This window comes from Nicotiana sylvestris, chromosome 9, assembly GCF_000393655.2.
Source record: "Nicotiana sylvestris chromosome 9, ASM39365v2, whole genome shotgun sequence".
In the NCBI taxonomy this organism is placed as follows: domain Eukaryota; kingdom Viridiplantae; phylum Streptophyta; class Magnoliopsida; order Solanales; family Solanaceae; genus Nicotiana; species Nicotiana sylvestris.
Genome location: NC_091065.1, coordinates 948591 through 1020679, shown reverse-complemented (window position 1 = coordinate 1020679; position 72089 = coordinate 948591). Strand labels below are relative to the sequence as shown.

At 37.0% G+C, this 72089-nt stretch overlaps 6 protein-coding genes across 7 annotated transcripts in view; 4 read left to right on the top strand and 2 right to left on the bottom strand.

The window, feature by feature from the left end:
• Positions 1-2284, top strand: part of LOC104211713 (profilin) — an 11948-nt gene extending 9664 nt beyond the window's left edge. The window contains exons 2-4 of one of the 2 annotated variants that reach the window (XM_070155783.1): positions 697-834; positions 1628-1774; positions 2105-2284. In XM_070155783.1, coding sequence (XP_070011884.1) covers positions 697-834; positions 1628-1762 — 273 coding nt within the window. In that variant the 3' untranslated portion in view covers positions 1763-1774; positions 2105-2284. The remainder of the gene's footprint in view (positions 1-696; positions 835-1627; positions 1775-2104) is intronic. The other variant, XM_070155784.1, reaches the window with a different exon arrangement.
• Positions 2285-18417: 16133 nt separating this feature from the next.
• On the bottom strand, positions 18418-18999 carry LOC104221260 (uncharacterized). The gene has a single exon (XM_009772284.1). The coding sequence runs from the start codon at positions 18997-18999 to the stop codon at positions 18418-18420; it is 582 nt and encodes a 193-aa protein (XP_009770586.1).
• A 24242-nt stretch (positions 19000-43241) lies between these two features.
• Positions 43242-43556, top strand: LOC138876938 (uncharacterized). The gene has a single exon (XM_070156198.1). It carries the CDS (start codon positions 43242-43244, stop codon positions 43554-43556), a length of 315 nt encoding a protein of 104 aa, XP_070012299.1.
• A 1246-nt stretch (positions 43557-44802) lies between these two features.
• Positions 44803-45123, top strand: LOC138876937 (uncharacterized). Its single transcript, XM_070156197.1, has one exon. The coding sequence runs from the start codon at positions 44803-44805 to the stop codon at positions 45121-45123; it is 321 nt and encodes a 106-aa protein (XP_070012298.1).
• Positions 45124-60191: 15068 nt separating this feature from the next.
• Positions 60192-62398, top strand: LOC138876935 (uncharacterized). The gene is made up of 4 exons (XM_070156195.1): positions 60192-61127; positions 61226-61681; positions 61826-61990; positions 62096-62398. Exons 1-4 carry the CDS (start codon positions 60192-60194, stop codon positions 62396-62398), a joined length of 1860 nt encoding a protein of 619 aa, XP_070012296.1.
• Positions 62399-63725: 1327 nt separating this feature from the next.
• On the bottom strand, positions 63726-68768 carry LOC104247931 (histidine-containing phosphotransfer protein 4-like). The gene is made up of 6 exons (XM_009804091.2): positions 68643-68768; positions 67783-67913; positions 67041-67109; positions 65233-65304; positions 64701-64773; positions 63726-63914 (listed from the first exon to the last, which is right to left on the bottom strand). The coding sequence occupies exons 1-6, from the start codon at positions 68697-68699 to the stop codon at positions 63885-63887; spliced, it is 432 nt and encodes a 143-aa protein (XP_009802393.1). The 5' UTR covers positions 68700-68768; the 3' UTR covers positions 63726-63884.
• Positions 68769-72089: the final 3321 nt, after the last annotated feature.

Sequence of the window (72089 nt, the reverse complement as noted above, 5' to 3'; positions counted from 1 at the left end):
TGCGTCCAACGCTAGCACTGAGGCTATGAACCACTAGTAAAATTTGCCAACTCATACGGAGACCTTAGATACTCATCCGAGTAGTCTAGGTTAACCCTTGAGGGTGTCCCTAAAGGCTGCTCGCTTGGGTGCAGTTTGCTGTCAGCATGCACGGGAAGGCTGGTAAAAGTTCCACATTGATCCTTGAAATTACTTAGTAGAAGTTGATATCATCCTCTAATGACAGTACTAGAAGTTGATATCTTCCTCTCTTACTTATATTTATGCAAAACTAGTCTCCTGCAACTATTAGGCTAATAAAGGGAAAATTACTGATTCAGCATGAGTTGGCAATCAAATTGCTGTATCCACTTGAAGAAAAACTCCTGAATATTATTATTTCTCAAGTTTTTATTTTTTACTTCTGTTTAAATTGCATGTTAAAAAATGTGGGGTTTTAATGGTGTATTTGATGATTTCGATGTATAGAATAACATTCTTTCTCTGTCTCTCCCTCCCCCTCTCTCTCCCCCTCCTTGGGTTTTTTGGGGTTAATTTTTTTTTCAATGGTTGATATTAATTTTATAAACTTCTTCATTCTTTAAACTGCGCAACACCATTCCTGTGAACGAGGCTTGTTGGAAGCGAGGTAGAATCGCACTGACAATCAATTAACTCGGTGATCTTGTCATTAATTGTGTTTTTTTTTTACGGCAGTTTAAACCAGAAGAAATAACAGCCATAATGAATGACTTTGCGGAACCTGGAACACTTGCTCCAACTGGTTTACATCTAGGGGGAACAAAGTATATGGTGATTCAAGGAGAGGCAGGAGCTGTTATACGAGGCAAAAAGGTACGTGACCTTGGGTTTCCTACTATTGCGTTGCGTATAGTCACCTTGTTGAGTATATATGAGTATCATTATCTAAAGCAGGCAGGAAAGTGTAATCAACTCTCACTTACACCTCTTGAGATGCTTAAACAAATTTCTGCATCTTCTTATCTTTAGCCATTTGCGCTACTTGAGCTACCTAAGAATTTCCCACGTGGAACGCTTGACTTTGATGCTTGTTTAATTCCTTGGTGAGTCCAGACTCTTACATGCAAGTTTCTTGGGTACAAAACTCTTTTTTTTTTTTTGCATTTTTTATTATTGCCTCTCGCCATAAAATGATTCATTCTTTTCAACTTTCTTCTACGAAGACCAATTCAAATAAAGACTGTTGAATATCGTCATGTCATCTAAAAGTTAAAGCTACTAGAGATAGTACACTTTTATTTACTTAATTATGTCTCAACACGCCTCCTTATTGGGCCTGATTCTTTGTTCATAGCCAAGCACGTGGAAATTCTCCTTGACAATGAGTGACAATGAGATTTGAACTCAGGACCTCGCTCGAATACCATGTTGGAATTGTGTGACCATTTCATCTAAAATTTTGAACAGTTAGATAGTTCACTTAATTATTTCTCAACAAAGACCATTGTAATGGTGTGGATCTTCCGTGCTGGCATTTTCCCTGTTGTAATACATGAATGTAGATTGCACAATGCTTCACACAAGAAACTTTGAAATTTACATCAGATTAGAAGTCCCCTTATAACTTTTGGCTTTCTATAATTTGTCATCCTGACTTTATCCTCAGGGTCCTGGTGGTATCACCGTTAAGAAGACCAACCAGGCTTTGATCATTGGAATATATAACGAGCCGATGACTCCTGGACAGTGCAATATGATTGTCGAAAGGCTGGGTGACTATCTCATTGAGCAAGGTCTCTAGGCATACTAGTAGGTTGATCTCTAACCTCCTTTTCCCCTTGGTATCTTTTTCCTTTTCTTTTTTCTTGTTTCAGCATGACTACTTTGTTTATACAGTCAAACCTCTCTATAATAACCTCGTTTGTTGCGATATTTTCTGGCTGTTACAGTGAAGTTAGAGAATATATATTATAACATAACATGAAAAATGGTTCCAAAAAAAGCCTTGGTTGTTATAATGAAGTGTTGTTATAAAGGATGTGCGTTATAGAGATGTCTGACTGTACCTCTTTCACAAGTCCACCCCTTTGCTCTATTTCTTTCGGCGTTTTATCAACTTATACTTTGCTAAATCCTTTTGCAGTGTATTGATATCCTACATAATTGAGGCCGTCAAGAAATCTTGTGTGTTCTACAGGGAGAGTTTGATCTCTTATGTGTATCAGCTATGCTGTCATTGTAACTTTTTTCTTTGCGTTTCGTCGTGAACTTTTGTCATTGACCTATTGGTTGATTATATATAATGGAATGGCTTATACTTGAATATTTGAGCTTTGGTTAGATTGAAATCTTTTATTTTGGCTTTAAAAAGATCCACATTTTTGGTATGTGTAATCTACAGAAAATGAAGTAAAGGTTCCGGCAAAGATTTAGTTGGTGTTTGGTTTTGACAACAGGATATGAACTCTACAATGTTATATTTGTGTGGAGGCAACTTATACTTCCTGAAGGGTAAAAAGAAGCTTTTGGCAAAAGAACAACTTATCTCAAGTTGAATAATTGCATAAAAAAACTTTCAAAGTTGAACAAAACCAAAAACAAAACAAAACATACAAAAGAAAAAAGGGGAGGAAGACTCGTATGATAAACGAGAAAGGTGATTTCTTCCCATATGTCCAATCACCTTGGTGGATAGAGTTATTCGGTAGCTGTGTTGACGGGAGGTTACAGCTTGCAGGTATTCTGTTGAATTAGTTGAGGTACGCGCAAGCTGACCCTGACACCATAATTATCAAAAAGAAGGAAGAAAAAAAAGAGGAAGGTGATTGAAGTATAAATTATATATAGAAATACATGATACTTTTTTTTTTTTTATATAGCTTTTTGGCTATATAAATTCTTTTCAGTGGGCATAATATATGTATGGGAGAAGTTAAGCATGGCCAAAGTACACATATTTAAGTGAGTTAGCAAACATCAATTGACCAATCAACTCTACCCCCATCTCAAATTCGGTAAATACTAGATTAAAATATAAAAATAAAAACAAAAGTAAAACGTAATGAGCTTAGGAGGGGATTGGATTGAGTTTTTATACGTATAGGCCAAGTGGGAGAATGTAAGTTATGTCTTCGTTAATGGGATCTGCATTAATACATTACATCACCCTACTTAAGTTGAATTAGTTCAATCATTAACGGAAGTGTTAGAACATGCGCAGCGGAACGCAAGCATAAATACAGATATCACCTATATGTAAACTAGACAATGATTTAATTACAGTGATACAGATATCACCTATATGCACAAATCGTTCACCGGGCAAGAATCCAGGAAGCACTAACCTCTCGAAACTGTTGCACAAATCGTTCACCGGGCAAGAATCCAGGACTGTAGTCTTCTGCTATGCTCTTAATAAGCCTTGGACGAAAATATTTGTGTGGGCAAATGTTGCTACTCCGAAGAGTAAGTTATTAGGTGAAATTAGTCTTGTATTTATAGTGGCCGAAATTGAGCAAAAACTAGTCCAAAAAATCTTGTAGGATTTTACTAGTCTAACTCAAATAGAGAACTTTTCTTTCTACCCAAGAATGTCAAGGTTTTACTAGGTACAACAAGTAACACAGAAATAATAAGAGACTGCTAATTATAATATTAATTTGAAATTTTTGGATGAATTAAATCCTACTATAGTTAATCATAGTTTATTCCACTAAAAAACTACAATTGAACCCTCGAAATGAATTTCGAAATTCACCAACATATACTTATTTTAACTCCCATATTAAGATTATAAATACCAGTTAATTAAACTAGATCATTGATAATTTAATTTAATCAACTAAATAAATCCTTCATAATTCCAGTTATTTTATTTCATGATGGATACAAAATTCACTGGCTGAAATTTTACATGAAAACTTATAAGCTTACATAAAGGGGTATTATCAAACTTAAGGTCGAGTTATGGATTATGTCAATTACTCTCCCTGTTTCATATTAAATGAGGTATTTTCCTTTTTAGTATGTTTCAAAATAAATGACACATTTTTAAATTTAGAAATAATTCAACTTTAAACTCTTTCATTTTACCCATTTACCCTTAATGAGAAGTTTTTATAGCCACACAAATATTATGGCCCCACAAACTTTTTATCCCTTAAGTTTTTAAGACCACACGTTTCAAAAGTCTTCTTCTTTTTTCTTAAACTTTGTGCCAAGTTACACTAACTCATATAATATGAAACGAAGGGAGTAATTAATATTTCACAATTGCTATTCGTTATTGTCCAATCTATTAGGCATACACCAACTCTGTACCTTTAGATAAATCAAAACAATAAACAAATAACATTGATCATAATAACTATATCAAGATTAGGAGTATAAGCTCATTTAATACATAGGAGAAAATATTTTATATATTTAGTACAAAAATATTTTTTCTCTACTTGGTCCGTTCAGTATATAATAAGTATACTAGCACAAGAAATTGGAGTAAAATTGTAACACCCAAATTTTTTTTATAATATTTGCATTCTTGATTGAGCATTTTATAACGAGGAAATATTTTACTTTGCACTTCCTAAATGTGAAATGGTCAATATATGAAAATTTCTTACTTTAGGTTGTGTTAATATTAGCAATGAAGTTCCATGATGTTGCTATATGTAACACTTAATATTATTTTGACTAATTGTTATTAAATATAATATATAATTAAGTTTTTGGGTTTCCAACCTTTTGTATTTATCTAAGAATATTTAGCAGTTGGGTAACCATTTTATTTCATATCTATCCATAAACTCCCGATTTTTTCTACTCTTCAAGACAAAGAAGAATAGTTATACATCTTTCTTTCTCTCTCTCTCTCTCTCTCTCTCTCTCTCTCTCTCTCTCTCTCTCTCTCTCTCTCTCTCTATCCTCCGTAGAAACTAGAATCTGAAGTTTCATGAAAAAAAAACCCATGGATTTCTACTAAATCAACAAGCAAATTTCGTTTTTGGTGAAGATCAAGTTGCTCCTCTTGGTAAGTTTCTAAACTCGTTTTTATACTAGACACCTACTAGTATTTTCTACATATCTTTTTGTACAGAGCTCCGATTTAAGTGATCCAGGACATTCTGGAAAGTTATTTCATAAATCTATAACTCTTATGAACCAAAATCTAGTTTTGTTGGTATTTACCTGAAAAGGGATCAGAAAGTACAGGGCAGGTGCTGTCCAGATTTCCAGTTTTAGAAATACTTCATGTACTGCTGTTAGTAATTTAAGCATAACCTTTTGTTCAAAATTGATATGGAGGTTATTCAAGATGTTCTGAAACGGTAAGACATAGATCTACAACTTTTATGAAGACCGGAAAGTCTAGTTTGTCCGTATAGATCTTCAAAATTGAGTCACAACTCGGAACAGTGATACTGTCCAAAATTTCTGTTTCAAACGTTTTTGGGTAATTTTCACCAATATCATGTTTAGTTTGACTTGCTAAATCACTGAAATTATTTAGATATTTGATTATGTATTTAAGGTATATAAACCCTTGAAAAAAATCAAAGGGGAAGTGTTTGAGGAAGTGGACAGATTTGGTTTGTTTACGGCATAGACGATTCGAACGTCCCCAAGTTGTGATTGAACTGTTTCGTGGTAAAACACCAAGGTTTGTGTATAAACTTGTACTCTTTTTGCTTGCTGGAATATGTTGAAATAACTTGATATTTTATTTTTCTTGGCTTCAATTTATATTGTTATATTCGTATTATATCAAGTATTGTAAGATATTTGCTAAATCACCCATTCGTACGGATTGTTTGATCATTTTGCATTCTTGTTGGGACTTTGTCCTTCTTGTGGCAGTGACTTTGTCACTCATCTTGGCATGCCTCTTGATTCGGATCTTTTACCATCTTGACTTTGGATTTGTAGTTCGTCTTGAATTATGGAACTTGTCCGTGTTAAGTACGAACTAGGAAGCCATTTTTAATATGGTTCTTGATTCTCTTGTTTATTGGGTTTTTACCCTACTTGATTTGGGGCTTCGGTCCATCTTGATATCTGATTATGCTTAGTGTGATGGCATGGCGTACATATTGGGCGAAAAATGGATATTTGGTAAACTCTCTTAAATTGATAGTATACACTTTCTAGACTCTGGAACATTGTTATTGATATTTGGAAATACTTTAGAGTTTGATATTGATATGTTTGATATATTTGTTCACTTGTTTTAAATTATGTTAAATTGAGCTAACTATGACTAAAAAGAGAAATTGGAGAATTTAATGACTCCAAGCCTAAAGTTTTATACACCACTAAGCTTTATGCTTAGCGATAGTTGTTTTCTATCGTAGGAAATGTTCGGGATGAAATCTGAAGATGACCAGGGTGAAGTAGTCTTTTTGGGAGAATTTATGGAGATCACATTTGCATATGCACCTTGGTTTGCATAGTTTTGGGACATGTACATGATATACATGATATACATGATATACAAGATATATATATATATATATATATATATATATATATATATATATATATATATATATATATATATAATGTCACACTTATGTTATTTGGAGGGTTGTTGGATTTTAAAGACCAAAATCTTGTAACTTGAATTTGTAACCTATTTTATTGTATTAGGGTGTTTTAATAACTCAAGTCTTGTAATATGCTGAATTTACACTTTGTCTTGTAAATATGTAGAAAAGGAGAAAACTAGTTTCCTTTTTTATACCCGATAGTTTGAAATTTATGTACAACACAAAACTTGCAGTGATTTTGAATGATTGTATAAATCAGTTAGGAAGTTGCTTTAATCTGTTGATTAATCAAGAAGGGTTATATCACCATATGTTAATATTTTGACATTGTATTTCATTTAAAATAAAATTATGGTGTATTTTCAAACAAAAAAAATATTGCACTTTGAACCTTTTCGCATGGGCCTACTTCCGCTATTAAAATTATTCTGAATATTTTTTTTTAATTAATATCTCTTTTAATATTTTGTAAGTAGGAAATTAGATTTGTTTCCTAAGTAGTACCCTCCCAAAGGGGTTGCTACAAAAATCACTCCCATAATCAAGATAAATTATACTTTAATCTTGTGCTACAATCATCACAGATATTTTGGCCAGTAATATCTTCAATTGTGAATATAATTTATTAATTATGAGAATCGACAATTCAATCTTTTGTGCATGAGCTAAGATTCCATGCACTAAATCGTCTACTACATAATTAAAGAACACACATGTAACAAATGATCTATTTAAAATAATACTTTATTGAATTGAATAAATCAAATAAATAATTATTTCATAAAAATTAAAACATAATACTATAGCTAAACCACATGGTTAATAGTATATACCAACAAGAAGGACCTTGCCTATATTGCTTCATAACGTTTAATATGGGAAACTATTTGCTAGCATCTACCTATCAATATGAAGCTTGGTCCCCTACACTCAACAAGTTCGGTTCTAGTAAATACACCATCTAAATTAAGTTATTAGGGTGTAAAAGAGTCTGAGAAAATGTGGGAGTGGCCCCTGTGGAAGATAAGATGTGTGAGGCGAGGTTGAGATGGTTCGGGCATGTTAAGAGGAGAAGTATAGAAACCCCAGTTAGAAGGTGCGAGTGATTAGCCTCAGTGGGAAGCAGGGGGGTAGAGGTAGACCGTAGGCCTAAGAAGTCTTGGGGAGAGGTTATTAGGCGGGACATGGCGCAGCTGGAGCTGACTGAGGACATGACCTTAGACAGGAGGGTGTGTAGGTCAAAGATTATGGTAGAAGGTTCATAGGTAGTCGAGCACTTCGCTTTGTCTTACTCAGTTCGCTAGCATTAGTGTTAGTATAATATCTTTTATTCATAGATGACTATTATTACCTAGAGTTTGACTGCATTCTTGGATTCGATCTTATTTTATCTTGCTGTTATTCCTACTTGTTGCAATTACCTTTTCTTTTTTCAATCGTTCTTTAGCCGAGGGTCTATCGGAAACAGTTCATCTGCCCTTCCAAGATAGGGGTAGGGCTACGTATCCCCCAAGATCCCACTTGTGAAAAACTATTGGGTTTGTTGTTATTGTTGTTGTATGGGGTAAAAGCGCTTATACACAAAAGTTTTATCTCAAAAAATAACAACGGGAGGTAAGTTAATTTGCCTACAAGAACTTTACAAGTTGAACAAACTGAAAAGAAGAAGAAAATTGAAGAAAGGTAATTTTAATCCTTTTGAAATATAAAGTACAGAGATGCAAAAAGCAAAGCAATTGGAAGGTTTATATATATATATATATATATATATATATATATATATATATATATATATATATCGAAATAAAATATGTAAATGAGCTGCAAATATGAAATATCAATCAACTCTACCTCAAAACATCAAATTAATTGAAAATGAGACAAAAATATAAATATAAATAAACGTAAATCATAATGTGTTGGGGGAAGGGATACTTACCTGCAACCACTATCTACATCAAACCATACTAATTTATCATGATTAAGTGATTTACTAGAGAGAGAATAATTAAGCTATACTCCCTCCGTCTCATAATAAGTATCATGATTATTAAAAATAATTGTCTCAAATTATTTGTCATTTTAAAAGTTCAAGACAAAATTGATTATATTTTTCCTTTTTTATCTTTAATAATCAATTGTATTCACATTTAGTAGAATATGGACAATATTATTGATAGAGATGACACATAAATTGAGATAACATTTAATAAAGGTAAAATAATCAAAAATTATTCTTTCTTAAGGGGCGCGCACAAGAGAATTACGACACATATTATGAAACGTTGGAAGTAATGATTCATTTGCAAATATATGTCATGCATTAATTTGTGCGGAATAATAATTTTTTAGCAAACCACGAAATCCCTCGAAGCAAGTTATCTTTACTACGCGAATTTAAACAAATAGAGGTTGATCAAACCGTGGATTTCGATTACCAAATTGACTCAATTAGGTAATTATAAAGAAAAATCTTGATAAATAAAAATAAAAGTAAATCAAATCAATTTCGCCAATTGACATTTTTTCCTTTATTATAAAAGTAAACCAAACTGACTCAAGTCCAAAACGGTTCCTCATTGGTCGAACAACGGCTGCATTTGCTCTCTCTCTCGCCACAGTCGCGGGCTCGCGGCAGCTTCTCATCTCTGATCCTCCGCGTCACGACGGTTATTTCGTCCTCTCCGCCGTCCCCACGTAATGTGATACAGTTTCCTGACTCTTTATTTCGGCTCAAATTTCCTGACTCTCTCTCTTTCTATATATATATATATATATATATATATATATATATATATATATATATATATATATATATATATATCTTACGCGCAAGGATCGAAGTAATTTGATGAAATAAATGGGTGAACCCTATTCACGAAGAGAGAGAAAAATGAACTCTTATTTCTGATATGTTTTTTACAGAGAAATCTTTCTCAATCTTCTAGAACTATGTACTTTGTATATAACTAATAAAGAATGACTATCTCTATCAAAGAAAGTGGCTACACTTGTAAGTTAACTTATATGTACAACTAAGTATTTCAAGTTGGGCCCTCAGTTTTGTGTTGGGCCGCTGGACCACTTGTAACTTCAACACCCCCCACAAGCTGGAATGAGAACTAGACCAAGCTTGGATAGGAAAGTACAATGTTGAACCCCTGGCAAAGACTTAGTAAACACATCAGTCAATTGAGAAGTAGAGGAAATAGAATGCAAACTGATGAGACCAGAGTGAAGTTGCTCAAGCACAAAGTGACAATCTATTTCAATATGCTTAGTGCGTTCATGAAATACAAGATTTCGAGCAATATGTATGGCAGAATGATTATCACAAAAGATAGGAACAGGAGACAAAGAAGAGACCCCAAACTCTCCGAGTAATCTAACAATCCAAACAATCTCAGCAACCAACTGTCGGAGGGCTCTGTATTCTGCTTCAGCAGAAGATAGAGCAATAGTGGCTTGTTTCTTGGACTTACAGGATACAGGACACCCACCCAATAATAAAACATAGCCACTGACAGACTTCCTTGAAATAGAGCAACTTGCCCAATCAGAATCACAATAACCAGTCAAGGCAAAGGAAGGAGAATCATTAAACAACAACCCCAAATCAGGTGTACCAACAAGGTACCGCAACACATGCAAGGTGCCTCAAAATGTGGGACCCTCGGCTGTGCCATAAATTGACTAAGGTGCTGCACACTATAAGAAATGTCAGGGCGAGTGTGTTGAAGGAAATTTAGTTTCCTAACTAACTTTCTGAACAAAGAAGGGTCAGGAAGAATATCACCAGAATCAGCAGAGAGTTTGAAATAAGCATCCAAAGGAGATACCACAGAAGTAACATGAAGACAATTGAAGTCAGCAAGTAAATCCAAGAGAAACTTTTGTTGAGTGACAAGGAGACCTTGAGGCTGCTTGATGATTTGTAGTCCCAGGAAGTAATGAGCCTCCCCTAGGTCTTTGATTTTGAATTGTTCATCCAGAAATTGCTTTAAGGCTTGTATTTCAGACAAATCATCACCAGTTAAAAGAATGTCATCCACATATGCGGCTACAATGGTAAGAGAAGACCCACACTCTTTAACAAACAAGGAATAATCATTTTTTCTAGAAACATAACCTCTAGATTGCAAAGCGGTGGACAACTTGGCATACCACTGCAGGGAAGCTTGTCTAAGTCCATAAAGAGACTTGTTAAGCTTACAAACTAGAGTGGAAGAAGAAGTAGAAACTTGCAACCCAAGAGGAACTTTCATATATACCTCCTCCTCTAAATCACCATGCAAAAATACATTATTGACATCCAGTTGGAAAATATGCCAGTGTCTCTTAACATCAACACTCAGCAAACACTTAATGGTGGTGAGTTTCACAACTGGGGAAAAAGTTTCAGTAAAATCTATACCTTCCTGTTGGGTGTCCCCCCTTATCCCCAACCTAGCTTTATATCTCTCCATACTACTATCGGCTCTCTATTTGATCTTATAAACCCACTTAGAAGATATAGCTTTCTTACCCAGAGGCAAAGGGACAATTGTCCAGGTATTGTTAGCCTCTAATGCTTGAAACTCTTTCATCATAGCATCCTACCAGGCAGGATTAGAAACTGCCCGATGATAGAATTGTGGTTCAGGCAAGCAACCTTCAGGAACAAAGTTAGTATCCTTAGAAACAGAAACATTAGTACAAACATAATCTTTGAGAAAATATGGGGGATTGGTAGGTCTAGATGACCTCCTCAAAGGTACAGAAACAACAGGAATAGATGGAGAAGAGGTAGAAGCAGAAACTGGAGCAGAGGTAGCTTGGGGAGAGGTAGCTTGAGGAGAGGGAGCAGAGAAATCAACATATATATATGCGTAGTAGAAGGGAAAAGGCAAGTAGGAGAGGGAGAGGAATAAGGGAAAACAGACTCATGAAATTGAACATCTCTAGAAAAGAAAACATTGTGTTTGGTCAGATTCAACAACTTAAAGGCATTTTTAGTCATGTTATATCCAAGAAACACACAAGAAACAGTCCTTGAATGAAATTTATCCCTATATGGCTTAGGCACAACAGCAAAGCATAGACAACCAAAAACTCTAAGGTGAGAGTATACAGGAGAAATGCCAAAAAATAGCTCAAAGGGTGTTTTATGGTTTAAAAGAGGTGAGGGAAACCTATTGATCAAATAAATGGCGGTAAGTACACATTCCCCCCAATATTTTAGTGGAAGTTTAGACTGAAAAAGTAAGGATCTAGCTGTTTCTAACAAATATTTGTGTTTCCTTTCCACAACTTCATTCTGTTGAGGAGTATGTGGACATGAAATTTGATGAATAATTCCTTGATTAGAGAAGAAAGAGGTGGCTTCAGCACTAGATCCTAACTCAAAAGCATTATCAGACCTGAGTGTCTTGAAAGAAGAATGGAACTGATTTTGGACTAGAAATATGAAGGATTTTAACAAAGTAAAAACATTAGACTTGGTAGACAACAAATGAGGGAAGTAGCCCTAGTAAAGTCATCTACAATGGTTAAAAAGTACCTAAAACCATTGTATATTTGTGTGTGGTAAGGACCCCATAAATCCACATGGACAAGTTGAAAAGGCTTGGTAGTCTTAATGAAACTATCAGGGAAGGGAAGTCTTTGCTGCCTAGCCATTGGACAAACTTCACAAACAAAAGACTGTTTCTTATATAGTTTATCCTTAATATGAGTAATACACTTCATCTTATGGAAAGACATGTGACCAAGTCGAAGATGCCAAAACATATCAAAACTAAAAACAGGAACATAATCATTTGTAGAAGGCACAGAAGTAGAAATAGTTTTATTAGCATCAATGGTATCTACAGTGTTGTCAGGTACATAATCATTTGTAGAAGGTACAAAAGTAAAAACAGTTGTATTAGCATCAATAGTATTTACAGTGTTGACAGGAGCAAAACAAGATGAAGAAATAGTAGAGTCAGCAGTCGTAGCGTTGACAGCTTTACCAATTGAAGTATGAAGGTGTTGGTTTATGTTTAGTCAACAATGACATGCCAACTGAAAAAGTTGGTGGAAAGAGTTGGTGTGGATGCTAGGAGGAAGCTTCCTCCTTTGATGTCACCCATGACATCAAGAGGAGGTAGTTTGATGTCACTAATGACATCAAGATGAGGTCTTTACCTCTATAAATAGATGCACTCCTTCATTTGTAGAAACCATCCCAAAAATAATACAACACATTGTAGTGAGTAGAGAGTTAAGAGAGAAATTTTCTTAAGTGTAATTGGGAACTCTCCCCTTCCTTTCTTAATATTAAAAAGGCAATTGTTCTTTGGTGGACGTAGAATTATTTTGATCCGAACCACGTTAAATCTTGTGTTCTTTCTTTTACGTTTCCGCTAATAATTGGTATCGGAGCAACATGATTCTTTAACGATCCAAGGAGGAAGAACAAGCAAAGATGAGTTCCATGAAGTTTGAAATTGATAGATTCAGTGGACGCAACAACTTCAATATCTGAAAGATCCAGATGATGGCGTTACTGCGGAGGGAAGGTTCAATCCATATTATTGACGGAAAGTATCCTAAGGATATATCATCTCCCGACAAGGAGAAGATTGAAGGGGATGCATTGAGTGCAATCCAACTATCCCTTGCACCTAACGTGCTTTGTGAAGTGAGTACGGGTACCGAAGAGACGGCCAAACAGTTATGGGAAAAGCTAGAAGGGCTATACCAAGACCGATCAGTGACAACAAGGATGTTGTTACAACGGCGTCTTCACACATTTAAGATGGGGTCAGGTACTTCGTTACAAGATCATTTAGATGCGTTCAATAAACTTGTCATGGACTTACAGATTGCAGGAATTAAAAAGGAGGAGGAGACGCTTGCATGTGCTTTGCTATTTTCATTGACTTCAGGATATCGTGATATTGAGAATTCAATGATGTATAGCAAGGAGCCTATCAAGCTTTAGCAAGTGCGGAAGACACTTAACTCTAGTGATGTGTGGAGGCACATTGAAGGAGATAGAGATGACTAGGCAAGTGGGCTCTTTGTGAGAGGCCGGACTAGCCAACAGGGAAAGAGCAAATCAAAGAACAGATCAAAGTCTCGTGTGAACAAGAAGAATACAGAGTGTTGGGGTTGTGGCAAGAAGGGGCACTTTGAACGAGACTGCCCAATGTCAAAGTCCAAGGAAAAGGCGAGTGCATCCACAGTTGAACAGGTACATGATTTTGATAATGATTATGTACTAACAACATCGTGTAATAATAATAGTAGTTATGGAAACAAATGGGTGTTAGACTCTGCTTGCACTCTGCATATGACGTTCCGAAAAGACTGGTTTAGCAGCTATGAGAAAAGTGGAGGAACCGTAGTAATGGGCAATAATGCAACTTGTGCAATAGTTGGCATTGGCTCAGTTCGGGTTCGCTGCCATGATGGAGTCGTGAGGACTATTACACAAGTCCGTCATGTTCCTGATCTGAAGAAGAATTTGATCTCCCTGAGTACTCTGGATGAACAAGGCTACAGGTACATGAGCGAAGCAGGAACTATAAAGGTGACTAAAGGTTCTTTAGTCATGCTGAAAGGCAAGCTGGAGAACGGCCTTTACACATTGGCCGGAAGCACCATTGTTGGCTCTGCAAATGCATCTACAGTGCAGTTATCTAATGATGACAAGGCAAGACTATGGCACATGAGACTGGGTCATATGAGCGCACGTGGACTGGAGATGTTGAGCAATCGTAAACTTTTGGAAGGTGAGAAGATCAGCACGCTTGACTTCTGTGAGCACTGCGTTCTAGGGAAGCAGAAGAAGGTCAGCTTCAGCACTGGCAAACACAAGACAAGAGGAGTGCTAGACTACATCCATTCAGATTTATGGGGTCCTTCTAAACTTCCATCGAAGGGCGGAAAGAGGTATCTTCTCATTTTTATTGATGATTTCTCACGAAAGGTTTGGGTGTATTTTTTGAAGGCAAAAAGTGATGCTTTTGAAGCATTTAAAGAGTGGAAGATTTTGGTTGAAAATCAAATGGAGCGGAAAATCAAGTATCTTCGCACAGACAATGGCTTGGAGTTTTGCAATGAAGAGTTTAATGAATTCTGCAAGGTTCATGGGATCTCAAGACATAGGACTGTCAGGCATACCCCACAGCAGAATGGAGTTGCCGAGAGAATGAACAGAACTCTTCTTGAAAAGGCTCGTTGTATACTCCTACAAGCCAAAATGTCCAAAGTATTTTGGGCTAAAGCAGTTCACACTGCTGCTCATATTGTCAATCGATCTCCAGCATCGGCAATTGACTTTAAGACTCCGAATGAGGTATGGTCAGGTGAACCCTCTAACTATGCACACTTACGAGTATTTGGGTGTCTAGCTTATTATCACATTAATGAAGGAAAGCTTGAACCAAGGGCTAAGAAGGCCATATTCGTAGGGTATGTGGATGGAGTAAAAGGGTACAAACTTTGGTGTTTGTCTTTACTCAAATTTATAGTTAGTAGAGATGTCACCTTTGATGAATCCTCTATACTTGATCCCCGTAAAGTTTCCGTGGAGTTTTCAGGAAACAAGAACGACGAGCAGGTGGAGCTTCCGGTGGAGCTTGCCAAGGAAAAGGATCAAGAGACTCAGGTTAAAGATGAGTCAGAAGATGTAGACCTTGAAGAACTTACTGTCAATGAACCATACACAATTGCAAAGGGGAGGGAGAAGAGGCAAACACGAGAACCAGAATGCCTTATAGATCAAGCAAACTTGATTGCATATGCGTTCGTAGCTGCACAAGAAGAGATTAAAGATCTGGAGCCCTCCTCGTATATTGAAGCAACTTCTTGCAAGGATGCCGCACAATGGCGGTTAGCCATGACTGAAGAGATGGAGTCTCTTCACAAGAATCAGACATGGGTCTTAGTGAAAAGACAAAAGGGGAAGAGGACAGTTGGATGCAAGTGGGTCTACCGAAAGAAAGAGGGAATTCCTGAAGTGGAAGATGCTAGGTTCAAGGCGAGATTGGTTGCAAAAGGATTCAGTCAGAAGGAGGGAATTGACTACAATGAGATTTTCTCTCCAGTCGTGAAGCATAGCTCAATTCGCGTGCTACTAGCATTGGTTGCCCAATTTGACTTGGAGCTTCAACAGCTTGATGTCAAAACTGCTTTCTTACACGGTGATCTAGAAGAGACAATCTATATGGATCAGCCTGAAGGTTTCCTAGCTGAGGGAAAAGAAGATCACGTATGCCAACTAAAGAAGTCTTTGTATGGTTTGAAGCAATCCCCTAGACAGTGGTACAAGAGGTTTGATGCATTCATGACTACACATGAATTCTCAAGGAGTGCATTTGATAGTTGTGTGTATCACAAGAAGATGTCTGGTAACTCAATGATTTATTTACTGTTGTATGTTGATGATATGCTTATTGCTGCTAACAACATTACAGAGATAAATGCTTTGAAGAAACTGTTGAGTAAGGAATTTGACATGAAGGATTTAGGAGCTGCAAAGAAAATCCTTGGTATGGAGATTTCAAGAGAAGACGGTGTTGTACATCTTTCTCAGAAGAGGTATATTGAAAGGGTTCTCAAGAGATTCAATATGCATACGTGCAAGCCTGTAAGTACACCATTAGCTCCTCATTTTAAACTTTCAGAGTTACAAATGCCTCAGTCCGAGGATGAGGTGGAGCATATGTCAAAGATTCCTTATGCCAGTGCAGTTGGTAGCATTATGTATGCTATGGTATGCACACGTCCAGATATTGCTCAATCTGTAAGTGTGGTAAGTAGATACATGTCCAGCCCAGGAAAGAGGCATTGGGAAGCTGTCAAGTGGATATTGAGATATCTCAAAGGAGCTTCTGGTGTTGGTCTGACCTTTCGAAAAAGTGGTGGAGGTATTTCAATTCTCGGTTATGTAGATTCTGACTATGCAGGAGATCTTGACAGAAGAAGGTCCACAACTGGATACATCTTTACCCTCGTTGGCAGTGTCGTTAGTTGGAAGTCGACTCTACAGTCGATTGCTGCTTTATCTACGACAGAAGCAGAATACATGGCAGCAGCGGAGGCGGTGAAGGAAGCTATCTGGTTGAAAGGTTTAGTAGCGGAATTGAGTTTGGTTCAGCTGGAATCAACTCTTAGATGTGATAGTCAGAGTGCTATTCATCTAATGAAAAATCAGAGATTTCATGAGCGCACTAAACACATTGATGTCAGATTTCATTTTATTCGAGATGTTGTTGAAGAGGGAACTATCAAGGTCGTGAAGGTTATCACAGACGATAATGCTGCAGATATGTTGACCAAGATAGTCCCACTCGCTAAGTTTGCACACTGCAAGGACTTGGCGGGGGTGTGCATCAACTGATGCAACTCCGAAGAGAACAGTTGTTAGGTGGAGATGGTATGTTCAACAATGGTTTGATTCTTCTTGTTTCTTACAACGGGGTTGCCCAGTAAGCTTAGAAGTTTTGGCCAGAGTTGTTCACACGCACGCTCGATACGCAAACCAAGGTGGAGATTGAAGGTGTTGGTTTATATTTAGTCAACAATGGCATGCCAATTGGAAGAGTTGGTGGAAAGAGTTGGTGTGGATGCTAGGAGGAAACTTCCTCCTTTGATGTCACCCATGACATCAAGAGGAGGTAGTTTAATGTCACCAATAACATCAAGAGGAGGTCTTTACCTCTATAAATATATGCACTCCTTCATTTGTAGAAACCATCCCAAAAATAATACAACACATTGTAGTGAGTAGAGAGTTAAGAGAGAAATTCTCTTAAGTATAATTGGGAACTCTCCCTTTCCTTTGTTAATATTAAAAAGGCAACTGTTCTCTGGTGGACGTAGGATTATTTTGATCCGAACCACATTAAATCTTGTGTTCTTTCTTTTACGTTTCCGCTAACAAAGTAGCAGAAATTGAGGTAGGGGTGGATTGTAGCAGATAAAGTCCATTTGAGATTTTACCAAGAACTAGTGTCCTCTTCAGAGAAAGGCCCTGTAAGACACAATCATAGGCAGAAAATAAAGCATTACAATGAAGTTGTAATAAGAGATGATGTAGGGAAACTAAATTGTACTGGAAAGAAGGTACAAGTAAAACATTTTCCAAAATCAAGACATTAGATAAAGGAAGTGTGCCAGAACAAGTTACCTTCACCCTATAACTATTGGGAAGGATGACAAGGTAAGGGATTGCTAGTGGTTTAATATTTACTAAGAGAGATTTTTACGAGTCATATGATTTGTAGCACCTGAATCTATTATCCAAGGATTACCAGCTAAGCGAGAAAGATTGCAAGTAAACACACAACAATTTCTAGTATCAACACAATGTACCAAACCTGCAAAGTTGGCAGATCCAGAAGCACTAGCATCATGAGAGAACTTGGACTGTTGAAACATGTTCATCAAGTGTTCATACTGTTCCTTTGTGAAACCATGGTTCTTAGAATCAAAGTGTTCAATCCTATTATCAGAAGCACACCCATCTGTTGGTCCCAGACTCTGAGCCTCTGAAACATGAGCATAACCAGCAAGCTTCTTAAACCTATTGGACTGGACAGTGTTCTGAAAAGTGTTGGGATACCCATGAAGTTTGTAACATTTTTCTATGGTGTGGCCAGGCTTTTTTGCATATGACACTTGCCCTTTTAGAATCAAAATTAACCTTTTGTGAATAAGTTTTCTGGATGCCAACAGGGGAAGAACCAATATATGGTTTCTGAACACCAGTGGAGAAAGAAGCAGACTCGGAAGAGAAATATGGAAATAAAACTTGTGTCTCACATTGACTTTCATCATTAACTAGCATAGCATACGCAGTATCTACGTCTGGAAGAGGTTTCAAGGCCAGAATGTTCCTCCTGATAGTAGAATAATTGTCGTTCAAACCCATAAGGAACTAATGAAGCTTCTGATCTTCTTCCAATTTTTGAAACGCCTCTTTACATCCACACACACAATCAGGATATGTTATGGAATATGCTAGCTCATCCCACAACTTCTTAATTCTGAAAAAGTAGGAAGCAATATTTGAAGCTCCTTGAGAAATAGATGATAGAGCCTTACAGATCTGATACATTTTGCTCCCATTGGGCTGTCCATATCGTTTCTCAATGTCCTTCCATAACTTTGTAGCTGACTCTGTATACATAACACTTTCCCTAATTTCAGTTTCCAAACTATTCAGTATCGAAGCAATTACCATGTCGTTACATCGACACCAAGGCTCATAGAATGGAGATGTAACATTAGATTTGGAAATAGTCCCATTGATTATGCCGAGCTTATTCTTACACGACAAACCGATCAACATTCCCCTTCTCCAACTTCCATATCCCATACCGTTGAATCGATCGGCAACGATGATAGTACCAGAGTTGTCAGTGGGATAGAGGTACAATGGGTTTGAGGGCTCAACAGTAACCAAATTATTAGGTAATGTAGAAGTAGAAGTATCAGATGAGGTTTCTAATGGAGCCATAGCAGATTTAAGAAACAAGGGTTTCAAATTCAAATTGAATAACAAAAATTGATAGCAAAATTGAAGAAAGTACCAGCCTTCTCCACCAAATCAGCAGCTTTCTCCAGCAAATCGAAGGAGCAAAACCTTTGAATTTGTAGAACTAAGAGGTTATCGGTAACAACTACAAATGTCACCAAACTCTACACTGGGAAACCAAAAAAAACTCCAAAATTGTCCGTCAAGGGTAACATCGGACGACGGCCGATGCTCCTATTCACCCAAATTACGGCTCTGATACCATGTTACGCACAAGAATCGAAGTAATTTGATGAAATAAAGGGGTGAACCCTATTCACGAAGAGAGAGAAAAATGAACTCTTATTTCTGATATGTTTCTTACATAGAAATCTTTCTCGATCTTCTAGAACTATGTACTTTGTATATAACTAATAAAGAATGGCTATCTCTATCAAAAAAAGTGGCTACACTTGTAAGTTAACTTATATATACAACTAAGTATTTCAAGTTGGCCTTCAATTTTGTGTAGGGCCGCTAGACCACTTGTAACTTCAACAATATGTATGTTTATGTTATTGATGTTTTTGTTTTTATTTTTATTTTCAGTGTAGATAACTAGAATTGTGGCTGTGATTGATCTTCTCTGTCCATTGTTTTGGTTTTAGAATAATGTAGCTTACATACATAAGCATATGTTTTTGGCTTTTTGCTATTTTTTTCATCTTTTCGTTGTATTACTGCTTAATATGTTGCTTTGGCTGGTTTCTACACAATTACTGATGCATATGAGTATTTTCTCGGTTATTTGTTTGTGTTGATTCCTCTGTTATTTGAATATTAGTCTGGTCAGAGCTGATAGTGTGTTGATTAAATTGGAGATTTCTATTTTGATATGTGAGCTTTGCAAAGAATAGCCTCCATCCAAAGCCCAGGATAATTAAATCCTAATTTGTCTTAGTGGAGACGAAGTGATTGTGATTTCGTTTAATTTTAATCATTCAAAAGAATTAAGAATTTTGAATAATTGAGGGTGACAGGTTAAACGAAGAGGTTGAATAATATTAGATTACTATTTAACTTGTTTTATCCGACCCGCCTATATTTAATACAGATAAAAAACGGGTTAACCGGCGGATAATACGAGTTACCCATATTATCCATGACTTCTTGTATATGATCACTTTTGGGAGAATTCTTAGTCTCTCTAACTTGAGGAACCCCCAATTTGAGGCTTTACAAATGTAAAAGCTAGACCAATTGGTTATCCATTTTCTAAATGGATAATATGGTTCTTATCCATATTTGACCCGTTTTTAAAAAGTTCATTATCCAACCCATTTTTTAGTGAATAATATGGGCGGTTAACTATTTTCTTTCAACCATTTTGCCACACCTACTAGGTACTTTCGCACAGATTATTTATTCACTTTATTCTAACAACTCGTATATGGCTCCATTTTATGTTCGTCGTAGCTTGGTATTTCTTTCCGTCATTTAGCACTGTATTGGGAAAAAAATGAATTTATATTGTAGGTGACGTGGCATGACACGTGGACTGGTCAAACGGTCAAAACACAATAAATAGCCAAGAGGCACGGGTGACAATAGATAAGGGAAAAAGAAAGCAACATTGGTGCGGACCGTTACTAAAATAGGTACGAGTCTCGTACCTATCCAAGTCATCTAAAGACCGAAGATCGGAAGAAGTTGAAGATACGAATCTGATGACGTAAAAGAGTTTAAATATAGCATTAAATATCAAATACGTTAGAATATTTGATATTTAAAAAGAAATGATTGTGTAACGTTTCTTTTAATGTCATTTATTGCTCATAATTGCCTCATTAAGACAAAGACATTACCTCTTCCCCTAGGATTAGATATAAAAGGAGAAGAACTCACCATTTGTAAGGATACGAAATATATTGGGATCTTACTAAAATACAAAACTATTTACTGCTTTACCATCATTCTCAAAAGTATTTTGTTTTCGTCTCCTGATTATCAGTAACCCGAATTTCTTTTTAGCTTTGACCAAAGACTCAGATTTTTGGTTAAACAAATTGGTTCCGTTACCGGGAATCTGATAATCTTTTCTTTTAAGCTATATCTTGTCCATTGTCGTCACCATGTCAAACAACAACACCGACAATAACAGTAATAACACATTGGGAAACCATGAAAATCAAATCCATCAAAATCAAGGTGACGTGGTTCCCTCCCCTCCAGATTCACCACGTCAATCTCGTGAAGGCACTCCTGTTACTGAATCTCGTGCTGATCAACAAGAACAATCTGAACACTTTGAAGGAGTTACAACTGAAGCTTTACAAAAGCTAATTGATGCACAGGTCGGTAAAGCTCTTCAGCCACTTGTTAGTCGATTGCCTGCTGCACCACCCACACCAACTCCTAATGATAATACATTGGAGAATCCCCGTTCTGGTCTTGATAATTTTGAAAACGGAGCAACCCCCAGTGAACTACAGGAAGGGGGACCAGGTAATTCAAATAATTCATATTTGCAAAATTTAGTACTAACCTTGCAGAAACAGATTAAGGAACAAAATGAGCGTATTGAGCAAATCCCTGGAGTTCCGCCTGTAATAAAAGGAGTAGACATGGACAAATACTCACAACAACCATGGAAGCCAAGTGCTGCTCCCCTTCCAATTCCGAAAAAGTTCAAAATGCCTGACATCCCGAAATATGATGGTACTACAGACCCACGTGACCACGTGACTGCATTTACAACAGGCGTGAAAGACAACGACTTGACCAAACAAGAAATTGAATCAGTACTGGTCAAGAAATTTGGAGAAACACTCACCAAGGGTGCATTAACCTGGTATTCTCTTTTATCTGAAAATTCTATTAATTCTTTTGCTGAGCTTGCAGATTCTTTTATTAAAGCACATTCGGGAGCACAAAAGGTTGAGAAAAGGATGGAAGATATTTTCAAAATCAAACAAGGGGATTCGGAGTTGCTTAGAAACTTCGTTGATAGATTCCAGCGTGAAAGAATGACTCTACCTCGTGTGCCTGACAATTGGGCTGCTATAGCCTTTGCAAGTAATTTAAATGACAAAAGTTCTGAAGCCACGAGACGACTCAAAGAAAGCCTTCGAGAATTTCTTGTAACCACGTGGAATGATGTTTACAACAGGTATCGTACGAAGCTGCAAATTGAAGAAGATACCGTACCTAAGTTTCATCATGAAGAAAGGGGTGGTCCCCGAAGATCAGAAACCGAAAAAAGATCAGGTAAAAATAGGTACGATCCATATATGGGACCTGCAGGAAAAGACCCACGGTCGAAACAAGATAGCCAGCAATATGATCAAAAATCGAGGAACAAGGACTCTGGTTCTTCTTCAAAGTTCAGGAATGATCGGAACAGACAAGAATCACGAGATGATGACAGAAGTTTAAAGGCACGATTCGGCGGATATAATTTTAATGTCTCTACCTCCGAGCTCGTAGCTGTTTTAAGAAGCATGGGAGATAAGGTACGGTGGCCAAAAGAGATGCGGTCAAATCCAAATAGACGCAATCCAGATCATTGGTGCGAATTCCACAATGATCACGGGCACAAAACTTCAGAATGTAGATTCTTGCAGAGTGAAGTGGATCATCTATTGAAGCAAGGGTACCTCACTGAGTTATTTAGCGAGAAAGGAAAACAAGCTTATATGAAAAACAGGCAAGAGCCACCACAACCTCCTTCACCCAAGAGGACAGTGAATGTGATAAGTGGGGGAGAAGATATTCACGGCATAACCTACACAGCCTCCAACAAGGTTTCTAAGGTAACAATTACACACGGGAAACGGGTGCGGCAGGTCCTAGAAAATGAAAGTATTTCGTTCGATGACGCAGATACCGAAGGAGTGACAACTCCACATAATGACGCACTGGTAATATCTTTACTTGTACATGATACTAATGTAAAACGAGTTTTGATTGATCCAGGGAGTTCTGTAAATATTATATTACTAAGGGTACTTACGTGAAATGAAAGCTGAAGACAAAATGATACCCAAGGCGCACACCTTGTCAGGCTTCGACAATTCAAGTGTGGTAACAAAAGGAGAGGTAATTCTAACAACTTTTGCTACGGGTGTTGTTAAAGAAACTAAATTTTAGGTAGTTGATATGGAAATGGCCTATAATATGATCATGGGGAGACCATGGATACACGATATGGATGCTGTCCCATCAACTCTACATCAAGTTATTAAATTCCCATCACCATGGGGAATTTGCCAAATTTGTGGGGATCAGCAGATGACTAGAAGTGTCAACGCTGTAACAAGTACGAGCACCGTAAATAAAGAAAAATAACAATTACAGGAAATAATTGAAGGTAAAAAAGATCAAACTTCAGCTGAACAAGAAAAGACAGATTTGGACTCAAGGCCTGACACAATTCAGGAACCTGAAGAAAATGAAAGCATCAAAACGACAATTGAAGAGCTCGAGGCAGTGATATTATTTAAGCAATGGCCTGAACGGAAGGTTTATGTCGGAGCCAATTTAAGCTTAAACATGCGAGGTATGATAATCGATTTTTTAAAAGCTAACTTAGACTGCTTTGCTTGGTCCCACGCTGATATGACAGGGATACCACCGGATGTGATGACTCACAAATTCAATGAGGACCCTTCTTTCACACCAATAAAGCAAAAGAAAAGAAAGCAAGGCGCTTTCAAGAACCAGGAGATTCAGGATGAGGTCCAAAAATTATTAAAAATCGGATCGATCCGTGAGGTAAAGTATCCTAATTGGCTAGCTAACACGGTGGTCGTACCCAAGAAAAATGGTAAGTGGCGCGTTTGTGTGGATTATACCGATCTAAACAAAGCCTGTCCAAAAGATTCCTTTCCTTTACCGCATATAGACCAACTAATTGATGCAACCGCAGGTCATGAACTTTTAAGTTTTTTAGATGCATACTCGGGATATAATCAAATTAAAATGGATCCTGGTGATGAAGAAAAAACTTCTTTCATCACAGACAGGGGGACTTACTGTTATAAAGTAATGCCCTTTGGTCTCAAAAATGCTGGGGCAACCTATCAAAGGTTGGTCACCAAAATATTCCAAGAACATTTAGGGAAAACAATGGAGGTATATATAGACGATATGCTCGTCAAAACCCGGCGATCTCATGATCATATTTCTCATCTATCTGTTACATTTGAAATTTTGCGAAAATTTAATATGAAACTCAACCCAGAAAAATGTGCATTTGGAGTTGCATCAGGTAAGTTTTTGGGTTTTCTTGTTTCTAACCGTGGTATTGAAGTGAATCCTTCTCAGATCAAAGCAATAGAAGAAATCCCTGATATCCTTACTAATAAAAAGGAAGTACAAAGATTAACGGGAAGAATTGCAGCTTTGGGGAGATTTATTTCCAAATCCTCAGAAAGGTGTTTTAAGTTTTTCTCTGCACTCAAAAAGCAAGATCATTTTGAATGGAATGAAGATTGTCAACAAGCCCTTAGAAATTTGAAAGCTTATTTGTCAAAACCACCGTTGTTGGCAAAACCAAAGGTGGGGGAAAAACTTCTCATCTATCTGGCCGTATCTGAAGTCGCGGTGAGTGCTGTTTTAGTCCGCGAGGACCAAGGTAAACAATCTCCTATTTATTATGTAAGTAAGTCCTTATTGGATGCTGAGACACGATACCCACAGCTAGAAAAATTAGCATTAGCTTTGATTATGGCATCTAGAAAATTAAGACCTTATTTTCAATGTCATCCCATTAATGTAGTTACTGCTTTTCCGCTTCGAAATATTTTGCATAAACACGAACTTTCAGGAAGATTAGCAAAATGGGCTATAGAACTAAGTGAATATGAAGTTGTTTATCAACCCAGGACCGCTATAAAATCTCAAGTACTAGCTGATTTCGTGGCTGATTTTAGCCAGGGGATGCATTTAGAAGCAGAAAAAGAATTACTAGTTTTTAATGGTGCAAACCCGGGACTTGGGTTTTATTCACTGATGGTTGATCTAATGTAAAAGGGGCAGGCCTAGGGATAGTCCTCGTACCACCTGCGGGTGAGACTATTAGACAGGCTATAAAATGTTATTCTATAACTAACAATGAAGCAGAGTATGAGGCTGTAATTGCAGGTTTAGAATTGGCACGAGAACTCGACATAACACAGATTATAATCAAGAGTGATTCTCAACTCGTGGTCAATCAAATGCAGGGGACTTATACAGCCAGAGAGACGCGAACGCAAGAATACCTCGCAAAGGTACAGGAGTTAATAAAGCAATTCCAAACTTGGAAAGTAGTGCAGATCCCAAGAGATGAGAATGTAGAGGCAGATGCTTTAACAAATCTCGCATCTGCAACAGACGTAGCAAACGATACAAATGCTTCAGTCATACATTTATTTCATTCCGTTCTCGAATCTGATAAAAATGAGGTAAATTTTAATCATTTAACATGGGATTGGAGAAACGAAATTGTTGCCTTTTTACAGCACGGTACCGTGCCTAATGACAAAGGAATGGCTCACGCGCTTCGCAAAAAAGCTGCTCGATATTGTTTATATCAAGGAAATCTTTATCGAAAGATGTTCGGTGGACCACTAGCAAGGTGTCTTGGACCCTCTCAAACAGAATATGTGATGAGAGAAGTGCTCGAAGGACATTGTGGGAATCACGCAGGGGGACGGTCACTGGTAAGAACATTAATTCGCACAGGATATTATTGGCCTAAGATGGAAGAAGAAGCAACCAGTTTCGTGTCCAAATGTGATAAATGTCAAAGGTACGACAACAATATGCACAGACCAGCTGAGTTACTACATCCTGTTATAGCCCCGTGGCCCTTTATGAAATGGGGAATGGATATCGTAGGTCCACTTCCACAAGCAAAAGGTCAGGTAAAGTTTCTACTTGTACTTACAGATTATTTCACTAAATGGGTAGAAGCAGGGGCATTTAAACAGGTACGAGAGAAGGAAGTTAAAGACTTCATATGGCGAAATATAATATGCCGCTTTGGAGCACCAAAGGAGATCGTGTGTGACAATGGACCACAATTCATTGGAGCTCAAATCACAGAATTTCTTCGAAGTTGGCAGATCAAAAGGATAACGTCTACGCCATACCATCCAGTAGGTAATGGACAAGCAGAATCTACTAACAAAGTCATTATCAACAACTTGAAGAAGAGGTTACAGGATTCAAAAGGTAATTGGCCTGAGGTGTTACCTGGAGTATTATGGGCTTATCGTACAACGACCAAAACAGGCACTGGAGAAACACCATTTTCAATGGTTTATGGTGCGGAAGCCTTAATTCCAGTTGAAATAGGTGAGCCAAGCACACGGTACGATCAGGCAACGGAGGAATCTAATGATGAAGAGATGCGGGTCAACCTTGATTTACTTGAAGGAAGAAGAGAAGCTGTATTGATAAGGATGGCAGCACAAAAGCAAGTAATTGAACGATATTACAATAGGAAAGCACGCCTCAGATTTTTCAAAATTGGGGACTTCGTGCTTAAAAAGGTGTTCCAATCTGCAAAGGCTGCTAACTCAGGAAAGCTAAGTCCAACATGGGAAGGACCGTACAAAGTCCGTGACATTGCGGGAAAAGGAGCATACCAGTTGGAGACAATGGACGACAAAGTTTTACCCTCACATTGGAATGCCGTCCACTTAAAAAGATATTACTTTTGAGAAAGTACCTACGGTCAGGTATCACCATGTTAAAATTTCTCTCTTGGATTATTAATGTTTTACTAACGATTTTAGATGCTAGGCAAAACACCATAACTCGTGCCAAATGATGAGTCACAACTTGCAAGGAAAAATGGAGTATTCTTAAATTCCCAGCCCAGGGTTACAATTAATCTGATGGAAATACACACGAGTTAGACAGTCTTCATCTATAATCGCACCTCCGAGTCCCGTATATCTTTCTGTTTCAGGAAAAGGGCCAAAGTAAAAGAAATAAACAAGTGCTCGAGGCTTCATACTTCACCGCTCAAACACTTGGGGGACTACATATTGTACACAAATACGTGTAGAAGTGCAGATACGAATATCGAACAAAATTCGGTCACAAAGAGACAAGTGTTGAGAAAAAGTTACGAAGTCTTCAGCATTCATGAGAATAACAGAGTCATCTCTCAAAACTCATAAACAAAGTCACCTCTCAAACCCTTCTTAATATATAAAGATAGGGTCATGACTATGTACTGAAACAGGTTATGAAGAAAAACCTTGTTTATTCTATGTTATGTACAAATCTGTTACAAAAAAAACAGTTACGAGAAAGTTGTAGATGTATTGTAATACATGTAATAGTCAAACACTTGTTAAAGTTCATGAATAGAAACTTGCCAAAGTTGTTTCATACAAAACGTGTGTATTCCTATTTCTTTCATCGTATTATAAACACCATTATGAAGTTGAGACGTCTTCTTAATTAAGTGTCGATAAAATAAAAGGGCCCTCTTTTATAAGCCTCATGTTGATAATCCATGAGAAGAATCATAAAGCATTTTAAAAGAATAAAAATGCTAAGCTATTCTATAAGTCCTAGATAAATGGGCAAGAATAAAATATACGGAAGTACCAATAAAAACTTCTTAATATAAAAGATTAAGTACAAACTTAGTCACCAAAATATTTGTTTTTTACAAATGTCCCATTATGATAACTGGGGACTTCGTCAAAAGATCCCTTAAAGTTGCCAAGGGATAACACCACCAATTAATAAAAACAAAAACAACAATTTCATTTTCAGCTAGTCACTGAAGGGGTTGGAACATCAGAAGTTGCAATTTCATTTTCAAGAGCAATTTTAATTGGGCTTGGAGTATTGAAATCACCGAGGGGAGCAAGAATCACAGGAGCTTCAGCTTCCATGGAATGTGTCATAGAAGTTTCACCCTCGGGAGCCGGAATTGCAACCTCAATTGCTGCAGTAGTTACTTCTTCATTTAAAAGCTCTTCCGTTCCAGGAGCTTCAAGTGCAGGAGAAGGAGTATCAACAGGTTGTTGACTTTTCTCGATAGTGTCTAAGACTTTGGCTAATTTAGATTGCAAATCGAAGCTTTCCTGAGCAGCTTCCATCAGAGCATCACGACGAGATTTCAGGAAAGCCCAACTCACCTCTATGTTGAAGTTCTCCTCCAGAAGTCCATACTCCCTTTCCCACATAGCAAGATCATTCTTCAATATTTGATGTTCAGCTAAATGGGAATCAAGGGAAGCTTCAAGGGAGGCATGAGAGCTCTTCAAAGCTCGAATCTCGTCAGAGGAGGTATGTAAGTCAGCTTGAGCTTGAGTCAAGCTTTGCACTAATTATCCTGCATATTCTTCTTTCTTGGCTAAAAGTGCCTTAAGCTCCCTGACTTCTTCACTAGCCTTTGATAATTGTTCTGACATTGAGCACTCCAAAAGCTTTTTATCTCTTTTAAATTGGCTTGAAGAAGCCTTGGCAGTCGCTAGTTCAGAAGTCAAACCACGCTTTTGCTGCTCCAGGAGATTTCTACTTTCTTGCAACTCCTCTATGGTCCCCTGAGCATTCTCAAACTGTTCTTTCCAATTAGCTGCTTCAAGCTGGGCTCCCCTGGCTATTTCCTCGGCCTCATGGATGGATTTTTCAGACTCACGGGTTTTTCTTTCCAGAAGGGAAATTCTTCCCATCAATTCGGTACCAATAAGGTTAGCCTACAGAGACAACTCATAGAAATGAGGATTTGTAGATCGAAAATAAAAAACTTGTTGGTAAAGGAAAAATACCTTCAAAGTAGAATGAACTATGTCATTCATCAGAGTCAGGCAGCTGTGGCTCTCCATCTTTTTCTTCTCAATATCACCGATTAGAGGCTCGAGCCAAACATCAGCTCTACCAGTCTTTCTCAAAAGGCTATGGTTAGCAGGAACTTCAAGAGTAACACTTCTCATAGCCATGGTTCTACTGCTAGAACCCGCCTCTGTATACTGAACGAAGGGAGGAGGAGCCATGGAAGGAGGGGTAGTAGAAAAGGAAAACATAGCAGCAGGAGCCATAAGAGTCAAAGAAGGGATGGAAGGAGAAGATGAAGAAACTGACACAGGAACGAAAGCAGGTGCAGTTGAAACTGGCAAAGGAATGGAGGAAATAGGAACGAATGAGGAGAGAGGAGCTTCATCAAAAACAGGGTCGGGCTCGCCACTCTCAAAACCACTATCAAAAAGACGCTGAGTTAATTCATTAGTATCTTTTGGCATGGTGTCCTCGTCAGAATGAATCAAAACAGGCTCGGTGGACAAAGTTTGAGCAGGGGTATCCTCAATTTCATCACTATTAATGACTTGTCTCCTAACTCTTGGCCTGGCAATTAAAGATGTATCTTCCTCTTCCTCATTCTCAGAACTTTCTCCTATAGCTTTCCTTTTGGGAAGCGAAGCTCGAGCTTTGTTCAAATCAAGTGCAGCATTAGCAGACATGCGAATGACCATAGCTACTTCAGCTGTCATTCCTCTAACACCAAATCCTGATCAAAAGAAGGATACATAATCAACATTGAGAAAAAGGTGCTTGGCATGTAAAAAAAATGTGTAAAAAGGGACATACCATGTGTTTTCACCTTTCAGCCATGTAAAGAAGAAATTGATTTCCAAGTTCTTTGATCCTTAGGAGCATTCTTCAAAATTGAATCTACCCAACCACGGAAGTTAGGAATAAGTTCCACATCTCCCATGGTTGTTACAAAAAACCAAAAAGAGACGAAGTGAGAAAAAGAATCAGAATTCTCAAAAAGAGGTGCGGTAAATAAAAGGAAACTTACGTGCAAAATTTCACTTCTCAGGGAAGGGAATATTTGTTTCACCAAGCAAGTCCACCGTACGTACAACAACATAATGGGTGTACCATCCACGATCCCTGTCATCTTCAGGGTTTACCAAAACCTTTTTGCTTCTTGCAGTTAAGGTAAAAACCCCATGGCGCATTAAATTGGGATGGTATAAATGAATAAGGTGAGAAAGGGTGAAGTCGACATTGGCTTTGGCAGATAAGTATCTCAGACAAGCCACTGCTCTCCACACTAGGGGACCGACTTGGGCCAAACAGATTTTAAAGAAACGACAAAAGTTAATAATGACTGGGTCAACCGGAGGATTAAAACCCAAAGTAAATGGGTAAGTATAAACGAAAGAATAACCATTTCTAAAGGAAGAAATTCTTTGATTTGGGGAAGGAATTGACATTCGTAGACTATTGCTCCAGTTACAATCCCTTCTGATGGTAGGGATTGTAAGCTCGGTTACTAATGAAGGATAAGTGTCAGCTTTTTCTAAATTTGCAATTTGCCTTTGAAGAGACGTTCTATCACTCCCAAAAGACAAATCACTGGGAACAATTTCATCGATTAAAGGTTCTTGAGAAGAATCAAGGATTTCTTTACCTTTAGAAGAAGGGGTCTTCGGAATAGAACTCCCAATATTAGGAGAAGAAGAAGCAAGACCAGATAAACCATCACGAGCGGACCCTAGGCCCAAGCTCCGAAGCCTACCTCCTCTGCCTCTCCTATGTCTTGTAGGGGCATTGGGGAAGTGATCAAGAATTGGAACTTTTCTAGGTTTAGGGTTTGGAGATGACATTGTTGAAGAAGGATGTACTAAAAGGGAGAGAAAATACAAGTAAGTAAGAAATTGCTTGTTGAAGATCTATGAAGAAGAAGGTAAACGAAAGAGGGTTAAAAATGCTTATAATGACAACCGTCAAACATAAAAGTGCAATGAAGGAAAGCCTATAATAAAGGCCACTATCATTTCGTGAATAGTGTGAATGAAGAAGTCTCGAAAAAAGGGGGTAGAATTGAAGAATCAATCAGAAGGTGACACGTATGTAAAGCATTAAATGGAAGGGACAATTGAAGTGTCAGTGTTTGTCATAATATTAATTACGACAAAAATTTCATTTTTATGAAAATCCACTTCCCAATTATTTAATTGATAAATAAATGGAAAGTGGGGGGACTATCAGTATTGGGAAAAAACTGAATTTACATTGTAGGTGACGTGGCATGACACGTGGACTGGTCAAACGGTCAAAACACAATAAATAGCCAAGAAGCACGGGTGACAACAGATAAGGGAAAAAGAAAGCAACATTGGTGCGGACCGTTACTAAAATAGGTACGAGTCTCGTACCTATCCAAGTCATCTAAAGACCGAAGATCGGAAGAAGTTGAAGATACGAATCTGATGACGTAAAAGAGTTTAAATATAGCATTAAATATCAAATACGTTAGAATATTTGATATTTAAAAAGAAATAATTGTGTAACGTTTCTTTTAATGTCATTTATTGCTCATAATTGCTTCATTAAGACAAAGGCATTACCTATTCTCCTAGGATTAGCTATAAAAGGAGAAGAACTCACCATCTGTAAGGATACGAAATATATTGGGATCTTACTAAAATACAAAACTATTTACTACTTTACCATCATTCTCAAAAGTATTTTGTTTTCGTCTCCTGATTATCAGTAACCCGAATTTCTTTTTAGCCTTGACCAAAGACTCAGATTTTTGGTTAAACAAGCACAAGGATCCATTTCGCACAGAAATTATCAAGATTTGGCAAAACTTTGAAAAGAAAAGGATCCATGAAAATGAACAAATACCATTATCTCATGATCATTTTCTTTGTTACTTTCCCACTTCTTCATGCAAATTCTCAAACCACTGTTGTAAAAGAAGATGAGAGGACCATCTTATTGAAGCTCAAGAGCTATTTGGGAAATACATCGGATATCCACCAGCGATGGAATCTCAGTTCATATCCTTGCAGTTGGCCAGAGATTTCGTGTTCTCATGGTTTTGTCACAGGCATAAATCTCGAATACCAGTACCTTACTGCAATCCCACCAATCATTTGTAAACACAAAAATCTCACACATCTTATACTTGCATCAACCTTTTTATCAGGATCATTTCCAACAGCTCTGTACAACTGCTCAAAGCTGAAAGTTCTTGATATTTCTTTTAATGGACATCATGGACCATTGCCTACGGACATTCATCGAATGTCTAGGCTAACCACTTTAAATCTCAATGGAAATTATTTCAGCGGCTTAATTCCAGGAGCTGTTGGTAAGCTCTCTGTATTGGGAAAAAACTGAGTTTATATTAAAGATGATGTGACATGACACGTGGATTAGTTAAATGGTTAAAGCGCAACAATTGACTAAGAGGCACGGATAGAGACAACCACGGGAAGAAGAATTTAAATAGGCACGAGACGACGTATAGATACGAGTCTCGTACCAATTTAAATTATTTACAGCCAACGGATTAGAAGGCATTAAAGACAAAGATCTGATGACAGAAAGAAGTCCAAATTCATTATTAAATACTTGATACGTTACAAAATTGGTATTTAATAGGAATGATTGTATAACGGCTTATTTAATGTCATTTATTACTCATAATTATATCATTAAAGCTGAGGCTTCATTCCTTTACCTAGAATTATCTATAAAAGGAAGAAGTATCATCATTTGTAAGGACACGGAATACTATTGAGAATTCATTGAAATACACAACTATTTACTTTTTTACCATCATTCTCAAAAGTATTTTATTTTGTCTCTTGATTATCAGTAACCAGAATTTCTTTTTAGCTTTGACCAAAGACTCAGATTTTTTGTTAAACACTCTCAGAGTTGAAACATCTGCATCTTACGGGCAATGATTTTGAAGGTTCAACCCCCCCGGAAATCGGAAATCTCTCAAACCTTGAGATCTTAGATGCATCAAACATGAAGAAATTTGAGTTTGCTACCATTCCAAATGAGCTAGGTAAGTTGAAGAATCTGAGACGAATTATTATTGTAAATTCAAATTTGATCGGAAACATTCCAGAAGCTTTATCAGGTCTTTCCAGGCTTGAATACATGGATATGTCAAGAAACTATCTGAATGGATCAATTCCAGGTTGGCTCTTTCGTTTTGAGAATTTGAGCGATTTATGTCTTGAATACAACCAACTTTTTGGCCGCTTACCAATCCCAATTGGAGAGTTATGATGATGTCCATCTCATTGAAGATGCATTAGGCATGTGCCTAATAAAAGTTTCTTTGGTTTGGTAATCAATCTTGTTGACTTGGTTTGGTTAGGTAGCCAACCTTGTTGAATTAGTTTGGTTTGGTAGTCAACCTTTTAGAATTTCTTTGGTTTGGTAGCCAACTTTGTTGAATTGTGAAAAGTGTGTGTAAATTGTCAAATATTGTAGGCTTTAGAGAGTGAAGCTTTGACTATAAAAAGAGAGCTTCAACTCTCATTTCTTCACACCAACAAAGAGAGAAAGAAAGAGTGAGGTTTCACCGACAGGGTATAAGAAAATAGTTTGTGAGAAAAATAGAGAGTGAGCGATATTGTAGTGAGGTGGGAATATCAAAAGAGAGTTATTTCTTTTGAGTGTTGTAGTGGTCTTTGGAGTATTTTACTCGGACCTACAAAGTATAAAATTCCTTACTATAGTGATATCAGTTGCTTCTCTCGGGGCCGTGGTTTTTTCCCTTATTAAAAGGGTTTTCCACGTAAAAATCTTGGTGTCGTTGTTACTCTTTTATTCTTGTTAATTACCGTATCTTGGTGCTACATTATTACAAACACTCTTTGAGGAAGACACAGGAGATCGATGATTGGAAGTTCATTCCTTATCGAAGATTAACTTCACAAAATCAGAAATTCTGCTAAATCTAACTGAAGAGAACTTGATTGGGAGTGGAGGATCTGGTAACGTCTACTGCGTTGCTGTCAATCAAAATAGAAGTCATGTTGCTGTTAAAAGAATATACAAAGAAAGAAACTTAGACAACAGAATACAGAAACAGTTCCTTGCAGAACTTCAAATATTGAGTGAAATTCGACACGTTAACATTGTAAATCTGTTTTGCTGCATATCAAATGAGAAGTCAAAAATTCTAGTGTATGAGTACATGGAAAATCAAAGCTTAGACAAATGGTTGCATCCTAAGCAAAGTTACCAATCATTGGTCAGTCCAGCAAAAAATGTTGTCCTGACATGGGATACAAGGCTTCGTATTGCTGTTGGAGCTGCCCATGGTCTTTACTACATGCACCACGGTTGCTCTTCGCCCATTATTCATCGAGACATTAAATCGAGTAACATCTTACTGGACAATGAATTGAATGCAAAAGTTGTTTGAGTTTAAAAAGAAGGTGAATGGGAAATAGAGGGAAATGAAAATTTTGAGTAAAATTTTAAGTTTCCCTTTCCTTTTAATGAGACATTGTCCCCTCATTGGTAGAGGAAAAGGAGTTTGGTGGGTTTATATACAAATGCACTTCATGTAGCTCTTAAAGAGTTAGGAAGAAGGCAAGCCTCGCGCCGCCGTCGTTGCTCGCTTAGCTCGGCTTTGGCTTCGGCTTCGGACAAATGATTGATTGATTAATTTTTTGGACCAAATTTATTTGTTAATAGTAAATATTAACGTAATATTATCCGTGTTTGTAACGGATATGTTCCAATCCGTGTATTGTACCACCAGTTGCAATAGCAGCCGCCTAGTGCTTCTCCCACCATGGCTAAGTGCTTGCTCCATAACAAGCTAATGCATGCTCCACCATGGAGAGGGGGCGGGTCTCACAACTGACTGCTATAAATATGAGCAGCAGCAGTTAGAGAATCACACACCAAAACAGAATTGAGAGCTATTGATCTTCTCTACACCGAAACTCAACGTTGGCTATAATTTGCATTCCTTCCTCTCAGAATTTCCATTCGACTTCTGAGTTTTCCTCCCTTTTTCTGCATTGTTTTAAACTACAAACAAAGCATCCGTAAGTGTGATTTACTGCCGAACTTTGTATTCGCTGAAACACTGGGGTTTGAAGTACCGCTACACCAGTGTGTAATTCGTTCTATCCTGGGAAGAAATAATCCATAACCTTGGGTACTAGGAGGGGATTAAATTCCTTAAGGTAACACTGTGAATTCAGTGGGCTCGAATTAATTTCTGTTTTATTTATATTTATGTTTATAAGCTAACGTTCTAATTTCCAGAATCATTATTTACAAATACATGCATACTAACAACAACAAAAGTTGCAGATTTTGGACTAGCAAAAGTCCTGGCTAAGCGTGGAGATACTAAGATTGCTTCTGTTGTTGCTGGCACTTTCAGCTACATTGCTCCAGGTACGCATCAGATCTAATATACTACCTCCGGTCTATATTATCTGTCTTTTAATAGGTTTTTACACGCTCCTTAAAAATGATATTTAATAGTCTTAATCACAAGAATATTTTCCCAAACTACCTTTTCTCTTTCCTTAGTTAAGACTCCACTATTTGGGACTGGTAAAGATGGATTTAGAAAGAGAAAAAATAGAAGTAATGAGTGATTTCTTATTGTTCTAAGACGACTAATATATTGGACCTGGAGGGAACACGAGTGTATCTAGGTGGGTTCGGGCACGTGAACACATGCTCCCCTCCCTATATTATGGATGATAATGTTATATTATATAAAAAATATTTAAATATATATGTACGTACCAAAGCTCAAAGTATCATATAATGCGATGGTTATTTTGTGCACCTTTCTGAGTGAGGCTGGGAGTTCAAATCTTATGTTCAATCTTGTTGGTTTTTTTCCTTTCTTTTTCTAGAATGTGGCACACCCATGATAGATGGGCATATCTGGTGCCACTTCTTGCGTATTAATTAAGTAATTTTACTTTTTCTTTCTTCTTTTGTTTGGTTTATTCTTCAAAATTTTCAAATCAACACTTTGAAATTCATATTCTTGTTTTGTCATTGTAAATTTTATATAATTAAACCGAATCTACCTCTTTATAATAGTGCACCCATCTTCCCAAAATCCTGGATCCTCCTTAGGGGGAACGGTGAGTTTTTCATAATGTTCCCTTTGTATTTCTTTATTAGTTTATATTTTCAAGTTGGTATGACTTTCATTCCTTGAAAATTTTAGAGTATGCATATGCAACTAAAGTAAGTAGAAAGAGCGACGTTTATAGCTTTGGAGTGGTACTACTGGAGCTAGCTACTGGAAAGGAACCTGTTGACAAAGATGAATGTATGAACCTTGCACAGTGGGCAAGAAATCATTGTGAAGAAGGTCACGTAAAGGGAGCCTTGGAGCAACGGTAAAGTAGGTCACGTGTTTGAGCCGTGGAAGCAGCCACTAATGCTCGCATTAGGGTAGTCTGTCTACATCACACCCCTTAGGATGCGGCCCTTCCCTGAACCGGGCCGCCCTTTAGTTACTAGTTAATTGTTCTTCCTAGGAATGGAGTAAAAGGTTTCATCTCCTTTTTCTTTTACTAGTTTTACATTATGTTGTTATATTTTCAAGTTTGAGACTAGAAATTTGATGTAACGAGAAGTGAGAGTATGTTTATTTCCCCCAAAGTGTAGATCTATCTTGGAATTATTTATCTGGAAAAATTTCATCAGAACTTGATGAAAAGTTTCTGTATTTCTAGTCTTAGATTCCTATTATTACCTGATGTTGCGTATGATTTGATTTTACTATTATCTTGATCTATTATTGCTTCTCTTTTATGACTTTTTTACTACTGCATTCCTCTATACCGTTGTGATTGTGCATGCTAGCTTTGAGCCGAGAGTTTATCGGAAATAGTCTCTTTATCTGCACAAGATCCCGCGTACTCACTACCCTCCCAAATACCACTTGTGAGATTACTTTGGGTATGTTGTTGTTTTTTAACTTGATGAAAATTTTGACTATGAGTTCTCCGGTAATCTTGATATATGTACTTCAAATACAAGCCATGCTAGTACATATCTAACCAAGTGTACTAATCACAAACAATTCAACAAATTACTATAGGCTCTAGTTAGACTTTAATGTTATTTGCAAATGAAATATGATTTACAAATCAATCTTTGGGCACTTAGTTGGGAGCAGGGGCGGACCTAGGTTGGTAGTTGAGGGGCCACGTGACCCCGTTAGCCTCGACAAAAATTTTGTATATACATATTATATATGTGTGTACTTATATACGGGACCCCTTAAATATTTTAATGGCGCCCCAAACACAAAGTGATGGATGGAAGAAGTGGTTGCTTTGGACACTTAAATTCTCTCCTATGCTATGGTGACACAGGTTCGAAACTACCCAAAGCTTTCCTCAGTCTGTCTCCTTTTTTTATTTTAGTTCTTTGAATACAATGTAATTTTTATTTAATAGCAAATTACTTTATTTTTACTTTAATCTTCTTCTTTTCTTAATATTCAATTATAGTTTAGTACTAATACAAAATATAGTCAACTTAATCAATTTTATTCTTTTTTGTAAATTCCTTCCTTAGAATTGAAAGCCTCAAATTGCAACTTATCGCTCCACAAATAGAAAAATACAAATCTTCTCCCACAATCTTCTTTAACAATCACTTTGCATTGGCAATGGAAACTAAGAGTTTGAGACTCTTCTTCAATTCTTTTAGTAATAACATAATCTTATCTTAATTTCTTTAGTAAGTCTTTTATAATTTTACGTTTGAACGCCCTATTGCGAAGAATTCTCTCTCTCCCCGTTTAGTGCTTTCTTTTTCTTTAGAACTTCTTTTTGTTAATACTTGGATGATAAGTCATCATAATCATTAAGTTTCAAAGAGTTGCAAGCCGAATTTTATCGCTGGCGATTAGCATATACAGTGGTGCCCCCGTCATGCTCGAATCCTGGGTCCGTCTCTGGTTGGGAGTTTGGTAACTGTTCTAGTTTTACTTTTATGCTTCATTGATATGAAGTACTTTCGTTGACCAAATTTGGTTAGAAGAAGAGGCCGCAGCTAATCGGAAGTTCATTTTGTTATACACGATTATACTTATATTATATACAAATTATACATAATATTATATATTCTTCGATTATTTTTAATTTAAATAGTTGGATGGCATCCTATATGGTCAATTCTTCTAACTAAAATCCACATATTTAAATGAGCCGCAAATATCATTGAACGATAAACTCTATTAAACCTCGAATAAGTTAAAAACGAGACGGGAATATAGAAATAAAATTAGGGGTAAAAACGTAATGTATATAACAATCTCTTAGGGCACTATCACTTAGGGCACAGTGATCCGCTTTTCTCAAAAAAAAAAAAAAAAAAAAACAATCTCTATTTAGACAATTTTGAAATTATTTTTTTAAGAACTATAATCATTGGGTAAATACTTATTTGTTTAGTGAGCAATTCTAATTTTCAAATATGGATATATTATTCTATATGTATTTATATATATGTTTTTTTATTCATCGGTATTATAAAGTATAAAATACTAACCTATAATTTGTTTCTTTTGAAGAATAATGGAAAACATTGATAAATCGGAAGAAGTTTTACCAAATAAACCTCAAGTGTATATCGATTTTGAGCCTAAACTGGGGCTTGAATTTGAGAGTGATGATGCTGCAATTAATTTTTATAACGAGTATGCAAGAAGGATTGATTTTAGTACTCGTAAAGAATATGTGAACACAAATAAGAAACTAGGATATGTAACGTCAAGAAAAATTACATGCTTCAAAGAGGGTTTTCGTGGAGATGATAAACGAAGAGCACAGGTTAAAAATCCACGGAGAGTAACTAGAATTAGATGTCAAGCTCATGTTGTTATTACGCATCAACCTTCCGGAAAATATCGAATTAGTAAGGTTGACGAAGAACACAATCATTCACTTCTCCCACCATCAATGGTTCACATGTTGCCGTCTCATAGAAAATAAATGAGGTACAAACTCATGAAATTGATTTGGCGGAAGATGCTGGATTGATGTCTAAAGAAACCTTTGATTTCATGAGTTTTCAAGCGGGTGGTCGCGAATATTTGGGTTACACTAGGCAAGATCAAAAGAATTATCTTCGAACGAAAAGGCAAAAAGCTATGAAAGAAGGCGAAGCAGGTAATACATTTTTCCATAATGTACTATAATCTTCGTAGCTATATTACAATTCTGAAGCTTATTTTATTAGTTTGGAAGATACACATATTTATTTTTCTTATTTTTTCTTCTTCTGCATTCAGGTGCACTATTAGAGTATTTTGAGAAGAAGAGAATTGAAGATCCATCTTTCTTTTTTGCGGTGCAGTTAGATGTTGATGATATGATCACAAATATATTTTGGGCAGATTCGAAGATGATCATGGACTATGAGATTTTTGAAGATGTGCTCTCGTTTGATATTACTTATCGAACAAATAAGGAATATAGGCCCCTTGCTAGCTTTGTGGGATGGAATAACCATAGAAAAATGGTAATTTTTGGAGGTGCATTGATGTATGATGAGACTGCTAAATCTTTTTAGTGGTTGTTTGAAACATTTTATAGAGCGATGTCCAGAAAAAAACCATGTGCAATTTTCAAAGATCAAGATCCTGCTATGAGTAAGGCCATTTCAATTGTCATGCCTGAAGTTCATCATAGATTATGTGTTTGGTACATGGAGCAAAATGCAGCTAAACATCTCATCAAGTATATAAAAGGTATGCCTCTTTTCGTGGTGATTTTAGAAAATGCATTTACAAATATGAGGATGAAGAAGAATTTATAGATGCATGGAATAATATGCTTGATAGATATAGTCTTCGCGAAAATAAATGGTTGCAAGGAATATATGCATTGAGGGAAAAATTATTTGCAGCATACGGAAAGCAAATTTTTTCAGGTGATATGAACAACACACAATTGAGTGAGAGCCTGAACAGTGATTTAAAAGACTATTTGCAGTCAGACTATAATCTAGTGCAATTTTTCAAGCATTATGATCGTGCCATTGAGGATAAAAGGTAAAATGAGATACAGGATACTTGTGATGCATCACAACGATTACCGGTGTTAAAAGTAGATGTACTTATTCTGGCTCATGCTAGGGAGGTATATACACCAAATATTTTTGAAAAATTTCAAGATGAATATATGAGATCTTTGTCAATTAGAGTGTATGAATGTGAAAGAAATAATTCATTTATCATGTATATGGTTAGCAAACATGGGCACACTCGAGAGCGTATTGTCAAGGTGGGAGAGGTAGGCGATACAATATCTTGTTCTTGCATGAAGTTTGAGTCCATAGGTATACTTTGTCGTCATATTATAAGAATTCTTGACGTGGTAAGAGGAGTTACAAGAATACCATTAGAATACATATTGAAAAGGTGGATGAAAAATGCAAAGGTTGATAACATAAGGGAAATTGATGGGCAAGACATAGAAAAAGAACCGAAATTTGATGCGAATGAACCGCTATAAATTCCTTTGTCCGGTATTTGTTAGAATAGCATCCAAAGCTTCTGAAACAGATGAAGGTTTTAAGTTAGCTGTGACATATGCAAATGAGCTGAGTTCAAAAGTGGAACAAGCTATGAAGGTTGCAAGTCCATCTAGTGGTTGTCAGATTAGGAGCGCACAAGAAAAATATAGTAACAAGGAGGTCCTAACAAGGGCCAAAAAATTAAAAAGACAAGAGGGGTTGTTCTGACGGTAAGCAACCTCCACTTCCAACCAAGAGGTTGTGAGTTCGAGTCTACCCAAGAGCAAGATGGGAAGTTCTTGGAGGAAAGGATGCCGAGGGTCTATTTGGAAACAGCCTCTCTACCCCAGGGTAGGGGTAAGGTCTGCGTACATACTACCCTCCCCAGACCCCACTAAGTGGGATTATACTGGGTTGTTGTTGTTGTTGAGTTGCATGGTGATGGGTTGCATCATACAAAAGCGAGGATGAAAACTTCTCTTGAGTTGAAATCAAAGCAGAAGAAAGCTCAGGGAAAGAAGTCGACTAACCAAAATGGATCCACACAAATTTATGATAATGCAAGTCATTTCACTCAGGTATATCTTACTTGTTTTTTTAAACTCAATAGTTGAATAATATATAGGTAATTATTTATTTATTTATCTATATTAAACTTTTATATATTTGACAGGCCAACAATTCGAGAAGTCAAGAATCGCAGCAGTTTCAAGATTATAATGTGCTTTGATCTATTCCGAGATTGTTTACTCGTCGAACTTTATATTTCTTTGTAGTTGGTATTTTGATACATTATTTCAAGAATATGATTGTGTTAATTGTGAATCCTCTCACCAACTGACTATTACTTTGAATATGAAAAAACATGTACCTAGTGCATTGATTGACTATTACTGATTTTCTACATATAAAAAGCTAATCAATTTTAATTCTATTAAACAATTAATTTATATATATAATTTTTTATAAGAATACAATATACTCGATAACATTTTGCTATGGAATGGGGTATTTAAGAGAAGTAGAAAATGTGTACAATGCTAACCAGAGGGTGAAGCCACTAAAGCGGAAGCTTCAGGCCCCAGAATTTTTAGCGGCCGCAATTTTATTTTATTTTCAATTCCTATTCGATATCCAGTATTTGATTTGGGGCCTTGGCTAATTTAAATTTGTAAAAAAATACTTTCAGGAATCGAATCGAATACCTCTGATTAAGGAAAGAAAAATCTTATTTATCCCACTACACCACTTCTGGTGAGGCCGCAATTTTTTTTTTGGTTGAAAATATTAAGTATTTTAAAGTAGAAAAGTAAAGTATCTTTCTATAAAAAATATATTACATGTATCATTAGAAAATGAGCAATTGTAGCTGAAGCTGAGGAGGATAGGAAAGCACTAAAATATGCTCAGATACAGTTGCAGAGCAATCCAAAGAGTACAACTCACCAAGAAACTGAGGCTCAGGCATATGCAAAGTTCAGACAAACATCCTACTTTGCTGAAATTTACTTACAACAAAGAAGTAAAGCTACCTGAATAAAGTTGGGGATGATAACACTAAATATTTTTATTCAGTAATAAGGCATAGAAAATTGAAGCAGACGGCTACACAAATTAAAGGACTCAACAAGAAGTTGGCAGACAGATCCTGAAGTTTTTGCAGGTCTATTTGTCAATTACTATGAAGAGTTGTTGGGAAGGAGATCACATACTAAGAGCCAGCCTTCAAAAGCATTTTGAGAAATGACCATGTTCTCACAACTGAGCAACAAATTACATTAGTAAGTCCCTTTGCAGAAAAAGAAGTGAAAAAGACAATGTTTCAAATAGATGGTAATAAAAGCCCCGGTCCAGATGGGTATGGTAGTGGCTTTTACAAGGAAGCTTGGAAGATTATGGGACAGGATGTTACAGAAGCTGTGATGAAATTTTTTCAGAATAGACAATTGCTTAAACAGTTCAAGAATGCTGAAAACTGTTAGTATGTTACAAGATTTTAAGTATCATCCTATGTGTAAGTCTGTGAAACTTACTCACCTCATATTTGCCCATGACTTGATGATTTTTTGCAAAGGGAATGAAAGTTCAGTAAATAGAGTATTGGAGGCACTTAATCACTTTATTAATGTCACTAAACTGGTTGCAAATATGAAAAAGTCTAGTATTTTTATGGAGGGATTGATGATAGCATAAAGAAAACATTGCTGGCCAGAACAAGTTTCACTCCTGGAACCCTTCCTATCAAGTACTTGGGCCGTCCTCTTTCTCCAAAAAAGTGAAACAAGCTGGAGTGTCATTTGTTAGTGGAGAAAATCACGTAGAGAATAAAAGTTATATCTGAAGTCTGTATCTATTACAATTGCTTTATCCCACTACACCTCTTCTGGAAAGACCACAATTTTTTTTTAACTATTAAGTATTTTAAAGTAGAAAAGTAAAGTATTTTTCTATAAAAAATATATTACATGTATCATTAGAAAATGAGCAATTTTAGCTGAAGCTGAGGAGGATAGGAAAGCACTAAAATATGCTCAGATACAGTTGCAGAGCAATCCAAAGAGTGCAGCTCATCAAGAAACTGAGGCTCATGCATATGCAAAGTTCAGACAAACATCCTACTTTGCTGAAATTTACTTACAACAAAGAAGTAAAGTTACCTGAATAAAGTTGGGGATGATAACAATAAGTATTTTTATTCAGTAATAAGGCATAGAAAATTGAAGCAGACGGCTACACAAATTAAAGGACTCAACAGGAAGTTGGCAGACAGATCCTGCAGTTTTTGCAGGTCTATTTCTCAATTACTATGAAGAGTTGTTGGGAAGGAGATCACATACTAAGAGCCAGCCTTCAAAAGCATTCTGAGAAATGGCCATGTTTTCACAACTGAGCAACAAATTACATTAGTAAGGCCCTTTGCAGAAAAAGAAGTGAAAAAGGCAATGTTTCAAATAGATGGTAATAAAAGCCCCGGTCCAGATGAGTATGGTAGTGGCTTTTACAAGGCAGCTTGGAAGATTATGGGACAGGATGTTACAGAAGTTGTGATAGAATTTTTTCAGAATAGACAATTGCTTAAACAGTTCAACTCAACTGTTATAGCACTTATTCCATATAAGTGCATATCTAAACTGATTTGTAATAGACTGAAGGTGGCTGTGAATCAACTGGTAGCTAATCAATCAGCCTTGGTCCAGGGGAGATCCATGTTACACAATGTCCTAATATGTCATGACATTCTTGAGGCACTACAATAGAAAGGCATCTCCTAGATGCCTTATGAAAATAGATCTAAGGAAAGCATATGATATGGTTAGCTGAGAATTTCTTGAAGAAGCACTAAGTGACTTTGGGTTTCCTGATAAATTCATCAAATGGATTATGATATGTGTATCAACTACCAAGTTCTCGGTCAAGATTAATGGAGGAAACCATGGTTTCTTCGCAGGAAAGAGGGGCCTTAGGCAAGGGGATCCTATCTCTCCTCTACTATTTTGTCATTGTAATGGAGCCTCTATCAAGAATGCTGAAAACTGTTAGTATGTTACCAGATTTTAAGTATCATCCTATGTGTAAGTCTGTGAAACTTCCTCACCTTATCTTTGCCCATGACTTGATGATTTTTTACAAAAGGAATGAAAGTTCAGTAAATAGAGTAATGGAGGCACTTAATCACTTTATTAATGTCACTAGACTGGTTGCAAATATGAAAAATTCTAGTATTTTTATGGAGGGATTGATGATAGCACAAAGGAAACATTACTGGCCAGAATAAGTTTCACTTCTGGAACCCTTCCTATCAAGTACTTGGGCCGTCCTTTTTCTCCAAAAAAGTGAAACAAGCTGGAGTGTCATTTGTTAGTGGAGAAAATCACGTAAAGAATAAAAGTTACAGCTGAAATCTGTATCTATTACAACTGCTTTATCCCACTACACCTCTTCTGGAAAGGCCACAATTTATTTTTTTAAATATTAAATATTTTAAAGTAGAAAAGTAAAGTATTTTTCTATAAAAAATATATTACATGTATCATTAGAAAATGAGCAGTTGTAGCTGAAGCTGAGGAGGATAGGAAAGCACTAAAATATACTCAGATACAGTTGCAGAGCAATCCAAAGAGTGCAGCTCATCAAGAAACTGAGGCACAGGCATATGCAAAGTTCAGACAAACATCCTACTTTGCTGAAATTTACTTACAACAAAGAAGTAAAGCTACCTGAATAAAGTTGGGGGATAATAACACTAAATATTTTTATTCAGTAATAAGACATAGAAAATTGAAGCAGACGGCTACACAAATTAAAGGACTCAACAGGAAGTTGGCAGACAGATCCTGAAGTTCTTGCAGGTCTATTTGTCAATTACTATGAAGAGTTGTTGGGAAGGAGATCACATACTAAGAGCCAGCCTTCAAAAGCATTCTGAGAAATGGCCATGTTCTCACAACTGAGCAACAAATTACATTAGTAAGGCCCTTTGCAGAAAAAGAAGTGAAAGAGGCAATGTTTCAAATAGATAGTAATAAAAGCCCCGGTCCAGATGGGTATTGTAATGGCTTTTACAAGGCAGCTTGGAAGATTATGGGACAAGATGTTACAGAAGCTGCGATGGAATTTTTTCAGAATAGACAACTGCTTAAACAGCTCAACATAATTGTTATAACACTTATTCCATATAAGTGCATATCTAAATTGATTTGCAATAGACTGAAGGTGGCTGTGAATCAACTGGTAGCAGCAGATAATCAATATGCCTTGGTCCAGGGGAGATCCATGTTACACAATGTCCTAATATGTCATGACATTCTTGAGGCACTACAATAGAAAGGCATCTCCTAGATGCCTTATGAAAATAGATCTAAGGAAAGCATATGATATGGTTAGCTGAGAATTTCTTGAAGAAGCACTAAGTGACTTTGGGTTTCCTGATAAATTCATCAAATGGATTATGATATGTGTATCAACTACCAAGTTCTCGGTCAAGATTAATGGAGAAAACCATGATTTCTTCACAGGAAAGAGGGGCCTTAGGCAAGAGGATCCTATCTCTCCCCTTCTGTTTTGTCATTGTAATGGAGCCTCTATCAAGAATGCTGAAAACTGTTAGTATGTTACCAGATTTTAAGTATCATCCTATGTGTAAGTCTGCGAAACTTACTCACCTCATCTTTGCCCATGACTTGATGATTTTTTGCAAAGGGAATGAAAATTCAGTAAATAGAGTAATGGATGCACCTAATCACTTTATTAATGTCACTAGACTGGTTGCAAATATGAAAAGTCTGGTATTATTATGGAGGGATTGATGATAGCACAAAGGAAACATTGCTGGCCAGAACAAGTTTCACTCTTGGAACCCTTCCTATCAAGTACTTGGGTTGTCCTCTTTCTCCAAAAAAGTGAAACAAGCTGGAGTGTCATTTGTTAGTGGAGAAAATCACGTAGAGAATAAAAGTTACATCTGAAATCTGTATCTATTACAACTGCTTTATCCCACTACACCTCTTCTGGAAAGGCCACAATTTTTTTTAAATATTAAGTATTTTAAAATAGAAAAGTAAAGTATTTTTCTATAAAAAATATATTACATGTATCATTAGAAAATGAACAATTGTAGCTGAAGCTGAGGAGGATAGGAAAGCACTAAAATATGCTCAGATACAGTTGCAGAGCAATCCAAAGAGTGCATCTCATCAAGAAACTGAGGCTCAGGCATATGCAAAATTCAGACAAACATCCTACTTTGCTGAAATTTACTTACAACAAAGAAGTAAAGCTACCTGAATAAAGTTGGGGGATGATAACACTAAATATTTTTATTCAGTAATAAGAAATAGAAAATTGAAGCAGACGGCTACACAAATTAAAGGACTCAACAGGAAGTTGGCATACAGATCCTGAAGTTCTTGCAGGTCTATTTCTCAATTACTATGAAGAGTTGTTGGGAAGGAGATCACATACTAAGAGCCATCATTCAAAAGCATTCTAAGAAATGGCCATGTTCTCACAACTGAGCAACAAATTACATTAGTAAGGCCCTTTGCAGAAAATGAAGTGAAAGAGACAATGTTTCAAATAGATAGTAATAAAAGCCTCGGTTCAGATGGGTATGGTAGTGGCTTTTACAAGGCAGCTTGGAAGATTATGGGACAAGATATTACAGAAGTTGCGATGGAATTTTTTCAGAATAGACAACTGCTTAAACAACTCAACTTAATTGTTATAACACTTATTCCATATAAGTGCATATCTAAACTTCAATAGACTGAAGGTGGCTGTAAATCAACTGGTAGCAGCAAATAATCAATCAGCCTTGGTCCAGGGGAGATCCATGTTACACAATGTCCTAATATGTCATGACATTCTTGAGGCACTACAATAAAAAGGCATCTCCTAGATGCATTATGAAAATAGATCTAAGGAAAGCATATGATATGGTTAGCTGAGAATTTCTTGAAGAATCACTAAGTGACTTTGGGTTTCTTGATAAATTCATCAAATGGATTATGATATGTGTATCAACTACCAAGTTCTCTGTCAAGATTAATGGAGAAAACCATGGTTTCTTCGCAGGAAAGAGGGGCCTTAGGCAAGGGGATCCTATCTCTCCTCTACTATTTTGTCATTGTAATGGAGCCTCTATTAAGAATGCTGAAAACTGTTAGTATATTACCAGATTTTAAGTATCATCCTATGTGTAAGTCTGTGAAACTTACTCACCTCATCTTTGCCCATGACTTGATGATTTTTTGCAAAGGGAATGAAAGTTCAGTAAATAGAGTAATGGAGGCACTTAATCACTTTATTAATGTCACTAGACTGGTTGCAAATATGAAAAAGTCTAGTATTTTTATGGCAGGGATTGATGATAGCACAAAGGAAACATTGCTGGCCAGAACAAGTTTCACTCATTTAACCCTTCCTATCAAGTACTTGGGCCGTCCTCTTTCTCCAAAAACGTGGAACAAGCTGGATTGTCATTTGTTAGTAGAGAAAATCATGTAGAGAATAAAAGTTACATCTGAAATCTGTATCTATTACAACTGCTGAAGCCTTAATCACCCAAAACCTGGTGTCACAGTACCACAGACGGTCTAAGACTGCTAAATACAAGGTCTGAAAGTAAAAGACACATTGTTTCTGAATCAAAAGATGAAATAGGAAATAAATGATAGCGGAGACGTCAGGGCATGCGGACGCCTACAGGTCTACCTTGGATCTCCGCGTGGACTGAGGGTAGCCTCCAACTACGGTCCAAGAGCTGCTCCGGGATCTGCACATAATGCAGAGTGTAGTATCAGCACAACCGACCCTATGTGTTGGCAAGTGCCTAGCCTAACCTCGGCGAAGTAGTGACGAGGCTAAGACCATACTACCAAATAAACCTGTGCAGTTATATAATATACAACGGAAAGTGAAGCAGAAATAAACAAGTAAAGATGGGAGGGGAAAAACATACTTCGGGGAATAACAGGTAAAAAACAGAATATCAAGAGAATTATAAAGGAACCAAAATCCAACTACTAACAAGGATAAGGAAAACAAAGGCAGATTTCACTTTCATTTCACATCTTGTTGCAGGCGTGCAACCCGATCCCATTTCATTTATCTCGTTGCAGGTGTGCAACCCGATCCCATTTCACATATTTTGTGGCAGGCGTGCCACCCCCTCCCATTTCATTTATCTCGTTGCAGGCGTGCAACCCGATCCCATTTCACATATCTCGTGGCAGGCGTGTCACCCGCTCCCATTTCAAATATATCATGGTAGGTGTGCCACCCGCTCCTATTTCATTTATCTCGTGGCATGTGTGCCACCCGCTCCCATTTCAAATATCTCGTGGCAGGCGTGCCACCCACTCCTATTTCAAATATCTCGTGGCAGGCGTGCCACCTGCTCCCATTTCAAATATCTCGTGGCAGGCGTGCCACCCGCTTCCATTTCATATATTACTGCGGCGGCGTGCCACCCGATCTCAATTACAATCCAACAATAATCACAAAGAATCCCGGCAAGGAAACAAGAGCAATATAACAACTTCTCGGAAAGGGAACATTAATATTTCAACAACATCCCGGTAAGGGAACAATGATATTTCAACAATATCCTGGCAAGGGAACAATAATATCAAGACAAACATCCCAGCAAGGGAACAATGATGATAATAACATGTGAGGCACAATAACCCACAACGGAGTCATAACAATTACAATACAAGACGCACGTGCAAGCTTGACACCAACGTATAGATACTCGTCACCATGTCTATACATCGTACTCCACAGTTAACATGTAGCAAATAAGACACAACTCCTAATCCCTCAAGCGAAGGTTAGACCAAACACTTACCTCGATGCCACAAACACAATTCAAGCCCCAACTATAGCTTTACCTCGTGATTTCACCACCAATTCGCTCGTATCTAGTCACAAGTTACTTAATTGCATCAATAAATGCTAAATGAATCAATTTGAATGCATGAAAATGTTTTCAAAAGTTTTGCCCGAAAAGTCAAAAATCGGCCCCGGGCCCACATGGTCAAAACCCGAGGTTCAAACCAAAACCCGATTACCCATTCCCCCACGAACCCAAATATATGATTTGTTTTGAAAATCGGACCTCAAATTCCCAATTTTTGAAAACCTAGGTTCTACCCAAAACACCCAATTTTTCGCATAAAAATCATTGATTTTAAGTTGAAATCATGTTAAAAGATGTTAACGATTGAAGAAAATGAGTTAAAAACGACTTACAATTGACTTGGAGAAGAAGAAGCCTTTAAAAAATCGCTCTAGTGTGTTTATGTTTTGAGAGGATATAAAAAATGAGTTTAAAATCGTCTAGTATAAAAGTTGCAGGTCTCAGATGTAGGAATTGCGAACAGGGGTTTGCAATTGCGAACCCCGACCTCTGCTGGCTTGGAAATTGCAAAGGGAAGCTCGCATTTGCGTACCCTTAGGAAATCTGGATTTTTCGCATTTGCGAAAGGGACCCTCGCATTTGCGAGATAAGGAAGTCCTGGGCTGGCTCACATTTGAGACCAAGCCCTCGCATTTGCGATATTGTATTTGCGAGCCAGCAGGCCTGATCACACCACCAAAAATCCTGCAATTTTTCTAAGTTCAAAATGCACCCCGTGGCCTATCCAAAACTCACCCGAGCCCTCGGGGCTCCAAACAATATACACACAACCTCAAAAACATCCTACGGACTTATTCGTATACTCAAATCACCAAAATAACATCATGAACATCGAATTAAACCTCAAGATCAATGAAATTTTGTCAAAACTTCTTTAAACATCAAATTTGCATTTAAGGTCCGAATCACGTCAAACGGATTTCGTTTCTCACCAAACTTCATAGAATTATCTTAAATCACATATAAGACCTGTACCGGGCGCCGGAACCAAAATACGGGCCTGATACCAACATGTTCTAATCAAGATTCATTTCCAAATCCTTTAAACAATTTCAGAAAATAATTTTCTTTAAAAATTCATTTCTCGGGCTTGGGACCTCGGAATTCGATTCCGGGCATACCCCCAAGTCCCATATTTTTCATGGACCCTCCGAGACCGTTAAATTACGGGTCCGGGCCCGTTTACCCAAAATATTGACCGAGGTCAAATTAATTCATTTTATAGTCAAAATTTATCATTTTTCACAGATTTTCACATTTAGACTTTCCGGCTAAGCGCCCAGACTGTGCACACAAATCGAGATGATGCTAAAAGAGGTTTTTAAAGCCTCGAAATGCAGAATTCTTGTTAAAAACAAGTGATGACCTACCCTTTAAAAATAGATTTCATATTGGACAAAATAATTATTTAATTATTTCTCGAATATTTAGGACAATAATTATTTAATTATTTCTTTAATATTTAGGATTCTAATTATTTTATAATTTTTAGGACTTTTAAACCAATAAAATATTTATATAAAAGTTTTTTTTTATTTGAACTATGTAGTATACTATATTTGTAAAAGAAAATTAATGTCACATCATATTAGCAGTATTTTCTGCCTAGGCTCAGTTTTTTATACAGTGTAGTGATATGTATTTTATAGTTTGTATTATTCTCGAGCGGCGTCGACCTATTATAAATATACATATCTGTTGCATTGTGCTAATACCACGATGGATATAGATATTCCTATGGCTGAACAATAATATTGGGGGCGACCTTTGTACAATAGAGAAAAAAATTCCAATAATTCTCAGTACAGTACTGAGAATTATTGAATTTTTTTTTCTCACAGCTCAATATGATACCACAAAAAGAGTATACAACAGGTAGATAACGAATAAACTAAACTATTATTCTGATCATCTCATATTCTCGTTAACTTACTGCTTATGTACACTTTTGCTCATTTTACTACCACGAAAACGACAAATTATATTTTTTAGTCAAATGTATTATATGTTCTAACAATAGCCTCGTCTTCTCTTTTGGAGTGGAAGGAGAAAACAATATTGAATTATCTTACTCATAATTTTTCACTTTAACGTTCTGTTTTTTTCTTTTCCAGATTGAATTGTAAATTGCAGTTACAATATTTTTGAAAGTTCAAGTGAGACAAACTTGATTGTTAATTCTACATTACTTGGGTTTATTTTTTATTTATCAGCAACAATATAAAATAAAGTCAAAGATGCAATATATTCTCAGTAGATAACCATGGTCTCGTAACATAGATCCTTCCAAATTAAAATAACCTCAGTACTCAGAAGAATCAGTCGCTATCAAAGTTATACACACAATAATACATTAATAAGAAACTGAGTAAGATTCAGCAGATAATGATCATCACTAAAGAGTGAAAATTTATCGTAAAACACATTACCAAATTAAATAAAAAAAAAGGTACAAAGTTATGTGTAAAACAGAGGTCCAAAGCAGAGAACGTAGTATGAACCAAGGTGTTCTGGTTTTTTTTTGTTTTAGTTTCATTATTTTTTTAAATGTGATAGACTATCTTGTAAGTTCATAACTTAGCCAGATATATTATTTGATTATCCGCGTGAAGAGATATATTTTTCAGCTAATTCAATACGGTATATTATGGGATTCTGTCCAAAATTTTATTTTGGTTTTTCCTCACCCATCACAACATCTTTCTTGGACAATCCCATAATATCAAGTTTAAATCTTTATTAACATGAATATGTTATGAGAAAATTATACATCTGCCTGCAAATCTTGAACAAATTTAAATATGTAACCTTGAAAATATAGGGAAGAGTTTCTTATTTCAAATTTGCAATGGTTCCAGTCAATTTCTCTTTGACATGGATATTGCCTCATTGGCCTTTTTACCCTAACCCCGAACCAAGTCGTGATGACACCTCTCGTGAAGACAAGGACAACCAATTAAACTCAACTCACTTGTTAAAGCAGTCAAACAATATAAAAGCAGTCTAAAACATGATTTAATGATAATAAGTAGCGGAAATATAGATAACAAAAGCAAAATCCAACCCGACACCGCCCTGACCAGGGTGTCACAAGTCATGAGCAACCAAGGATCCTAACACAAGTCTACTAAATACAATATCTAGCACAACTGTTTGAAGAACATAAAAATAATAAGATAAGGGAGACACGGAGGTTGCGGACGCCAACAACTACCTCGTAGTCTCCGAAACACCGTCTGGACTGGAAGAATCAGCACTCTGGAGCGGGACCTAATGTCTGGCATATGCAGCAAAACCATATGACAAAGAATTCTTCTATCTACTTTGAGGTCGGATTCTGATTCGTCAATTTTTTTTCTCCATAATTCATTCACAAGTTCTTTTACTTTTCATGCCATGATCAAATAAAAATATTTATGACTAACCAATACCTTCAATTAAGCCATTCAGAGCAAATTCACCTGCACTGCCAAATTCACTATTAACACCCAATAACCCCAGTAATACCTAACACTTAGAGTTCTTAAGTTATTCATAAAACTCATGATTATCGTCCCCAAATATACTCAGTGGACTAAATCAAACTACAAAATATTTACCTTGGGATGGGTAAGTAATTGGAGTTGGCAATTTCACAATGGAGACCCCTCAGAGCTGAGTACACTTGAGGACGAGGAAAAGAAGTGATGAAACACAGAACTGGACATGCGCGCCTAGGTGCGCGACCGCGCTCCTTTTAGCGCATCCATGACAGAATCTTAGCCAACTAACGCGGCCAGATGCGCGTCCAGGTGCGCGGTCGCGCTAGTCCAAAATCTGGGAAGAGTTATTTAGGGGCAGAATTAAAAATCTGGAGGAAAACTCACTTAATCTATATAAAGTCAAGCTCTCCCAAGGAAGAAAAGAGGAAGGTTTTCATAGTCGAGTGCAAGAAAGAGATAGGGAAGAGGCAAGGAGGAGATTTGACCATCAAGTTCTTCTTTTCTTCTCTTGATTTTTCCTATTTGTGATGAAATTGAACCTATTTGTGATGAACACTAGTATGAGTGGCTAAAACCCATTGTTCTAGGGTCATGGGTGAAACATGAATGTTGTTGTTTGAAGTTTAATTTGACAAAGTTGGTTTATCATATTGGGTTGTTTATTTAATTCTGCTTTTAATTATTTTGCTGAGTAGCTAACAGTGAAATACTATCTACGAATCTTTAGTTGAACTCGAAAGTGGGAACCTTAGATTGCATATAGAATTAAATAGAGCAAGTTCTTGAACCCGGGCCTCGGGGAACGGATTAGCAATTGGGATAGACATATACCCAATTGCCTTGCTTGGTGGAAATACAGGAATTATAAATGCATTCTTGTTAATCTTAATTCCATAGACAGATAGGCATTGAGTTAACTTGAATAGGCGAGTAAGAACTCGACAGATTCTTATGAGTAACATTAACCCTGTCAATCAACAATCTAGATAAATCGATTAGTCATTTTAAGCCAAGAACATAACACGATTGTTAATTAGCCTGTGACCATGGGATATCCTCTCCTACTGTTTGTTACTCGAAATTGTTATTTGTTTGGTTAATTGCTCTAGCTAGATTATTGCTTGGTAGTTTAGGTAATGAAACAATTACATCTCTATTTTGTAAAAAACCTCTTGGATAGACAAATTAATTGAGTTTGAATTAGTCAACAGTTAATCATAAGTCTTCATGGGAACGATACTCTACTCACTACTCTACTACTTGACGATCACGTGCACTTGCGTGAGTATTTTTGGTCGCAACAAGTTTTTGGCGCCGTTACCGGGGACTTAAAAATTAGCTACTTGACTGAGTTGAGCTTTTATTATTTATTTATTCAAGTTTTAATTTTCAGTTCACTTTGTTTGTGCTAATACAGGTTTTTTTTTCTTGAATGCGAAGAAGTAGAAGCACAAACAATCTCCTTCCTCTTGATCCCGAAATTAAACGAACACTTCACAGATTGAGGAGGGAGGTAGACGCTAGAACTAGAATTGAAAGAGAGTTGGACATCGTAGTTCAATCACACCCAATTGAGATGGCAGGTAATGAGGAATGCGCGGTGATCGAAATCGCAATGCCCAGTCTGGCTAATATGACTCAGGCTATTGTGAAGCCTGATATCACTAGGCACTTTGATCTAAAACAATACATGGTGCAGCTGATCCAATCCACATGGCTATTTGTGGGCTTACCTCATGAAGACCCGCAGAGGCACATTCAGAATTTCTTGGAAATTACGGACACTTACAATTATCCGAACATTTCCAAGGACAATGTCAGGCTGACACTTTTTCCTTTTTCACTGATCGGGGAAGCTAAGGAGTGGTTGAATAAGGAGCCAGCGAATTCAGTCCGCACTTGGGATGATCTGGCAAGGAAATTCTTAATCAAGTTTTTCACCACTAAGAAAACAAAGATATTGAGGAGTCAAATTCTTGGGTTCGAACAACGAGCTGGCGAGACACTTCGTCAAGCATGGGATAGGTACAAGAAGATGCTCAGAGACTGTCCTCATCATTGCCAGATGGACGAGGTATTGGGTCACACTTTTGTAGATGGTTAGATGATGCTTCAAAGATGAATCTTGATTCAGCTTGTGGGGGTAGTTACATGGCCAGACCGCACAATGAAATCCAAATCTTGCTGAATAACTTCAGTGCTAATGATAATAACTGGCAAGGTGAGGATGATTCACGAAAGGCAGTTAAGCAAAAATTAGCTGGGTTACTTGAGCTCGATGAAGTGTCATCCATGAGAGCCGATATTGCAAAGCTGGCCAATCAGATGACTAGGATGACAATGCAGCAGCCACATACAATGCAACATGTACAACAAATGACTATTTGCTGCGAACTCTGTGGCGACAGTCATATGAGTGATATGTGCCCAACGAATCCAGAATCCATCTATTATGTGGGCAACAGAACAGAGGTCCACCGAATCAGCATGCACAATACGGGAATTCTTACAATCCAAATTGGAGGAATCTTTCCAACTTCTCATGGGTGGAAATCAGCAGAATCAGAATCAGCATAGACCCCAAGGGGGTTTCAATCAACCTCAGAGACCGCCCAAATAAATGGAAGAAAGTACCAATGATTTGCTAAAGAAGTTGTTGATTGACAATCAACAACTCAGGATCGACTTCAGAAATCTTGAAAGGCAAATGGGGCAGTTAGCAACAAATCAAAACACTAGACCCGCAGGCGCTCTCTCCAGTGATACAGAAAAGAACCCTCAAGTGAATGCAGTTACACTTAGAACGGGAGGGAGCTAGAGTAAGTGCCAAAGAAAAAGAAAGACAAGCCCATACCTGAGGGAGAGTTGATCCCTAAAGTGATTCACGAGACAAAGAATGTTGCTGAAATCCCAGAGCCAGTGGAGGCCCCAAGGCCACCACCACCTTTCCCCCAGAGATTGCAGAAAAAGAATGATGATCGCATGTTCAGAAAATTTCTCTCTATGTTGAGCCAGGTTCAATTGAATATCCCACTTGTTGATGTGCTTCGTGAAATTCCATAGTATACTAAGTACATAAAAGATAGAGTGGCTCACAAGAGAAGATTAACTGAATTTGAGACAGTGGCACTTACTGAGGAGTGCACTTCAAGGTCCAAAATAAGCTCCCTCAAAAGCTTAAGGATCCTGGCAGCTTCACCATTCCTGTGCGCATTGGTAATATTGATGTGGGAAGTGCTCTTTGCGATTTGGGGGAGAGCATAAATCTGATGCCCCTATCTTTGTTCAAGCAATTGGGCCTGGGAGCTCCAAGGACCACTACTGTGATGTAGCAGCTGGCTGATAGATCGATAGCACACCCTGAAGGGGTGATTGAAGATGTGTTGCTGCAGATTGGGAAATTCATCTTCCCTGCTGATTTCAATATCCTCGATTATGAGGCTGATGAACTGGTTCCAATCATATTGGGGCGACCTCTCTTAGCTACTGGTGGTGCAATTATCAAAGTGAGAGAGGGAAAGATGATTTTGAGGGTAGATGACGAGGAAGCAGTTTTTAATGTCTACAAAGCAATCCAACTTCCCCGCCACTATGAGGAGCTCTCAATGATATCTGTTGTTGAGGCTGATGAGCAGATTCATGATCTGAGTGTATATCTAGACGATTCTTTAGAGAAAGCACTTATATTGCTTGATAGCCTGGGGACTGAGGAGGAAGGTTTTCAGAGTCTAGTGCAAGAAATAGAGAGGCAAGAGGCAAGGAGGAGATTTGACCATCAAGTTCTTCTTTTCTTCTCTTGGTTTTTGCTATTTGTGATGAAATTGAACCTATTTGTGATAAACACTAGTATGAGTAGCTAAAACCCATTGTTCTAGGGTCATGGGTGAAACATGAATGTTGTTGTTTGAAGTTTAATTTGACAAAGTTGGTTTATCATATTGGGTTGTTTATTTAATTCTGCTTTTAATTATTTTGCTGAGTAGCTAACAGTGAAATACTATCTACGAATCTTTAGTTGAACTCGAAAGTGGGAACCTTAGATTGCATATAGAATTAAATAGAGCAAGTTCTTGAACCCGGGCCTCGGGGAACGGATTAGCAATTGGGATAGACATATACCCAATTGCATTGCTTGGTGGAAATACAGGAATTGTAAATGCATTCTTGTTAATCTTAATTCCATAGACATATAGGCATTGAGTTAACTCGAATAGGCGAGTAAGAACTCGACAGATTCTTATGAGTAACATTAACCCTGTCAATCAACAATCCAGATAAATCGATTAGTCATTTTAAGCCAAGAACATAACACGATTGTTAACTAGCATGTGACCTTGGAATATCCTCTCCTACTGTTTGTTACTCGAAATTGTTATTTGTTTGGTTAATTGCTCTAGTTAGATTATTGCTTGGTAGTTTAGGTAATAAAACAATTACATCTCTATTTTGTAAAAAACCTCTTGGATAGACAAATTAATTGAGTTTGAGTTAGTCAACTGTTAATTATAAGTCTTCGTGGGAACGATACTCTACTCATTACTCTCTTACTTGACGATCACGTGCACTTGCGTGAGTGTTTTTGGTCGCAACAAGTTTTTGGCGCCGTTGCCGGGGACTTAGAAATTAGATACTTGAATGAGTTGAGCTTTTATTATTTATTTATTCAAGTTTTAATTTTCAGTTCACTTTGTTTGTGCTAATACAGGTTTTTTTTCTTGAATGCGAAGAAGTAGAAGCACAAACAATCTCCTTCCTCTTGATCCCGAAATTGAACGAACACTTCACAGATTGAGAAGAGAGGTAGACACTAGAACTAGAATTGAAAGAGAGTTGGATATCGTAGTTCAACCACAGCCAATTGAGATGGCAGGTAATGAGGAACGCGCGGTGATCGAAACCGCAATGCCCAGTCTGGCTAGTATGACTCAGGCTATTGTGAAGCCTGATATCACTAGGCACTTTGATCTAAAACAATACATGGTGCAGCTGATCCAATCCACATGGCTATTTGTGGGCTTACCTCATTAAGACCCGCACAGGCACATTCAGAATTTCTTGGAAATTACGGACACTTACAATTATCCGAACATTTCCAAGGACTATGTCAGGCTGACACTTTTCCCCTTTTCACTGATCGGGGAAGCTAAGGAGTGGTTGAATAAGGAGCCAGCGAATTCAGTCTGCACTTGGGATGATCTAGCAAGGAAATTCTTAATCAAATTTTTCACCACTAAGAAAACAAAGATATTGAGGAGTCAAATTCTTGGGTTCGAACAACGAGCTGGCGAGACACTTCGTCAAGCATGGGAAAGGTACTAGAAGATGCTCAGAGACTGTCCTCAACATTGCCAGATGGACGAGGTATTGGGTCACACTTTTGTAGATGGGTTAGATGATGCTTCAAAGAGGAATCTTTATTCAGCTTGTGGGGGTAGTTGCATGGCCAGACCGTACAATGAAATCCAAATCTTGCTGAATAACTTCACTGCTAATGATAATAACTGGCAAGGTGAGGGTGATTCACGAAAGCCAGTTAAGCAAAAATCAGCTGGGTTACTTGAGCTCGATGAAGTGTCATCCATGAGAGCCGATATTACAAAGCTGGCCAATCAGATGACTAGGATAACAATGCAGCAGCCACATACAATGCAACATGTACAACAAATGACTATTTGCTGCGAACTCTGTGGCGACAGTCATATGAGTGATATGTGCCCCACGAATCCAGAATCCATCTATAATGTGGGCAACAGAACAGAGGTCCACCGAATCAGCATGCACAACACGGGAATTCTTACAATCCAAATTGGAGGAATCTTCCCAACTTCTCATAGGTGGAAATCAGCAGAATCAGAATCAGCATAGACCCCAAGGGAGTTTCAATCAGCCTCAGAGACCACCCCAACAAATGGAAGAAAGTACCAATGATTTGCTAAAGAAGTTGTTGATTGACAATCAGCAACTCAGGATCGACTTCAGAAATCTTGAAAGGCAAATGGGGCAGTTAGCAACAAATCAAAACACTAGACCCGCAGGCGCTCTCCCCAGTGATACAGAAAAGAACCCTCAAGTGAATGCAGTTACACTTAGAACGGGAGGGAGCTAGAGTAAGTGCCAAAGAAAAAGAAAGACAAGCCCATACCTGAGGGAGAGTTGATCCCTAAAGTTATTCACGAGCCAAAGAATGCTGCTGAAATCCCAGAGCCAGTGGAGTCCCCAAGGCCACCACCACCTTTCCCCCAGAGATTGCAGAAAAAGAATGATGATCGCATGTTCAGAAAATTTCTCTCTATGTTGAGCCAGGTTCAATTGAATATCCCACTTGTTGATGTGCTTCGTGAAATTCCATAGTATGCTAAGTACATAAAAGATATAGTGGCTCACAAGAGAAGATTAACTGAATTTGAGACAGTGGCACTTACTGATGAGTGCACTTCAAGGGTCCAAAATAAGCTCCCTCAAAAGCTTAAAGATCCTGGCAGCTTCACGATTCCTGTGCACATTGGTAATATTGATGTGGGTCGTGCTCTTTGCGATTTGGGGGCGAGCATAAATCTGATGCCCCTATCTTTGTTCAAGCAATTGGGCCTGGGAGCTCCAAGGACCACTACTGTGATGTAGCAGTTGGCTGATAGATCAATAGCACACCCTGAAGGGGTGATTGAAGATGTGTTGCTGCAGATTGTGAAATTCATCTTCCATGCTGATTTCATTATCCTCGATTATGAGGCTGATAAACTGGTTCCAATCATATTGGGGCGACCTCTCTTAGCTACTGGTGGTGCAATTATCAAAGTGAGAGAGGGAAAGATGATTTTGAGGGTAGATGACGAGGAAGCAGTTTTTAATGTCTACAAAGTAATCCAACTTCCCCGCCACTATGAGGAGCTCTCAATGATATCTGTTGTTGAGGCTGATGAGCAGATTCATGATCCGAGTGTATATCTAGACGATTCTCTAGAGAAAGAACTTATATTGCTTGATAGCCTGGGGACTGAGGAGGAAGGTTTTCAGAGCCTAGTGCAAAAAATAGAGAGTCAAGAGGCAAGGAGGAGATTTGACCATCAATTTCTTCTTTTCTTCTCTTAGTTTTTGCTATTTGTGATGAACACTAGTATGAGTGGCTAAAACCCATTGTTCTAGTGTCATTGGTGAAACATGAATGTTGTTGTTTGAAGTTTAATTTGACAAAGTTGGTTTATCATATTGGGTTGTTTATTTAATTCTGCTTTTAATTATTTTGCTGAGTAGCTAACAGTGAAATACTATCTACGAACCTTTAGTTGAACTCGAAAGTGAGAACCTTAGATTACATATAGAATTAAATAGAGCAAGTTCTTGAACCTGGGCCTCGGGGAACGGATTAGCAATTGGGATAGACATATACCCAATTGCCTTGCTTGGTGGAAATACGGGAATTGTAAATGCATTCTTGTTAATCTTAATTTCATAGACATATAGGCATTGAGTTAACTTGAATAGGCGAGTTAGAACTCGACAGATTCTTATGAGTAACATTAACCTTGTCAATCAACAATCCAGATAAATTGATTAGTCATTTTAAGCCAAGAACATAACACGATAGTTAACTAGCCTGTGACCCTGGAATATCCTCTCCTACTGTTTGTTACTCGAAATTGTTATTTGTTTGGTTAATTGCTCTAGTTAGATTATTGCTTGGTAGTTTAGGTAATAAAACAATTACATCTCTATTTTGTAAAAAACCTCTTGGATAGACAAATTAATTGAGTTTGAATTAGTCAACAGTTAATCATAAGTCTTCCTGGGAACGATACTCTACTCACTACTCTATTACTTGACGATCAAGTGCACTTGCGTGAGTGTTTTTGGTCGCAACAAGTTTTTGACGCCGTTGCCGGGGACTTAGAAATTAGCTACTTGACTGAGTTGAACTTTTATTATTTATTTATTCAAGTTTTAATTTTCAGTTCACTTTGTTTGTGCTAATATAGGTTTTGTTTTCTTGAATGCGAAGAAGTAGAAGCGCAAACAATCTCCTTCCTCTTGATCCCGAAATTGAACGAACATTTCACAGATTGAGGAGGGAGGTAGATGCTAGAAGTAGAATTGAAAGAGAGTTGGACATCGTAGTTCAATCACAACCAATTGAGATGGCAGGTAATGAGGAATGCGCGGTGATCGAAATCGCAATGCCCAGTCTGGCTAATATGACTCAGGCTATTGTGAAGCCTGATATCACTAGGCACTTTGATCTAAAACAATACATGGTGCAGCTGATCCAATCCACATGGCTATTTGTGGGCTTACCTCATGAAGACCCGCAGAGGCACATTCAGAATTTCTTGGAAATTACGGACACTTACAATTATCCGAACATTTCCAAGGACAATGTCAGGCTGACACTTTTTCCTTTTTCACTGATCGGGGAAGCTAAGGAGTGGTTGAATAAGGAGCCAGCGAATTCAGTCTGCACTTGGGATGATCTGGCAAGGAAATTCTTAATCAAGTTTTTCCCTACTAATAAAACAAAGATATTGAGGAGTCAAATTCTTGGGTTCGAACAACGAGCTAGCGAGACACTTCGTCAAGCATGGGAAAGGTATAAGAAGATGCTCAGAGACTGTCCTCATCCTTGCCTGATGGACGAGGTATTGGATCACACTTTTGTAGATGGGTTAGATGATGCTTCAAAAATAAATCTTTATTCAGCTTGTGGGGGTAGTTGCATGGCCAGACCGTACAATGAAATCCAAATCTTGCTGAATAACTTCACTGCTAATGATAATAACTGGCAAGGTGAGGGTGATTCACGAAAGGCAGTTAAGCAAAAATCAGCTGGGTTACTTGAGCTCGATGAAGTGTCATCCATGAGAGCCGATATTGCAAAGCTGGCCAATCAGATGACTAGGATGACAATGCAGCAGCCACATACAATGCAACATGTACAACAAATGACTAGTTACTGCAAACTCTGTGGCGACAGCCATATGAGTGATATGTGCTCCACGAATCTAGAATCCATCTATTATGTGGGCAACAGAACAGAGGTCCACCGAATCAGCATGCACAATACGGGAATTCTTACAATCCAAATTGGAGGAATCATCCGAACTTCTCATGGGGTGGAAATCAGCAGAATCAGAATCAGCATAGACCCCAAGGGAGTTTCAATCAGCTTCAGAGACCACCCCAACAAATGGAAGAAAGTACTAATGATTTGCTAAAGAAGTTGTTGATTGACAATCAGCAACTCAGGATCGACTTCAGAAATCTTGAAAGGCAAATGGGGCAGTTATCAACAAATCAAAAAACTAGACCTGCAGGCGCTCTCCCCAGTGTTATAGAAAAGAACCCTCAAGTGAATGCAGTTACACTTAGAAACGGGAGGGAGCTAGAGGAAGTGCCAAAGAAAAATAAAGACAAGCCCATACCTGAGGGAGAGTTGATCCCTAAAGTGATTCACGAGCCAAAGAATGTTGCTGAAATCCCAGATCCAGTGGAGGCCCCAAGGCCACCACCACCTTTCCCCCAGAGATTGCAGAAAAAGAATGATGATCGCATGTTCAGAAAATTTCTCTCTATGTTGAGCTAGGTTCAATTGAATATCCCACTTGTTGATGTGCTTCGTGAAATTCCATAGTATGCTAAGTACATAAAAGATATAGTGGCTCACAAGAGAAGATTAACTGAATTTGAGACAGTGACACTTACTGAGGAGTGCACTTCAAGGGTCCAAAATAAGCTCCCTCAAAAGCTTAAAGATCTTGGCAGCTTCACGATTCCTGTGCACATTGGTAATATTGATGTGGGTCGTGCTCTTTGCGATTTGGGGGCGAGCATAAATCTGATGCCCTTATCTTTGTTCAAGCAATTGGTCCTGGAAGCTCCAAGGCCCACTATTGTGATGTAGCAGCTGGCTGATAAATCGATAGCACACCTTGAATGGGTGATTGAAGATGTGTTGCTGCAGATTGGGAAATTCATCTTCCCTGCTGATTTCATTATCCTCGATTATGAGGCTGATGAATTGGTTCCAATCATATTGGGGCGACCTCTCTTAGCTACTGGTGATGCAATTATCAAAGTGAGAGAGGGAAAGATGATTTTGAGGGTAGATGACGAGGAAGCAGTTTTTAATGTCTACAAAGCAATACAACTTCCCCGCCACTATGAGGAGCTCTCAATGATATCTGTTGTTGAGGCTGATGAGTAGATTCATGATTCGAGTGTATATCTAGACGATTCTCTAGAGAAAGCACTTATATTGCTTGATAGCCTGGGGACTGAGGAGGAAGGTTTTCAGAGTCTAGTGCAAGAAATAGAGAGGCAAGAGGCAAGGAGGAGATTTGACCATCAAGTTCTTCTTTTCTTCTCTTGGTTTTTGCTATTTGTGATGAAATTGAACCTATTTGTGATGAACACTAGTATGAGTGGCTAAAACCCATTGTTCTAGGGTCATGGGTGAAACATGAATGTTGTTGTTTGAAGTTTAATTTGACAAAGTTGGTTTATCATATTGGGTTATTTATTTAATTCTGCTTTTAATTATTTTGCTGAGTATCTAACAGTGAAATACTATCTACGAATCTTTAGTTGAACTCGAAAGTGGGAACCTTAGATTGCATATAGAATTAAATAGAGCAAGTTCTTGAACCCGGGCCTCGGGGAACGGATTAGCAATTGGGATAGACATATACCCAATTGCCTTGCTTGGTTGAAATACAGGAATTGTAAATGCATTCTTGTTAATCTTAATTCCATAGACATATAGGCATTGAGTTAACTTGAATAGGCGAGTAAGAACTCGACAGATTCTTATGAGTAACATTAACCCTGTCAATCAACAATCCAGATAAATCGATTAGTCATTTTAAGCCAAGAACATAACACGATTGTTAACTAGCCTGCGACCTTGGAATATCCTCTCCTACTGTTTGTTACTCGAAATTGTTATTTGTTTGGTTAATTGCTCTAGTTAGATTATTGCTTGGTAGTTTAGGTAATAAAACAATTACATCTCTATTTTGTAAAAAACCTCTTGGATAGACAAATTAATTGAGTTTGAATTAGTCAACGGTTAATTATAAGTCTTCGTGGGAACGATACTCTACTCATTACTCTATTACTTGACGATCACGTGCACTTGCGTGAGTGTTTTTGGTCGCAACAGCGAGTAAGAAGGAGAAGATGGGCGAATTTTGTAGAAAGCAAGATGGTGAAGCAGAGCAAAATTATGGTATTATGATAAAGCAGAGCAAAATTAAGCGGTGACAGTGGATTGCGAAATTACCTAAGTAGTCTTTCCTAAACAACACAAATCAATTAGTGTAAGGACACAACAGGAATTTTACCTAATATAGGGCACTACAAATACGAAATTGCCCTCCGTCGGCAAACAGAGATGTCGACGGAGAGCAGCTTGTGCGCTTTTCTATATAAGTAGAATACATATCTGTTGCCAGCAAAAATGTATTTACATACACATATAAGAACTTTAGTATTGAAAATACGAACTTTGCATTAATAAGTAGTGACAGATTTTATACAACAGAATGGCTGACATTTTTTCAGTGCCATGATTGGTATATTATTTCATGATAAGAAGATTCTATATATCATTTCTATGGAGCAATATATATCCTTATATATATTTGGATTTTGGATATATCAGCTGCTTGAATCTGATGCTGCTTTCGACATCAAACATAATGGGAACCTTCTCTTGCCATCTAGATTTAAAATGGTAAAAAAAATAAAATTAGGAGCCATAAATATGGTATATGTATATAGAGAGAGATCCAAGATTTTAAGACAGTAAAGGCAAATTATTACTAAATTCATTAATTGGTTGAGTCTTGGAGCAACGGTAAAGTTGTCTTGGTGTGACCTATAAATCACGAGTTCGAGCTGTAAAAACAGCCATTAATGCTAGTATTAGGGTAGACTGTCTATATCACACCCTTTGGGGTATGGCCTGTGGCATGGTCATAAAGGTGGTCAGTTGACCACCCTTTATCCAAAAATTGCAGTGTATATATAGATAAAATATTATATTTTAGAGATATATAACGCATATTGAACGCCCTTTGTCGTGATTTTTTTTTCACTTCTTTCAAATTTGAATATTCTTGGGTAAATTTCTAGCATCGCCACTAGATACGACTCTTTTCCGAACCGTGCGTGAACGCGGGATGCCTTATGCACATGACTGTCCTTTTTTTCTTTATTCGGTCGTGAAAATAAATGAAAATAAAGGAAATACTATCTTCGGTCTATGTTATTTTTCTTTATGACAAATTGAATTTGTCTTAAATATTTGTCGTTTTAGAAAATAAGAAGCATTTATCACCTTTTTTCCGAATCCACCTTCTAGTAGTGGAATATTAATTAAGTAAGATCTTTTAAAGAGAGACAAAATAGTAGTTTCGATAAATATTATTCTTATAATTAAAACTATTAAATATCTTTCTTAATTAAGGTGTGCGCAAAATTATTTAAAGACTAGAGAGATATACCTGAAAATAAGCCTCAAGCTTAGTCTTTAGAGTATTATACTCTTGCTTCACTCCTTGGAATGTGTTTTTGCACCTGCAATTTGGTCCATTAATAATAATACTAGAATTTATATGAAGGGGCCTAATTGGTAAAGTTGCTGTCATGTGACCAGGAGGTCACGGGTTGGAGCGGTGAAAATAGCCTTTTGCAAAAATGCAAGGTAAGACTGCATACAATAAACCCTTGCGATCCGGCTCTTTCCCATTCCACGCGCATAGCGGGAGCTTAGTGCACTGGACTGTCCTTTTTTACTAGAATATATAACTAACTTCAACTTGAATGAAAATTGCTCATTTTGAAATATTCATTGTCTTGGTCTATGTTGTTCGGACTTTTCAAAATATTGTCGTGTACTATGCGTCGAACCCTCTAAAATAGTGCATTTTTGGAGGATCCGACACAAATACGATAACAATATTGGAAAGTCCCAACAACATAAATCTTAATGAAGAAACTAGAAGTAGAAGGAGGAGGAGGCAAAGACATTTTTACCCTTCTATATTTTTGGCATTACAGTATTCCTGGAACTGACAACATTGTCTTTTTACTCTTCTAGCACCAATGCTGCAAACAAAATTTCTAATGTTATATATTATACTTCATTTTGGAAAAGAAATACACAACAACAACCCAGTATAATCTCACTTAGTGAGATTTGGGGAGGGTAGTGTATACGCAGATCTTACCCTTATCCTAAGGTAGAGAGGCTGTTTCCAAATAAACTAACTAGGAAAAAGAAATACACATATACTAATTAAAGGTATTGTTAGTTTTATAGTTCAAGATATTTAAGCTTAGGTAAATGTACAAATGGGATTTTAACTTGATTACTTTTATATAATAATAGTACAACTTTTTTTCACATTATCAAGTCACATTAAAAAAGTCATAATTAGTGGAACTAGTAACATTCAAAATAAGGAAGTAGCTTTTTCAACAAATTAAATTGCACTGATCGATTATGTAAATATTCATTCTTCAATAAATAAAAGATAAATGCTTAAAAACTATGCCAAAAATAAAACTAGGACAATATTTTAATAACGATTTTGAGAAAGGGAAAATTGTTGGGTAACGCTAACATCCTGCCTATGGCAAGCTCACGAGGGGGCTTAAGTGGCCTGAGTCAGAGTCATGGTCGAACATGGCGCTTGCTTGGTGGGCTTAATTAAGAAATAAAGTTGCGCTCTTGTTATCATATATAGCTTTTGGCACGATGATAACCACTTAATCTTAAAAAGTGGTATCAAAGCCAAGATCATGAGTTCGACTTCGAAGAGCAACATGCAGCATGAGGCAGGTGTTAGGAAAGGGATTGTTGGGTAATGCCAACATCCTGCCTATGGCAAGGCTCTCGAGGGGCTTGAATGCCCCGGTCGAAGTCATGGTTGAACAATGGCGGTACTTGGTAGGTTTACTTAAGAATTAAAGTTGTGCCCTTGCCATCAACTATAATTTTTGGCACGATGGTAAGCGCTTGATCCTAAAAAGAATTTCTCAATGAAAAAGTATGGAAATATGCATGAAAACGAAGCATACATAATCCTAGAAAAAATCATGATACGAACTCCCAGATGATTAGATTCTCCACTATAATTATATATTTTGTCTAGGAATCAAGGAAAAGAATTACACTTTTCTTTTGGTTGCTAACGATAAGGATATTCTAAATGATTCTAAGTGGAAAAGTAACTATTCTGCGAGAAAAGAAGAAGAATATAGTCAGTTAGTTTCCTTTTTGGTAAATTACTATTTTTATTATAAAATAATTAAAATATTGGGGGAATATGAAGCTTCTAAATTTGAAGAAATATGGGATTTGAGAATCATGCAAATGATAAGAAAGTCTAAATGGAATATGAGAAAGATAAATTAGTTCTTCAACGCTACCCAATAATTGATTGATCATTATTCACAGGCTTTTATAGCTTGACTATATTCAAAGAAAGGCCCGATTGTGGACACAAATAGATTCATTAAACTTTTCTATCTTTTTGTTAATAATAATAATAATAATAATAATAATAATAATAATAATAATAATAATAATAATAATAATAATAATAATAATAATAATTGAAATTGAACTCATATCACGTAAATGCAAAAATAATTATTGTTTCAATTTACATTACGTAACTTGCATCGACACAAAGCTTAATAAAAATTATGATCTTAAATATGTCATAACATTATTAGAAGTGTAATATCATTTATTTCGAATTTAGTAAAAATATCAATAGTTTTGAAACCGACTGAAAATGAAATTGTGTCAGTTTGTTGCGAGCTTGAACACATACCTTGAGCTGCTACCCTTGAATTGGTACATCATATTATCCAGTCTAGTAAAATCATAAGGTCCATTTTCCCTGTTTGGAACAAATGAAATAATTAAATAAATATTTGGCCAATGACTAATTATAGTATTATACATATACATTTGTACATATTTTCCAACATAAAATATTGTAAATCATGTAGAAAACTCGTTTTCTAGGATGCTGACATCTAATGTCGTTCGGACTCTTCAGAAATTCTATCGGGTGCATGCCGGATCCTTAAAAAATAATGTATTATTGAAGGATTCGCACGGGTACGACAGTATTTTTGAAAGTCCACGCAACATAGGCTGACATGCCTATACATATATGCCAATTCTATACATATGGAAGCCTATTGTGATTTTCAGTACCAGATTTAGCATTTCTCTACGTATTTTGATATATAAAACATTGACCTAATAGGTTAGATGTTTTAATTTCGACCAATAAGAAGTTGCCACGTAGAATTTAGATAATAATTATTTTTAAATCAATATTGATCTAACAGTCAAAAGGCATAAGTGAATCAAAAAGATGGATGGAGGGGTATTTTTAGTCCAATAGGTGGATGAAAGGTATTTTTAAATCTTTTCCAATAGTTTAAGGGCATTTTAAACCCTTTTCTGTATATAAAAAGAATGCTGCATTTCAAAGTAGAATTTCATTATTTTATGATAATCATATATATATATATATATATATATATATATAAACTTCTTACAGTGCAAGTTCAATATTGCGAATCAATCTGGCTGAATCTGTGTAAAATAGATTGACAACTTCTTCAACAAAGTTAGGGTTTGCATCATCTTGCAATTCTTCAAGATGAATAAATTGGTCATCAATGTATCCCTGCACAAGTAGTAAGAGTTAACCAAAGTTATACACCCTTAATTATAATAAACAAAAATAATTTTAAATTTTATTCACTAACAGTGTAAAATATTTTTAATTATACGTTCAGTATAATTAGTTGGTTGGCTACAAAAAGCTTACACGCCCTCTTTTGACTTCCAAATTTACCTAATTTTATAGTAAATAATTTTTGATTTGTATATGATAAAACTTAAACTCAACGAACATCTTTTGTACACCCACAATAGATAATTATTTAATACCATATCCTTGGGATTTCCTCGGTAAAATCATTGCATATTCCTTCAATTTTATAGATATGTTCTGTTAGAATAGACGTTAAAGAGGGTATTTATGCTCCTCATGTTCTTTATATGGACATCCAAGGCCGGGGTTTATTCCTTTGACTCGTACTGACGAGAGTTTGACTCCACGAGAAATTTATCAAAAAGCTACTAAATTAGCTAATTTCTTGCGTGTACCCATTGAGGTATTGTTGAGAATCAACGTACGTTCATTCAATTAAAGAAAACATATACATGAAAGAACCATAAAATTCATGTTAAATTACGTAAAACAACAAGACATTATTTATAATATGTCTAATAAGATAATTCAAAAAAAATTGAGTAATTTACTTAATATAACGGCTAAAATATATTGTTAATGTATATAAGTTAAATCATTCGGATAAATTTCAGCAAACAAATAATGTAATAATATGACCTGATCAAAGAGGCTTCTCCTCAAGTAAGCAGCTTGGCGTTGCTTTTGGTTCTCCATTTTTTGGTTTACGTGAAAAGGATTGGAAACTGAATGTAAAGACTATATATCTCTTTGTAGAATACAAAGGAGCTATACCATACTCATTCTAAAGGCTACCGTTGTATGTATATATAGGGAAAGAAAGTAAGAAAATCCAAAGAGGAAAAAGATTATTGATATAAAGTGGTCCAAATTTTAATAATTTTTCTGGTATTTTAGTGACAAAAATACTCAAAAGAATTAAACAAATTAGCATATATGGGGAAAAAAGGAAAGAAATTTAACGCTATAAGCAATAAGACGAATCAGTCACTGGCCCTTGCGTTAGGATAGATTGTGTATCACATCCCCGAGGAGCGATATTTTCTCAAATCCTATGTTCAGAGGGTTTATCTTCTAAGTTCAGAGGAAATAGTTGTTTAAGTGAAAAAGATATTCATGGCATATATTTTATTGATTTTGAAAGAACTTATAATACAAATAATCTTTATGTATCACAAATAATATTATTTGAACGAGTATCATTATAACTTTTGTGCACTTGTGTTCCAATATTGTATTGTAGTTTAATAAATTGTTTCTACTTTAACATTAAAAGACCATTGCTTTATTGTAAGTTTTATGTTATATATTTTTGGTTTACAAGTTATGTAAAATTAGTATGGGGATACACGTGCAACGCACGTATTTAGAAACTAGTTTAGATCCTATTGTTCAATCCGTAAAAGATGTAGCGCACCCGATTTTTCACCAACCCAATAAATATATGACATATGTTTTCGTATACAATCTTATCACTAAAATTATAGTTAATGAATATACATTTTCACCTTAATTTTTTTACTTAATCATGGTGAATTAGTATGATTTGACGTACATATCGATTACAGATTAGTTTATATACTAGTTCATTTATAATTTAAACTACAGAATTCAAAAAATAAATAGTAATATTGCACTATCCAACCTCTTAAACACATTGTTATAAAAAATAGGAATTAGAAATGGACAAAGTCTATAGTTAATTAACAGCAAAATTCATCGCTAATCCTATTTAGTGATAGATTAGCGATAAATTATTAAAAAGTTATGTTAGCTTTGAGCAATTTAATAACAGATTAGCGACGGAATTCATAGCAAATTTCAGTTTTTTTGTAGTATTCACGGTTGTATGGGGTAAAATTGGTCTATAACAGATGGTCGAATGGTAACATGACACATGGAACCGAAGATAGGCAAAAGGCAAGTCAGGTAACAACTAATACTGGATACAACGAATGTAATCAATACCGGAGAAATCCCGAAGGGAGCGTAACAGATGGAAGAAGATCAAGGGTTTGGCATCCGATAGCATTCAACGAGGGAATATTCAGTAACATTAAATGAGCGACCGTTGCAGAGAATATTTACATTCATGACCTGCCGTTACATGTTAATCAATGACTCTTTTTTTATCATTTAAGAGGAGCTTGATCCTAGGATCATGTTTCCCTAAGTAAATATATAAATAGCAGGCTCTGCAACCATTATATAGGGATGAGACTTTATGCATACAAAAGCTTTATTTCGTTACTTTTGCTCTCAATTTAACAACTTTATTTGCACTTTATCGTTACTTTCACTATTGCTTTCGGAGATACTGTGTTCGGAGCCAGACTTGTCATCTTTTTCAATTTTGGTTGCTAATCTTAATATTAATCTTATCTCTTTATTATTTTTTTGGATCAAATTAATTCTCTTGTTTATTAATTATGTAACAAATTCAACTGTACTATTTTACGAGTAAATAGTTTGACGCCCGCCATGGGGCATAAACATCTACGTAATTGCTTTGATTCATTCGTTTATTACTAACTTGTTTTGATTCTTTCTTTAGTAAGAACAAAATATGGCAGCTAATGATGTCAACATCACGCACTATATTGAGGAACGCGAAGATTTGCCTCAAACATAATGACGTAATCAACGGTACCCGTAACGAAGGTGACGAAACAACCCCGGAGTGTGAAGGGCAGTACCCTCGACATGTGCTGGAGCCAACTCCCAATGATGCGGAGTAGGAACATGTCATGGAAACGGTAAAAATCTTAAGAGAACAATAGAAGGCAATCATGAATCACTTCTCAAGGCAGGATCGGTAATGATGGAGTTAAAACAAGCATTGTCATACGCCTCCAGTAATGCAAACGGAAGGGGCATGATTCCTCCCATCGTTCTTACAAATCAAACGGCTCAGAGAGTCGATAATAACAGCCTAAGGGGTGAAGTCGATTTTGACGGTTCCGAAGGGACCGGTAGCGGATCTAGGAACAACAATGGGAATGATCCCTTAAATACTGAGCTCATGAAGTTTATAAGGGAAATGAACGAATGAGTGGATCAAAATGCGAAGGAGTTTCACACTCAAATGGATTAGATTCCGGTCGCACCACTAGTTCTGAAAGGCCCAGATTCAAAAAAATACATACAATTGCCGTTTAAGCAGAGCGCAACACCATAGTTAATTTCGAAGAGGCTCAAGATGTCGGGCATACGAAAATACGATGGGACTTTGGATCTGCAAGAGCACATCACAACCTACACCAAGGCTATGAAAGGGAACGATTTGGCTCAACATGAGATCGAGTCGATCTTGCTGAAGAAGTTTGGTGAAACCCTCACAAAAGGGGCACTGACACAGTGTTCTCTTTTACCCGAGCATTCAATTGACTCTTTTGAGATGCTTGAAGACTCGTTCATTAAGGCCCATGCCAGAGCAAGGAAGGTTCAAGCCAGAAATGCGGACAAATTCAGAATTACGCAGGGCGAGTTCGAACTACTGCGAGAATTTGTGATCCGGTTCTAGAAAGAGAGGATGCTACTATTGATGTACTAGATGAGTGGGCGATGGAGGCATTCATAAAAGGTCTAGACCTGCGGAGCTCCGACGGCTGCCGAAAGCTGAAGGAAAGTCTGCTCGAGTTTCAAGCAACCACATGGGCAGATGTCTATAATCGCTACGAGTCAAAAATAAGGATAGAAGACAATCAGCTCGGGTTTCCAGTAACAACCAAGGGATAGGATTGAGACAAAAACCAAGGACAGTTTAAAAGTGACTTTGATGCGGATCGTTGGTGCTCTAGAGGTTGTTTTATGCCATATGAAAGAGCCAAAGGTCGTAGCGAAAAAGGGTTTCGATCATCAGATAAGTTTGCTCCCGATAGAAGAATTGATCATGGCCGGAGCAGCAGGTCATTACAGGAGAAGGATATGCCCGGGGCCCAAGACTCCGGATACCCCAAGTTATCAGATTACAACCTTAACATCATCTTAGTAGAGTTGGTATTGGCAATGACGCTTTTCAAAGAAGAACGATTCCCGAAGCCAATTTAATCAAATTCCTGCCAGAGGGATCCCAGTTTATAGTGT

Coding starts and splice junctions, on each gene's coding strand:
- LOC104221260 (XM_009772284.1), bottom strand. CDS start 18,999: ATGGCTCCATTAGAAACCTCATCTGATACTTCTACTTCTACATTACCT.
- LOC138876938 (XM_070156198.1), top strand. CDS start 43,242: ATGTTTCAAATAGATGGTAATAAAAGCCCCGGTCCAGATGAGTATGGT.
- LOC138876937 (XM_070156197.1), top strand. CDS start 44,803: ATGTTTCAAATAGATAGTAATAAAAGCCCCGGTCCAGATGGGTATTGT.
- LOC138876935 (XM_070156195.1), top strand. CDS start 60,192: ATGCGAAGAAGTAGAAGCGCAAACAATCTCCTTCCTCTTGATCCCGAA. Junction 61,128..61,225: donor AGCCACATACAATGCAACAT/GTACAACAAATG, acceptor TGTGGGCAACAG/AACAGAGGTCCACCGAATCA. Junction 61,682..61,825: donor TTGCTGAAATCCCAGATCCA/GTGGAGGCCCCA, acceptor GAAATTCCATAG/TATGCTAAGTACATAAAAGA.
- LOC104247931 (XM_009804091.2), bottom strand. CDS start 68,699: ATGGAGAACCAAAAGCAACGCCAAGCTGCTTACTTGAGGAGAAGCCTC. Junction 67,110..67,782: donor CGCAATATTGAACTTGCACT/GTAAGAAGTTTA, acceptor TGTTCCAAACAG/GGAAAATGGACCTTATGATT. Junction 63,915..64,700: donor AGCTTGAGGCTTATTTTCAG/GTATATCTCTCT, acceptor TTTTAAATCTAG/ATGGCAAGAGAAGGTTCCCA.